This window comes from Triturus cristatus, chromosome 9 (assembly GCF_964204655.1).
Source record: "Triturus cristatus chromosome 9, aTriCri1.1, whole genome shotgun sequence".
NCBI classification, from domain to species: domain Eukaryota; kingdom Metazoa; phylum Chordata; class Amphibia; order Caudata; family Salamandridae; genus Triturus; species Triturus cristatus.
This window is the reverse complement of record NC_140592.1, coordinates 788324956-788397044: the sequence shown is the minus strand read 5'-3', so window position 1 is coordinate 788397044 and position 72089 is coordinate 788324956. Positions and strand designations below refer to the sequence as shown.

The window sequence follows — 72089 nt, the reverse complement described above, 5'->3', positions numbered from 1 at the left end:
GGTGGACGTGGTGGTGGTGGTGGACATGGTGGTGGTGCTGGTGGACATGGTGGTGGTGGATGTGATGTTGATGGTGGACGTGGTGGTGGTGGTGGTGGATGTGGTGGTGGGCGTGGTGGATGTGGTGGTGGTGGACATGGTGGTGGATGTGGTGATGGTGATGGATGTGGTGGTGGTGGATGTAGTGGTGGTGGAGGACGTGGTGGTGGTGGATGTGGTGGTGGTGGATGTGGTGTTAGTGGACGTGTTGGTGGACGTGGTGGTGGATGTGGTGGTGGTGGATGTGGTGGTGGTGAACGTGGTAGTGGTGGACGTGGTGGTGGACAGGGTGGTGGACATGGTGGTGGTGGATGTGGTAGTGGTGGACCTGGTGGTGGTGGACGTGGTGGTGGTGGACATGGTGGTGGTGAACGTGGTGGTGTTGGTGGACATGGTGGTGGTGGATGTGGTGGTGGACATGGTGGTGGTGGACCTGGTGGTGGTGGACGTGGTGGTGGTGGACGTGGTTGTGGACATGGTGGACGTGGTGGTGGATGTGGTTGTGGTGGTGGTCGTTGTGGTGGTGGAGTATGTAGGGGTGGTGAACGTGGTGGTGGTGGACTTGGTGGTGGTGGACGTGGTGGTGGAAGTGGTGCTGGATGTGGTACTGGATGTGGTGATGTATGTGGTGGACATGGTGGTGAGCATGATGGACATGGTGGTGGACGTGGTGGTGGTGGTGGATGTGGTGATGGACGTGTTGGTTGTGGTGGTGGACGTGATGGTGGACGTGGTGGTGGATGTGGTGGTGGTGGACGTAGTGGTAGCGGCCCGCACTGTGTTTATTCACTGTGAATGACTAATGCTGGAATGCAAACAAGCAACAGCTGTTTTAAAGCACTCTCGTGCTTGTGCTGGCCTCTGCCTTGTGGGAGTGAGCAGCGGCGGCGCCAAAGCCATATGTTTTCAATTAGAACGCGCGCCGCAAGGTGGATGCCAGCACAAGCACAAGCACAAGTGTGCTTGAAAAGGAGCAGACCGATGGCTAAAGGCCCTCCTAGAACAACGCATGCGCGCTGTCTAGGCGAGACCTAAAAAGGATAAAGTGCAGAGAGTGCTGATTTAAAGTGCTGTGTGCTGTCCCCTCTTGGCCTATTGATTGTTCTTTTTCAGCTCAGTAAATACAGACCGATAGATGTTAGATACTTATTAGAAAATGAGAAAAATAGATTAATTAGTTAGTGTATAATGGCCCTTGTTTTGCTCCCCCTTATAACCTTGTGGAGCATGTTGGTTCTGTCGGGTACAGAATGGGTTCTTGGTTTACTGAATACTAACCATTCAAAGACAATACTCAAACCTTTCAGTAATAATCAATGAAAAGGAAAGAAAAGAAAAGACAAAGTCAATGAATAAAAAAACACACCAAAATTAAATCAATCAAAATCTGTATTTAAGGATAAATCCATATCTTCTTTTACATTTTATGGTGTCGAGATGACATTAGAAGGCTGTCAAAATGCATGAACTTTAAATTTGTTCCAAGGGTGCAAGTGATATGGTGAAAAAAAGTGCGAAAAAAAGTGCTAAATGTGAACAAGATATATACAGTGCTGTTCGAATTGTAGAAACTGGTCATTCAAAGGACATACATCCCAGGTACATAAAGCTCCGCACAGCTTGGGATTTTAAATTTCCATTTCACGTGGGGCGGAGAGAGTAGAGTCAGGATTATCGCAAGTACGTCAACCTTTCGACCCAAAGAGGTGCGTGATTGAGTAATGGGCACCGCGGGTCTTCCTCAGGACAAGGCGATACAAGGGCCATCCAGAATGAATTAAAGGAGGTCTTCGGGGGGGGGGGTTGGTCCACCGTGTGTTGGACTCAAATAAAGGTGATTGATGGTAATAATTCACATCAAAGGAGCAGCATAGTTCTGTAGCGCTCTGGAACTGAAAAGCCAAATTTTATTTTATTTAATTTTGGTGTGCTTTTTAATTCATGGTCTTTGTCTTTTCTTCTCTTTCCTTTTAATTGATTATTACTGAATGGTTTGAGTATTGTCTTTGATTGGTTAGTATTCAGTAAACCAAGAACCAATTCTGTACCCAGCAGAACCACATTCTCCACATTCTTATACACCCAGGTTCTGAGGGGCACTGGGTCACCCCATTATACTATATATGACCTGTCAAGAACCTGCCTTGCTGTCCCCTTAGAGCAATAAAGTGCCCCGTGCTAAAACAATTTGGAACATTAGCCTGTCCAGGAAGTGACGTTAGTCTGTGGCGACTCGTTAAGAATAATTCTGATTATTTTCGTGAACTCTCCCATTCTGTCTAAGTTGCGTGCTGTGTTTTCATTGAAGCACAGGTCCGAAGCCTCCCTGCAAGTCCTGACTCCTTTGCCCTAAAGATAGGGCGAAGGTGGAGACGACAGTCGTAGGCCAGTTTGGGACAGCAGCACAGAAGATGCAGCCAAGATTCTTTGCGGTAAAAACATAGACTGCACGATACCACTTCCTCCCTGCGTGTCCAGGCTGGATTCGAATCTGTGATTCGTAAGGCGATAAGTCTCATGTAGAGTATCTTCATCCGTGCTTGTGCTGTCAAAGCATTACAAAAATAGGGTGGAGCTTTCCCCAAAATATATTTCCTTTTCAGTGGCTCTTGTGTTTAATGCATAAGTATAGATTTACCACATTTTCCACATAATCGACCATCTCCTGATTAATTTGCAGATGTCAACAGGAAAAAAAATTCTAGGTCAAACTGGTCAAAATCTACTTAAAAAAGGGTATCATGGTTGGGGGTACACTGTGCCGGACGCGTTCCAAAGGTCAACTGATTACTGTTTAGTTGCTGACTGCTGTTTTCAGGTGTTAAACCTGATCAAAGTTGGTAAAATGATTGCCCAGACCAGACAGTACCAGCGTGTGTGCAAATTACAAAATACGAAATAAATACCGCCTTTAAATATGCCGCACAATGCAGCGTCCTTTGCCTTTTCTCGTCGTGTAATTTAATCAACACTGCTGCAAAAAGTGTCCTTGTGTAACATAACTGGTTCTCATGTATAGCGCTCCAATACCTTCGGGTCGAGTTTGAGTCGAGGTTGTCTTGCATACTTTGGTTTATGCTAGTGAGATTATGTTCCACCCTGAGCTTTATGCCCCTAATGTTGGAGATACTTAGGAGGTTAGTGTCTATTATTAGACTATTGAGATTATAGGCGTACAATGCATTTGGTGCCTATTGTGATGCTGTGCATAATGTGGTTTATGTCACAGGATGATGCTAAGTACAGTGGTTTTCCTCTTACACCACTCCATCTTCAGTCCTATCTTGTTGAATCAGTCCTGTTCTGAAGTAACAACCTGTTCCTAATCGCCTCACTTCCCTGACGGCACATTAGTTCAGATCTTTTCACCCAATGTCTGGAATATGTGCCCCCTTCTGTCCTTATACTTCTCCTCACAACCGCTTTCCTAGTAACCCCCTTCTCTTATCCCCACCACCCTCCTCCTCCTCAGTTTCCCAACATGGCCACCACTCGAGTTATGTCTGGAATTAATTGCTACAAAATCATTTACCCTTCTAAACTGACTAAAGCTTCAGCAAAACGTTTCAAGCATAACACCATTGAATGTTTCCCTGATTCCCTTTTTGTTGATCAATTTTACAATGGTCATAATGGGAGGCTCAAAAACGATTTCATTTTTTTTCACTCACGACATCCCCTCTTGGTCCACCAGCTTTTACAATTCCCTTAACGTCACCTCCTCCTCCTCTATCCCTCATGGCAGACAGCTAAAAATTTCCCCCTCTGCATGTTTCAACGGCTCCCTCACTATTTCACTCTATACCAATGGTACTGTCATGATCCAAGCCAAAGACACCTGTCTCTCTCTCTTTGACCACCTCTTCCCTTCCCTACTCCCCTCCCCTGCGACCGGGTTATCCCTTGACTCTTCATCTAGCTCCACCAATTACTCCCTATCTCCTCCCCTGACCCCCCACTCTCCAATAGGCTGCACCCTTGAGAGGCACAGGTCAACCCTCTTCCCTCCCCCTCCCCTGTGCCCTCCCCTCCCATTCTTCCCCCTTCACAGTATGCCCCCCCTCAACACTTCAGCCTTACCTCTAGCTAACATGCTCCTTGTCCAATCTGCACCGTCCCGGTACTCCATTCTCATCTCCTCCCCCCATCCCTACCTGCCACCCCCCTCTTTAGTTCACCTCTCCTCCAGCCTTCTCCCTTACTTAACTTTCCTTACGTTCCTCTTATTCCTTCCTCCTCTCCACTTTTCCACCCCCTCCTCCCCTCGCTATGTACCCCAATTTCCCCACAAATTCATTGCATCTCTCTCCTTCCCCCCACTCCTCCAGCAATGCTGTGCTACCCCCTTTCCCCCCCTGGTAACCCTTTACCTCCCTTGGGCCTAGCAGAACCACTTCCTTTCTTCAACGTCCCTATCTCCCAACCCCCCTCACTCTGCCAAATACCCACTCCCTCACAGCCACCTCACCTAGCTGACAGGACCTCTCCAACCCCTCCCCTCTCTTCCTCCCAAACCTCCTTCATCCCTATGACTCCACACATTCCTCCCCTCTCCTTCCGCCCCACCGCCTCACTCCTCTCCTATCTCCCCCTAATTATGTCCTTAATTCCTATCTTTCTTGAACGCCAACAAAGACAACTCTCCTTCCACCTCTGCACCAACGCCTGCTCTCATCCACCACCTTTCCCCACCTCTGAACCCTGTACCCCTACTCCCCTCCCGTTCCCCCACCTCACCCTGCCTTCCACCGCCAAGTGCACCCCCTCCTGTTTCCACCGAGCCACCCAACATGCCGTTCTCTGCCTTACTGTCTCTGGAAAATAAGCTAAGCTCTCTAATCACCTCCATCTCCCAACTTGAAGCTACCATTTCAGTTTTAAGCTCCAAGATTTCGACTTTTCCATACACCTCAATCCCTTTGGAAAACACACACCCTCCCACGAGATTCACCTCGCCCCCACACCCCATAATAGCCAAGCATAACCTGTTGTCTGCAAACTCACACAAGCCCTCGAACGCCACCCTTCTTCCACTTTCATTTCCAAGTAACCCTACTATCTACACTATTCCGACCATCTCCTCTGTCAGAACCACTCATCCACCTAAACCCTCCCGAGCACCCTCGTATAAGTACAATATCCCCATCACCCCTCATAGCCCAAGTGCATCCGTCACCAAAACAGTCTCGACAGAGCTGTGCTGTATGCTCCACAACTGCAGATCTGCAATAAAACACAAACTTGAAATCTCCGATACCATCATCCTGCACAATATTGACATGCTCTTTCTCACAGAGACCTGGTTCAACAATACCTCTCACTCTATGTTTGATCTCCTAGTACCCACAGGCTATTCTATATTTAGAAATGACAGAATTGACAAAGTTGGGGGAGGTGTTGCAGTCATCTTTAGAAACACCCTTCAACTTAAGGCTTTTCCTAACAGCTCCTTCCGCACGTTTGAATGCCTATCTCTTGAGCTTCAATTGCACCACCGCTCACCTCTCAGATTCCATGCTATTTACCAACCACCTGGTAGCAGCCCTTCGTTTATGGAGGAACTAACGGACTGCATCAGCAACCAATACTCGCAAAGTGACAATCAGATCTTCGTTGGTGACTTCAATGTCCACTGGGGCTCGCCTCAAGACACCTCTGCAAATTTGCTGGCCACCTTCCTCTCTGCAAACGATCTTATCCAACACTGCACAGAAACAACACACTCTAAGGGCTCAATCCTGGACCTTGTTATTTCTAAAGCAGGCTTGCTGACTATCGCTACCCCTATTCATGTAGACTGGTTTGACCACCTCCTCATCCCATTCTCTCTTCACCTATCACACTCTATAACTCTCGGCCAACCTAAGAGGGCTACTTCCTGGTTCCGTGACACAAAAAATATTGACCTAGGTACCCTCTGTGATTCTGCTTTGCTATCACTTCCAAGGCTAGACCCGGACCTAGATGTTAACAAACTCACCTCCCAATGCCTCACAGTCCTTGCAGTCGAAATCAATAATGTTGCTCCTCTCCAAAGCAAAAAGAAAAGGCCTATTCCCTCAGCACCTTGGTTCAACAAATCCCTCTATGAAGAAAGGAAGTACCTAAGAGTCCTTGAGAAACAATGGAGACAAGCGCCCTCCACCGATAATTTGGCCACGCTTCGCTCAGCAAGATCCAAGTACCACAAGCACATCTTCCTTGGAAAAGCTTCGCACTTCAAATCCCTCCTCGACTCAGCCAAAAATAGACCCAAAAAACTATTCACCTCTTCAGGAACCCAAACTGCTCTTCCCCAACCTCCAAGTTGGAGGATTCTACTTAAAAAGCAGTGGAATTCACTATATTCTTTGACGAAAAAAAGAAATCACTTGTAGATCAGGTCATTCATCCTACCCCTACAGAGGAGCGCAAATCCTTAACCATTTGGAAGAACTTTGACCCCATCTCTGAAGATGCCCTCCTTAAATGCATCCTCGATACAAAGCCCTCTAACCATTCTCTTGACCCCATCCCTAGTGCCATTGCCATTGACTTCTATACCCATTCTCTTTCCTATTGGACCACTCTGGTCAACCTCTCCCTCTGTCAAGGCTCCCTTCCTGTTTCCTTCAAAACGGGGCAGGTCACCCCTCTGCTTAAACAACCCACCGCTGATGCGAACGACCTCAACAACTACCGCCCCATCACTAACCTACCTTTTCTTGCGAAAATCACAGAAAAATGTGTAGCGAAACAACTCTCTCGTCATATAAAGGACAATGATCTTCTTGACAATTTCCAGTCCGGCTTCATTCAAAACTGCAGCACTGAAACAGCCCTGCTGCAAGTGATTGATGACGCGCTGCGGATACTCGATTTGGGAGAGGCTTGTCTTATAATCCTCCTTGACCTTTCTGCAGCCTTTGACACTGTCAATCATGACACTCTCCTTAACACTCTTCAACAGAGAATGGGCATGGAGGGCACTGTGCTTAAATGGTTTGCCTCCTTCCTCTCTGATAGAACCCAAATGATCAAAATAGCGAACAGTCTTTCATCTCCTTTGGCAGTCGGTCAAGGTGTACCTCAAGGCTCTATACTTGCACCCACATTGTTCAATCTCTATTTAGAACCATTGGAAAATTTCCTTAGTAAATCCGGGACCCACTATCATCTCTATGCGGACGACACTCAAATCTACCTTAAGGTGGCCTCCACTCACGATCTCTCCTTCCTAAGCTCTACTCTCGACTCCATTCAAAACTGGATGTTAACTCATCAACTGATTCTGAATCCCTCCAAAACTGAATTCCTCCTCCTCTCCTCCTCACTTTCTCCTCCCCCAGTTCAATCATGGATGGATCAGATGAATCTACTTAACAATAAACCCATCATTGTCGACAGCGCAAAATCCCTTGGTGTCATACTCAACAAAAAACTCAATCTACACTCCCACATCGATTCCATTGCAAAGTCTGCTCGATACCAACTGCATCTTCTTTGGGGGATTTGTCGCTTCTTCCCGGAGCATGACCTTAAAACCCTGGTCCAATCGCTGGTTCTCTCCAGATTGGACTACTGCAATGCTCTTCTTGCTGGCCTCCCCAAATCCCACCTCTCCCCCCTGAAGTCTGTTCTTCATTCAGCAGCTCGTTTCATATATGGGGCCAAAAGAAGCGACCACATCACACCCATTTTATCCACCCTCCGTTGGCTTCCCATCGAGGCAAGATCTATCTACAAGACTGCCTGTATCACCCACAAAGCCTTGCACTCCTCCTCCCCTCGATACCTGGAGAATAAACGGAAACTCTCTGGAGGCTTAAAAAACCCACCACTGATGCGAACGACCTCAACAACTACCGCCCCATCACTAACCTACCTTTTCTTGCGAAAATCACAGAAAAATGTGTATCGAAACAACTCTCTCGTCATATAAAGGACAATGATCTTCTTGACAATTTCCAGTCCGGCTTCATTCAAAACTGCAGCACTGAAACAGCCCTGCTGCAAGTGATTGATGACGCGCTGCGGATACTCGATTTGGGAGAGGCTTGTCTTATAATCCTCCTTGACCTTTCTGCAGCCTTTGACACTGTCAATCACGACACTCTCCTTAACACTCTTCAACAGAGAATGGGCATGGAGGGCACTGTGCTTAAATGGTTTGCCTCCTTCCTCTCTGATAGAACCCAAATGATCAAAATAGCGAACAGTCTTTCATCTCCTTTGGCAGTCGGTCAAGGTGTACCTCGAGGCTCTATACTTGCACCCACATTGTTCAATCTCTATTTAGAACCATTGGAAAATCTCCTTAGTAAATCCGGGACCCACTATCATCTCTATGCGGACGACACTCAAATCTACCTTAAGGTGGCCTCCACTCACGATCTCTCCTTCCTAAGCTCTACTCTCGACCCCATTCAAAACTGGATGTTAACTCATCAACTGATTCTGAATCCCTCCAAAACTGAATTCCTCCTCCTCTCCTCCTCTCCTCCTCACTTTCTCCTCCCCCAGTTCAATCATGGATGGATCAGATGAATCTACTTAACAATAAACCCATCATTGTCGACAGCGCAAAATCCCTTGGTGTCATACTCAACAAAAAACTCAATCTACTCTCCCACATCGATTCCATTGCAAAGTCTGCTCGATACCAACTGCATCTTCTTTGGGGGATTTGTCGCTTCTTCCCGGAGCATGACCTTAAAACCCTGGTCCAATCGCTGGTTCTCTCCAGATTGGACTACTGCAATGCTCTTCTTACTGGCCTCCCCAAATCCCACCTCTCCCCCCTGAAGTCTGTTCTCCATTCAGCAGCTTGTTTCATATATGGGGCCAAAAGAAGCGACCACATCACACCCATTTTATCCACCCTCCGTTGGCTTCCCATCGAGGCAAGATCTATCTACAAGACTGCCTGTATCACCCACAAAGCCTTGCACTCCTCCTCCCCATGATACCTGGCGAATAAACTGAAACTCTCTGGAGGCTCCAGACCATCACGTAATGCAGAAAATGTATTGCTTGAAGCTCCCATTTCCACGAAGGAACGATCGATGGCCCAATCCTTTTCAGGCAACGCGGTGAGAATCTCGAACTCACTTCCGCCTCAGCTCCGGACCACCACCTCTTCCCAGGCCTTCAAAACTGACCTCAAAGCTCTCCTCCTTCAAAGACACTTCCATATTTAATTCACGCCCTCTATTATCTGAAGGAAGTCCTTCCATTATAGGAAATTCTGTTCTCCATGCCTATAAAAGTGCCTTCCCAGTGTGTTCTTGTGTTTTGAGTGTCTGCCATTTAGTGCAGTAATATACCTCTACTTGTACTTTGTACTCTTTTGTAACATGCACACATGTCACCTTCCCTTTTGTAACGTATCATTTGCTACCTCTTGTATTTTGTTTGCTTTTGATACATGCACAGTTGCCACCATTGCCTCATGTAACATAACGTTTGTTTTAGTGTTTTGAGTGCCTGCCATGTATTGCAGTTTTTTACCTCTACTTGTACTTTGTATGCTTTTGTAACCTGCACACATGTCAATTTTTCCTTTTGTAACGTATCGTTTGCTACCTCTTGTATTAATTTTTTTGCTCTTGATACTTGCACAATTGTCACTATTGCCTCATGTAAGGTAACTTTTGCTTTTGTAACATGCTCACTTGTAATTTTCTCCTCATGTATCATTACTGTTCCTATTGTGAAGCCTCTGACACCTTCGGGTAAAGTCCGCGCTATATAAAAACGCATTAAATAAAAATATATAAATCTGCCCCCCTCCCCCCCCCCCCCCAAAAAAAAAAAGAAATGGCTGCACTGCAGCCTACAAGATGCTCATGGGCACACGATGTCACACTTTGTGGACAGGGTAGCAACCTCACAGGGCTGTGCTGCTTCGAGCAGCTTGGTGTCAGGTCTGTGTGCACCCCTGTCCCGCTGCAGCAATGCCCCCACCCCTCAACCACTCAGGGCTTCACGTGACGCCGCTGATGCCTTTCCCTTCTGCTCTGATCCTGGTCCCACGAAGTGCCCCCTGGGCGGGTGGGGGAGGGGATAGTGGGCTCTTCTTCCCCTGCTTGCCCCGGGAAGGACAGATTGCTACAGATAGGCCCGGCCCCTCCCATGACAGAGGTTGTTTTCACAGGTGCCCCACAAGGCAGCTCCCGCCCCTCATTAACCCGTCTCCCTCGATCTGTGGCAGCGGCCCTCTCCGGCAGTGGTTCAGCGACATGGAATGGTCCTTAAAGGAAGCGGGGAAGGTGCCCAAAACTAAAATACAACCATACCTAAAGAGAAATACCCTCTTTCATCCTTGAACCTGGGTGCCACTGCACCTGTTGCACTAATGAGCAGCAGCGTGGCCAGTACGTCATGGACCCTCGTGCAAGGTTGGAAAAATGGGGACCCTGTCTGCATTTTGTTTGCGTTGAATTATACAGCACAGCAATAATCATGGATCAGTAGGCCTCCTCTGTGTCCCGGTGCCACTGCACTTGCTGCACCCATAGAAGCTACGCCTCTGCTAATGAGAGCTACGTCCCTGCTCTCCGGACTCTCGGTTCTCAAGTGAGGGGTTGGGCGGCTATGGGTGAACAGACCCCGTGCATCAGACATAGGGCAGGACCCGGCGGCTGTGAGAGGACAGAGATAGAGCCTGACAAGGCCCAGGCGGCTATGCGCGAACCTAGCTACCGGGCGGCTATGAGACCAGAGCCCGGACTGAAGTGACTGGCGTGGAATGGAGGCCGCAGCCCAGCCTCGAAGCCGGGGGGTGATGCGAGAACAGAGCCTTGACTTCAGACAACTGCCAGGCGTCTATGAGCGACCAGAGCCCGTGCCCTAGACGCCAGGGAGTGCGACTATGAATGAATAGAGCCCAGACTGCCTCACACGGGGGCGTGCCGGGTATGAGGGAATAGATTGAACTTCAGGCACTGGCGTAGCCAGGCGGCCATGCAAGAATAGAGCCCGAATCCACATCGCGGAGCAGGGTGGTTATGTGATAATAGAGCCTTGACTCCCGGACACTGGCCGGGCGCTATAAGAGAACAGAGCCTAGGTACCAATAAAGGAGCCGGGTAGCTATGAGAAAATAGGGCCCAACCCTTAGACGCGGGGCATGACAGATGTGTGAGAACAGAGCCTGGACTCCCTGCCGCGGGCAGAGCGCCCTGGTACCCGGCGAGGGACCGGACAGATGTGAGAGAACAGAGCCCGCATCTCAGAAGAGGGACATGGCAGCTGTGATAATAGAGCTCACACTCCCTGAACGGGCGGTTATTTGAGAACAGAGCCCGGAGGGTGCAGACACGGGCCGGGCGTCTATGACAGCATAGCGCCCAGACTCCAAGACGTGCGCTCTCTGCCGACAGGGAGAGGCAGCCGTCTGTGCCAGGGGCTCGGGGTGGGGTGGGGGGCTATCCGGTATCACTCTGCAGATCCCCGCTGCAGATAAAGAAACGCGATCTAGTTTTCAGAACAGCAAGTGGCCGGGGAGGCCCTTCCGAACACAAACCTCATTTACTAATGGCTCGGGTTCAGATTTCCCTGCACTGCGGGGAAGGCGCCTCGATGAATGAGCCCTGTGTCTCCGCACCCCCGGCCCGCAACTGCCCGACCTGGCAGTGTGGGGTCCGGGGAGAGACAGGTGCCTCGGAGCAGAAGTGCGGGGCTTGAAACAAGCCCCAGGGTGCACACTCGCTGCAATCCGAGCCAAGAGCGTCCATCTTGTAACTCCTAAGATTGAAGTTCTTGATATCAGTACCAATAGTGTCACTCTTGTGCCCAATGCAGATATTATTATTATTATCATTACTTCTATTATTATTATTATTATTATTATTATTATTATTATTATTATTATTATTATTATTATTATTATTATTATTATTATTATCATTACTGCTATTATTATTATTATTGTTATTATTATTATTGTTGTGATTATTATTATTGTTATTGTTATTATTATTACTGCTAATATGATTACTATTAATAATGAAAATAATAGTGATAATATTATTACCATTAACTTTATTATTAACAATAATTCTCTTCTTAGTACTATTATTAGCACTAGTGCTAATATGACTGCTTTCGTTTTTTGCTTCTATTACCAATTTCTACATTATTTGCAATTGTCATCGGCGTAATTACTTTTATCTGTACTACTTTTATTGATTTTTTTTATTATTTGGGCGAGTATTGATCATCGTTCTTTGATTGTTATTATTATTATGCTTTTTATTATTGTTACTAGTAGTATTGCAACTGTAAGTATTAGTCACATCATTATTATTATCAGCATTGTCATTATTGTTAGCATTAGCATCACTGGCATTGTTGCATTAATATTAGATTTTTTTTATTACTGATAGTATCACTGCTCATTACTTTTAATATTGTTAATGGTAGTGTTCTTATCAATAGTATCGCCGGCATTACTGACATTATTAATATTATTTCGTAGTAATAGCATTAATAAGATTCCTATTGTTATCTTTATTGTTAGTAGTATGTATATAATCAGCATATGTTGATAAGTGTTACAACTGTATTTTTAATATATTCCGCATCGGTTTAGGAAGAGAAGAATCATTTTGTTGGATTCCGGGGTAAAAGTCCAATGTTTGATTCTTTTGTGGGTCAGTGATTTTTTACTTGAAGAGGAAGACACCGCACTTTATTATTATACGGAATAAAGTACTCCCGAATGGAACCTTTTCATCCTCGTCCAAAGGCACACTTGGTTCCCACAGCCACCGGCCGCTGGCTCTCCGGGTGGCTGAAATGTGGCGTGTTTGTGTACTGCCGGTGGTACACGTCACCCCTTAGTTTTATGGCTAAAGCGGCGAGTTCTACGATGACCCCTCACCTTCCATCCTAAGGGGACGCTCCAGTATCGAGAACAAACAAATGTTTTCTTTGCCCACTGGTGCTCCACTAACAGTCACAAATAATACGCATTCTATAAGGTTTCTTGGTGAGGTGACTTCAGCTGGGACTTTGAAATTCATTGCGACATCAAGGTTGGCCCTTTCACTACACACGTCAAAACAAGAGGGGTTTGTGTAGGGGTGCAGTCTCTACGGGACCCCACCAAACTGCGAGAGTCCTTAAGAGAACTGAGCAGGCGGGACGGTCTATGAATCCACGCAGCAGGCAGGGAGCAGGGACCGTGACTCCGAGGACGCTAAATTTCCGAGACCCAGAAACTGTCACAAGGCGCTATTATTTTTTACGGGGTCTGGCTTAACATGCGAACTTTCGTCGCCACTTTCAAAACGCCCTTTGCGTGTGCAGGATGGAGACGTTGTTCCCCATTATTGCAGTGGGCTGTAACGCTTTAAACACCTTAACTCACCAAACGCGAATTTGGCGTTATTCCGACGGAGGCAGCTTCGCAGAATTCACGCAGTGTTCGCGAAAATGTCGCGCTCTCCTGGTGTTCCGACGTGCTGTGGCGGTTACGCACGCGGGCAGATCAGCTCGTTTTCCATTCTGCATGTCGTATCGCTCCATGTATCAGAACATGTACACACCATGTCCGCATGTACAATTCAAGCCTATTTCACTTAATTGTGATGGAAACAAACGAAGTATGTTGGGTTTTCTTTTTACGAAAAATCTCTCACCCCCCTCGGTTAGCAAAATGCATTGCGCCGCCTGTTTTATGCGAATGTAAGTTCTTTTTTAATATCACGCCATTCAATCGCTTAAAAGTACAACTTGATTTCGCCTACAGTCTTACTAAAAAAGAGTTCATTTAAAGAAAATGTCGCCATCATTGACACTGACCCCCTCCAGTGCGGAATATTTCCTGCCTACCTTCTATTTTTTCCACCCCTTTCTGTTTAGTTTTCAGCAGTCTCCGCTGCCAAATAACATGATCAGGTGCTGCCCTGTCTGTAAGCCGCCTTGTGCTCCGAGGGGAAAATGGATGTGGGGGGAGAAGGGGGTCTCGTCACTGCTGCACCCCCGGCAGCCTGTAACTTTAGACCGACACGTTATACCCGAGCAGACAAGTGTCATCTGATCATAATTTGTAGCACTCCACTCACAGGCTGGCGGGGCAGCCGGCAGCCGGGAGCAGGGATAGCGTGGAAAGGCAGTGGTGGTGTGTGAATATGTGCAGTGTGAGCGTGGATAGGCAGCGCCGGTGTGTGCAGTGTGTGCGTGGATAGGATGCAGCAGTGTCTGCATGTGTGCAGTGTGAGGGTGGATAGGCAGCACCGGTGTGTGCATGTGTGCGGTGTGAGCGTGGATAGGCAGCGGTGGTGTGTGAATGTGTGCAGTGTGAGCGTGGATAGGCAGCGCCGGTGTGTGCATGTGTGCAGTGTGTGCGTGGACGGATGCAGCAGTGTCTGCATGTGTGCAGTGTGAGGGTGGATAGGCAGCACCGGTGTGTGCATGTGTGCAGTGTGAGCGTGGATAGGCAGCGGTGGTGTGTGAATGTGTGCAGTGTGAGCGTGGATAGGCAGCGCCGGTCTGTGCATGTGTGCAGTGTGTGCATGGATAGGCAGCGGCGGTGTGTGAATGTGTGCAGTATGTGCATGGATAGGCAGCGGTGGTGTGTGAATGTGTGCAGTGTGTGCATGGATAGGCAGCGGCGGTGTATGAATGTGTGCAGTATGTGCACGGATACGCAGCGGCGGTGTGTGAATGTGTCGAGTGTGAGCGTGGATAGGATGCAGCGGTGTCTGCATGTGTGCAGTGTGAGCGTGGATAGGCAGCGCGCGTGTGTGCATGTGTGCAGTCTGTGCATGGATAGGCAGCCCCAGTGTGTGCATGTGTGCAGTGTGTGCATGGATAGGCAGCGCGTGTGTGTGCATGTGTGCAGTGTGAGCGTGGATAGGCAGCGGCGGTGTGTGAATGTGTGCAGTGTGAGCATGGATAGGCAGAGGCGGTGTGTGAATGTGTGCAGTGTGAGCGTGGATAGGCAGAGGCGGTGTGTGAATGTGTGCAGTGTGAGCGTGGATAGGCAGAGGCGGTGTGTGAATGTGTGCAGTGTGAGCGTGGATAGGCAGCGGCGGTGTGTGAATGTGTGCACTGTGAGCGTGGATAGGCAGCGGCGGTGTGTGAATGTGTGCAGTGTGAGTGTGGATAGGCATTGGGGGCGGTGTGTGAATATATGCAGTGTGAGTGTGGATAGGCAGTGGCGGCGGTGTGTGAATGTGTGCAGTGTGAGTGTGGATAGCCAGCAGCGGCGGTGTTTGAATGTGTGCAGTGTGAGCGTAGATAGGCAGCAGTGTGTGAATGCGTGCAGTGTGAGCATGGATAGCCATACCTGGCAGTGTGTGAATGTGTGCAGTGTGAGCGTGGATTGCCAGCGGCGGCGGTGTGTGACTGTGAATGTGTGCAGTGTGAGCGTAGATAGGCAGTGGTGTGTGAATGTGTGCAGTGTGATCATGGATAGGCAGCAGCAGTGTGTGAATGTTTGCATTGTGAGCATGGACAGCAAGCAGCAGTGTGTGAATGTGTGCAGTGTGAGCATGGATAGGCAGCAGCAGTGTGTGAATGTGTGCAGTGTGAGCATGGACAGCAAGCAGCAGTGTGTGAATGTGTGCAGTGTGTGCATGGATAGCCAGCAGCAGTGTGTGAATGTGTAGCCAGCAGCAGTGTGGGCATGAATAGCCAGCAGCAGTGCGTGAATGTGTAGCCAGCAGCAGTGTGTGAATGTGTAGCCAGCTACAGTGTGTACATCTGTTGCTAGCAGCAGTGTGTGCTTGGACAACTAGCAGCAGTGTGTGCACGGAAAGCCAGCAGCAGTGTGTGAATGTGTAGCCAGCAGCTGTGTGTGAATGCGTGCATTGTGTGCATGGATAGCCAGCAGCAGTGTGTGCATGAATAGCCAGCAGCAGTGTGTGTATGAATAGTCAGCAGCAGTGTGTAAAAGTGTAGCTAGCAGCAGTGAGTGAATATGTAGCTAGCAGCGGTGTGTGCATGGAAAGCTAGCAGCAGTGCGTGCATGGACTCTCATCAGAGGTGTGTGCATGGACAGCAAACATCAGTGTGTTCATGGGCAGTCATCAGAAGTATGAATGCGCAGTCACAGCCGGGTTGTGCACGTACAGACGGTCATCAGGGTTGCTGGTTAACCAGCAGCAGGGTGTACAATGGCATTAAGTGGAACTGTATGCATCGCTAGCTGGAACTATGTACATATGCAGGCAGGTGTCAGAGCATGTGGGGCTGACAATGTATACATGTTCAAGCAGCAGCGTGCAAGGTACTGTCAGAGGTCAGGCAGCCATGCTTGTCAGAGCAACCCGCTAGGTGCACGGGCGCGTGGAAGCGTGGTGGCTCTGTATTGCCATGACCGGGTAAAGTTCGGTGTAAAGTGCCTATGGGAAGGCAACAATGAGCTCAGGGATAGGCATATGCAAGCAGCGATGTGTGTATGCGTAATTGCAGGCACTGTGGAGGCCTCTTTGTGTGCATGGACAGGCTCAGAGCACGTATGTGTGCATGTTTGGGATCAGGAGCAATACTGCCAAGAGAGAGAGAGTGGGTGTGCATAAATACACACACACACACACACACACAGGACGGCCAGCAGTGTGCCTATACAATGTGTGCACGAGGATGAGCTATAGGCGTAGGGACATGTAGCAGGCAGCGCGAGCCAGTGGTGTAGCTACTGAGGGGCCTCAGTGAAAGGAAGGGAATGCCCCCCCCCTCCCCCGCTGCTGTTTGAACTGTGAAATACAGCAGTAATCAGGGTTTAGTGTGATCCTCAGGCCTCATGCTCACGGTGCCACTGCACCTGCTGCACCAACAGAAGCTTCGCCCATGGCACGAGCATGAACAATCGCCGACAGGCTCTATGTGTACAGTAAAGTGGGAAAACGTTCATACATGCGGCCGTGCCCCGCTCACACGGAATCTGGGCTCACATGTGACGTGTGCTTTGCTTGAATATAATCTTCTCTGTGGAATGAGACATACAGGGGCAGTTGCGCCCCTCCCCGCGCCCTGCACACTTGCTCCAGGCCTCAGCTGGTTTAGTAGCAGGGCTTAGCGCTCCGTCCCGGCCCCCTTGCAGCTGCCCTGTCAATAAGGCTCTGCCCCCAGTAGAGACATTCCTCCTGGCAGGCAGGGTACAGAAGCCTCCCTAGAATTTATCTGTAACATCACAAGGACGAAAATAAACCGGACAGGCGGAGCTGCCAGGTCCGCGGCTCTAGGGTCCTGTCTGTCCCAGGGATAGAGAGACGGCCACGGGAAACGGCCCACGGAGAAGGCGTTTACAAGCCCCGGTACTCCTATTGGTTTCATACAGGGCCTTGTCATACATACACAACGCCAGGCACCGTCTCTATGGTCGGCACAGACATGACACCTCCAGTATTAGGGGCAATACATCAATTAGGGAGTGCTGCTTTTCTGGGGTGTTGCGCAGAGCAACCAGTAGCCAATTTAGTTTGGTCACTGACTTGAGCCCTCAAACAACAAGCATTGACAAAGCCACTAACGTTTGGGTCTCCAAGATGGCTGCCCTACAAACTCTTGACTTTCCAAGATGGAGTTGGCTGGCAGCTTTTGGTCTTGTCTATGCTCGTTTTGTTTTGGCATTTTTTTTTGTTTATAACTTTATTGTTGGGGGTCTGGCAGTATTCACCATTATAAAAGAACATGTTGTTTAAAGACAACAATATGTAATATTAACATAGAAGAATGGTCACTGACAGGGAAGTTAGCTAATGGCTACAGAAGGCTGATCCATTTCTCCGCGGCTGTAGGCAGAAGAAAAATGTAAATTCCACAACAACAGACCTAAGGATGGAGAGGGCTGGCTGAAAGCCCCTATAAACTGCAATCGCATTTATATAGCGCTTACTACCCCTGACGAGGCGTTGGTGTAATATAGAAAATTTGAGCAAAATCAAAAGGTCTTGTTGCCTAACACCAAGACCTAAAAATGTTACTCCTGAACGTGGACACATATGACATGACAGGTTGACGTGAACTAACAATATTGCGCTTAGCAAGGGCTCAAAAAACACACCAGAAAAAGGGCCAACGCTTTATTTTGCCTCAAGAGTGCTCAAAGTAAAAATGTGAATCCTAAAAAATGCAATTTGTTTTGATGCGCTGTCTTTGTTTTATTTACCCGAGGAGCCCTGGTGTTGACAGAGAAGCTTCCAGGCCTCGCGGACATGTGGAGCCCCTGACACGTCCAACCGCCTCGCGGGTGAGAAGCATTTCTGAGGAGAATGCGAAGACCGCCATTTTCTGTCTACAGTCAACAGCGCTCGGCCGCGGAGCCTGCCCCCTCGCCACCTCCCCACGCCCCTTATCTCCCAGGATTGTCCTTATCTCCTCCACCTGTCCCGGCTACCAACAGAAGATTATCTCTCTTTACACAGGCTAATTGTTTTCCAAAACTTTTTTTTCTTTCAATAATTGCTCTCAAACAAGGTGTGCAAATGAGGTTTAAGATAATGACGGCACTTTTCGGGCCTTGCAATTTTCCTAAATGCTATCTACAGGCACGTCGAGAATTAGGCACATTCTATGCCTTCGGGAGAGCATGGGAGGAAGGCAGGGTATACATTCAAAACTCCATGCGAGGGCGTCTAGGCGCATCAACCCAGGCAAAGAGGAACACGGGGAACACACACCTTAAGGGATCCTTTAGGGAGAAACAGTTAGTGGCAGTGTTTCTGAGCTTACAGTATATAAACACACACACACACAAACGCGCATATAGCGCGATATATGCTATTTAATACCTTTGGGTGTGTTTAGGAGAATGACGTGTCAAGTGAGGCAAGGCTCCCTGGGTCATGCTGCTTCCCCCGCCCCCGTAATAATGGTGGTTAAATGCCATGTTACAATTTGCACATATGCATATATGGTTTATGACATTGTACTGTAAAATATATTTGTTTTTAAAAGAAAGACATTTAACTTAAATACGGATGCAACAGGTTAAATTAGTACAGCGCATTGAATGGGCACAGATACTATTAGAGGAGTGGGTTCCTCTCTTAAAAGTAACTGTAACATATAATCCGTAAACCAGCGAACAGCATTTTTTGCATGTCACTTCCAGTGTACTGTGGTATTAAACTATAAATTTACCTTTTCCTTGATGTAATAAATGATGTGTGTTTATTAATACTGCTGCTCTAAATAACGTGTTAGCAGACCACATTTACTTTCACTGCTGTGGTTTAAAATAATAGCATATTGCAGTCTGTTCCTCTTCATATTTGGTTTATGCCATGGTATTTTCTCATGTCCATTAAAATATATATATAAATATTAAACATAACTATTTGTAAAGCGCATGTTCACCCCTAACGGGGTATCTTGGCGCTGATTAACAGATGTTTATTGTTGCCCAACTCAATGGTACTCATTTTATGACCTCAGATGGATCAAAGGCTGAGTCGGTCTAGCAGGATTTGAACCTATGACCATGAGGTTGAACACAGGCCCCTGCAGTTGATGCATTAGTCCACTGAGCCACCCGGCTGGAAGTGACCCCTGGCATGGGAAGTGCTAAAGATAGGAGCGGCCCACCTGGGCTAGGTGGGGATTTTGGTCCCGAATAGTTTGGAATGGGGCCCTAAGGCAGAGGTGAGGGCTCCTGGAGGTAAACACAGTTGGCAGCATTCATTAGGTGGTCAATCATGAGTGCATTGTTGTTAAGGGAAGGCTGAAGGTAGGGTTGACTGAGTGTGGCTGTTAGGCCAGAGACCACAAAAATGTAAATAGGAAATGTTATGACTTTGTGGCATATATACTTAATGTACTTATGCACTATGCATGTGTTTTTCTCTAAATAAATATAGCCTGGGAGTAACTTTCTCGAAAATAGGATTACTTGTCTTAAGTTATTATTTTACGGTTGATCCCTTGTTCTTGGGGGCCCTAAGGTTTCCATGGGTTTCTGATTAACCAAAAACCAGGTCACAAGGAGTTAAGTTTGTGCAATAGGGTAACATCTTATTGAAGGGGCTATTAGACAAGATGTTTCTCTGTATAAATTAATTGTAAAATGCACGAGGGAATAAACTGCTTTTTCATGTCAGGTTCACTATTCTGCGGTAATAACATGGAATTTGACCATTGCACTGTAGTAATATAACAGAGGTGTGTGTCATATGTTCTTGTGTAGTAGGTGGGTGGCGCAGACCTTCAAAGGAAGCCCCATTTTCGGTTCTCTATAAATGTAAACAGATATAAGACCGGGTGGTATAAGACACTAGTAGTTATGGTCAACTGGCGGGGAGGAGGGGCAGAGTGGAGAGAGAGAGAGAGAGAAAGAAAGAGAGAGAGAGCGAGCGAAAGAGAGAGAGAGAGCGAGAGAGAGAGAGAGAGAGAGCGAGAGAGGGGTGAGACATGGAGAGATAAATGGAGAGCCAGCGAGAGGAAGAAAGTCAATCTGGCCAGTAGGCAAACCCTTCTGCAGCTTAGCTCGCCCTTCTGTTCTCTACCGGAGCCATGAGGTTTATTTTTAATTATTCATCCTGCCCCCATGAGCTATTCATCAACCCATTATTTATTCATCATCTGCATTGATGTAATTAAATGTGAGCTCACCGGGAACGTGCAGGTCTGGGAGGTGGGGGACAATGGGATGTTTTTGGAGGTCTGCGCAATAATTGATTTGTGCAGAGATGAGCCTTGGCCCCCCCTCGGGTGACACCGGAGAAGGGGCTCATGTTGCAGGCCCCTGACGTCTGCTCTCCCAGCCCAGGGGCCGACAGACTCTCTCACGCCTCCCCGGCAGCAGGAGCCCTCCTCTGGCCTTGCTCTGCTGCCCTCTGCCGGGCCCCCTCCCCCGGAGCGTGCGTAGCCAATGGTAGGGCGGCCTCGAGTGCAGCTTTAAGGCAGTCTGAGTTAGAGACGGAAACAAACTGTACTGGAGACGTCCCGCTGCTGCTGCCTGTGCTCCCCGGGCGGGACAGAAGATCCCGGGCGCCAGCCTCCCCCGTTCCACCGGCGCCCCCACTGGTCACCGGGTGGGCAACCTCCCAGTTGGATTACTGCTTGGACTTAAACCGCCCTGCCGATGCCGAACTGTGCCCAGGGCGCACTCCCTGTGACCACTGCTCCCTGAGCGCACTGCCACCCTTCTATGTCCTCTGGTCCCTGTGCCACAGACCCCCCCCGTTTCCCCTTAGTCACCCTTCATCTTGCCCAGAGTACCCCTGGCACAGAGGCTGCCCCTGCCTAGAACTCATTGGACTTGGAGCCTCCTCTTGGCGAACTCTGCCCAGGGCGCATTGCCTCCTGTCCTGCGCTCCTTGCCTGCCTCTGTGCGCACAGTCTCCGCTCTCCTGACCAGAGCTCTCCGGACACAAGGCAGCCGCTACCCAGCGAGGGCACCCACCCGCCGGCTCTACTTTCATTCTCGTGGCGCAAACCCCCTCCTCCGGCGCCATGTCCATGCTTCCCTCCTTCGGCTTCACCCAGGAGCAGGTGGCCTGCGTGTGCGAGGTGCTGCAGCAAGGAGGGAACCTGGAGCGCCTGGGCCGCTTCCTGTGGTCGCTGCCCGCCTGCGACCACCTGCACAAGAACGAGTCGGTGCTGAAGGCCAAGGCGGTGGTGGCCTTCCACCGGGGAAACTTCCGCGAGCTCTACAAGATCCTGGAGGCGCACCCCTTCTCGCCGCACAACCACCCCAAGCTGCAGCAACTCTGGCTCAAGGCGCACTACGTGGAGGCCGAGAAGCTGCGGGGCCGACCCCTGGGCGCCGTGGGCAAGTACCGGGTGCGCAGGAAGTTCCCGCTGCCGCGCACCATCTGGGACGGAGAGGAGACCAGTTACTGCTTCAAGGAGAAGTCCCGCGGCGTGCTGCGCGAGTGGTACGCGCACAACCCCTACCCATCCCCGCGGGAAAAGCGGGAGCTGGCCGAGGCCACCGGGCTCACCACCACCCAGGTCAGCAACTGGTTCAAAAACCGGCGCCAGCGGGACCGGGCGGCGGAGGCGAAGGAAAGGTGAGGACGCAAAGTGAGGGGAGGACATCGCTTGGAAGCGAGGGCCGCTAGGGTCTTCCCGGGCAGGAGTGGGCCTCCAGAGAACCACGGGGCAGCACAGGGTTTTCAGTGGAGCACAGGGCAGCAAAAGGTTTCTAATGTGCCACACTTCATGGGAGGCCTCCGGTGGACCACTGGTCAGGTAGAGGCCTCCAGTGGGTCACAGGACAAGAAGGACTCCAGTGGACCACAGATCAGGTGAGGCCACCAGGGCAGGAGGAGGTCTGGAATACCCACATATGAGTGATAGGCCTACTTGTGAACCACAGATCAGGAGGGGGTTCCACGCAAACGCAGAGCAATGCGAAGTGACAGTGACTGTCAAGTCAGTAGGAGACAATTAGGGCCAGCAAGGGTATGTGCGGAGGAGCACAGGGCTGCATGTGGCTGAGATGGCAGGATAGTGCCACCTCTGCCGAAAAGCCCAACAGTGCAGGAAGGGACCTGGAGGGACCACCAGGTTAGATGTGGCACCACGGAAACGAAAAGACCACCATGAGCAGGAGACAACCCACTGGGCAGTCAGACACCTCCTCTGTTGCCAACAGTGTGTCCAAGTCTAGTGGTAGCTGGTCAGCACCCCACGAGCTCTCCAGAGCCGGTTCCGGTGCCTCTCTCGTAGGGAATCAATGTTACACAGTGTACCAAGGCACCGACCAGCTGTAAGAACGCTCTGCACAGGGCACACTCCTAATTGGCTTCCTGCCTGTGCGCTTTAAAGGCCTTCTGCCATTCTGCCTACCTGTGTCATCATATTCACTACACGGATGGCACACTTTAATATCGAACCGGCCATCTCTGTTTGTAGTAAGTTTGACAGATGTCCCAGAAGCATGTTCTATGGCCTTCCTGTCAGTGCACAAACCCGCGGCGCCCTCTAAGTCTGTGCGCCCTTTTTACGGCTGCCCTGGAAAGTTTTATTTAGCTGTGTTGCCCGCTTGGTACTCACCTTTGCCAGCCCGTGAGTGAGAGTCGGCATGAGTCTTTACAACATCCGAAACCAGGCCCGAGCTTTTTTGCAGTGTTATTGCTCTGGTGTTTTTTTTTTATATGAAACTAAGTACAGACCTCGAAAATTGTTGCTGTGGTTGGGCACCGATCTGGCAGTGTCTAAGAGAGCTTTGCCAGTCTAGCGTTTCAACAAGCCCAGGCATTGGTCGAACAGTCTGTGCATAAAACTTGCCTTTTTAGGGTGTGAGCACAAGTTCATGAACTTTGGTTCTATCTGGACAACCCTAGAGTACATGTAGACATTGCCCAATTGTTCTGAGCACCTCAGTAAGTTCTGGATAGGAGAATAGGGCTAAGAATTGGTCCTATTGATTTTGCGTGAGGTTAGGGACTTGCCTGGCTGCCTGTGCAGTGGTTATGTATTAACCAAGCCATCTTTGCATAGCTTCGGGCACTCTGGCCTAGTGGAAAGCACATGAGGGTAGGCACTAGACATACTAGTCCACACATGAGGTTAGGTATCAGGCCTTGTGGTTCGCACTTGAGGTTAGATGCTAGTTTTATTGGTCCACACATGAGGCTAGGTACTAGGCCTAGTGGTCCACATTTGAGGTTAGGTACTAGGCCTAATGATCCACTTATGAGGTTAGGTACTAGGCCGGCAATCCACATACTAGGTTACATATTGTCGTAGTAATGCAGTATTTTGGTGTAAATCCACATGTAATCTGTGAGTAAGGACAAGTATTATCTATACTGACACGTGTTGTATTCTGTGAGTAAGGGCAAGTATTATCTATACCGACACATGTTGTATTCTGTGAGTAAGGGCAAGTATTATCGATACCGACACGTGTTGTATTCTGTGAGTAAGGGCAAGTATTATCTATATCATCTCTATGTCATATCATCTGGTCTTTAAATTGCTTCGAAGGTCCTAAATGTAAGCCAGCAAGCGCTGAATAAAGGCACAGGTACCCAAGATGATCATGTCAATTAATATCTTTGCAGTCTGTGGGTGAGTTTAGGTTCTGCACATCAGTATGTGCATGAGTTTAGTGTGCAGTTCAACAGTGTGTGCCTCGCCAAAGGAGGACATTGAACCTTTGCTTGCAAATGGGTGATCTTCAGGTCTTAATGTGTAACCCTGACGAAACAGGCTCTGCTTACCATCCTTCTGAGGTCAGTTCAATACCATAACTTGGGTAATAGTAACATTTATTTTGTGCAGTGCTTAGAAACGGCAGAAGTATGGTTCGAAGTGCTACGTAAAAACAAAACGTCTCATTATTACCATGAGCAGTGCGTGGCAGCGTGTGCACAGGTTTATGCATATTGTACTGCTGCTGGGCCGCAAGTTTAGAGATGGCGAGAGAATTTCGAGTTTTTAAGATTGCTTCGAAACGAAAACAATTTGAAGTTATCTCCCGGAGTTAGTGGAAACTACATCACAAGTGGAAGCTAGCACTGAACCAATCTCTCTCCCCAACAGCCTCTCAAATTAAAATAAATTATTTTTATTAATTGTTATCAGTAGTTTAACGAAACAGTCAAAAATGTAAAAATTCGTAATTTCATTACTTGTTAAAATTCACACAAATATGTATACAATCAGAAATTAACACTATGACGTTCTGTACTGGCTAAGAAAAACAGAGCATCATTTACATTAATATGTTATCTCTTTAAAAACCATGGTGCATAACAAAGCGCATTTCTGACCATTAAGTGGCGACAAACAAAATAAGATAACATAACCTGTATTTGTAAAGCGCATGTTCACCCAAGTCTTGACCTCTCAGCACTGAAATAACAGATGTTTATTGTTACCCAACTAAGTGGTACCCACTCAAGATATAGCTCTTAAACACTGTTTCAATAAAAGGGGCAGCTACTTTGAGAGACAGCCTGGAACCCCCATGCATTTTTGGCCATTTTACCAGAAAGACAGCCCCCGTTTAAAGTGTAAATAAAAAATGTAAGTAAAAAGGTCAGTCATTAAAACTTTAGTTAGATAATGAAAGTCTTCTAAACAAAATGCAAATCTCCACTCACATCACCAATACAAATCATAAAATTATATAAAAACAAAGCAAAACTTTTTCACAGAAGTTAAAAATTGGGCGAAGCCATGTGCCACATCTACAAATCATAAATTGACCGAAATACTCATTGCAGTTACTCCAGACAAAACATAATATTTTATAAACAATAGCCTTACAATGTCCTGGTGCAAAATGAAAAACATCAAACTGTCCATCAGTATATCCATATGAACATTTGCAAGTAACAGTGCAAAAACAATGTCCTTCATTGGTCATAACCTGTGACATCATACCAGGAATAGAAAACAAAGGATTTATGCTTTGTTGAAATTTAAGCACTTGGATTCTCAGCTGGTGATTTGATAACCATTTTAAATAGAGGGATACTTATTCATTTCTAATGAATTTAGTGTAAGACCGATAAAAGATACACAAAAAAGCATGTAAACTAAGGAGGAACAGGGTTTCATCATATTATATAAGGAAGAAGTTAGATTTTGCTTCATAGTTTTGTTTTTGCAACCCTAAGATCCTAAAAGGAACAAGCGTTTGCCAAAGATTTTTTCCAAATTTTCTGTACTAGCCAGTTTAGGAATTTCACATTTTCTAGAAATATTCAGATTCAGGGCAACAATTTACACTCTAAAAGCAAGAATCTATTGGGTGGCAAATGCTGCACTTTACAAACAATAATTTCAGTTTAACCAGAGTGTGATGCCAACACTCTGCAGCCAGCTTCAGGGAATACATTTCTAAGTCTTCTTTTGTTGGTATTGTGGTTACTTTATTTTTCTTCTTATAGTTTAATAAGCATATTCTGACTCAAAGCCGTAAGTGCAGATAGTAGCATCTTAAACGTGTTAAAGGTGCTTGTGGACAACAGTCATCCTGTCTGCATCCTGACACATGAATTGTTGCTCTTTGTGTCACTTGGGTGATTTTTCCGTTTTGGTCCAAGGTCTAAAGAGGGATGCAGTGTCTAAATCAAGCCAAATCAAATCAATCACATTGTGGTGCAAACTCCTAACATCTATCTCCTTGTTGTAGCTGCAGTGAGGAAGGCTAAATGAGACAAAGAACAAACACTTGTAGGGGGGATGAACTGTCCATTTTTGCTCCCGGACGGTTCTTCTGACACCATAGACCACTCAGTGACTCTCACAAATGGACTTAAAGTGTGCTTTCGCCACCACATTGAGTCCCTGCAGGGAGTCGAGGAGACCACTATTATGAACACATTTCCAGACACCCTTCTAGTGGTCAATTTGTACGGGTGGTGCCGGTGGTCAGCAAACTCACTCTTTTTTTGGGCCCAGAACCTCTGTTGTATCATCAGACTTTACACCAGAGCAAAAGAGAGGAAAGCTGAAGAGGGAGAAGGAAGGCAGAAGCGAAAGTTGGGAAAGTGTGAGATAGGGAGACGGCAGAGGGAAAAAAAGCACCCTTATGAGCGAGATAATCGAGAAATGTAGGGGGTGGAAGATACAGGCATTAGGTAGAATTAAGACCAGGCAACCATTTGACAAAACCGCCATTCGACAGAGACGGTGACGGGCCCCAAGGAAACTTGTAGGCCCCTGTACTTTGAGCTCTGCACCCAGCCCGAGGTATGTGCATCAAATTAGCACATGTTAGCTGTACATGTTGCCCATGTATATATTTATATATGATTGAGTTACTGCTCATTCCTAGACCTAAGGACTACCAGATGGCCTGTGAATACAAACAATTACTCCACAGCCTATGCCCGAGGAGAGGTACTGCCAGGGAGCCCATGGCTAGGGGTTGACTCGGGCAGTGTTAATGACCCACTAATTCTGCATGTGGTATTCGCTGTTGGCATTACAGATTGTTTAATTAATTGACCTGTAACTTTAGCAATCAGTTGGGTGCTCTCTGGGTGTCCTGTCCTGTGACTGGGGTTAATGGTAAGAAAGTGGCTTTATAAGTGTTTATTCACTACTGGCTGGTCAGACTGCCACAGCAGTCAGCCTGCATATGTGCTTACTGACATCATTCTGTGAATAAGGTTATGTTCTGACACTCAGTTAATGTTCTTAGTGTACTTCGGGCCAGACTGAGTATAAGAATGAAATGTAAATAGGCCTGTCTTTGAAGAAATGACCAGACCTGACAACAAAACGACCAGCCTTGCAGTTTTTGACCTTAGGGGACCATGGGAAGGCCATACCATTATTGAGCCCACCGTAGCGCTGTGAAGTGGGCATAATGCGACACAAAGGCACATGAACTACTGGTCAATAAAGACATAAATAAATATGAGGGGCCAGAGGGGACTGTGTTTTTGTCCCGGCTCTACACATTTCCCTGAATTTTGCCCTTATGGTTCCACACTAGTTAACAGTCTGCAGGGAACTGTTGCCTATATTAGCAAATCTAGTGCATGTTTTCTGGCAATTCGGGAGAAGCTTTTGTTTGAAGTGAAGGCACAATAAACACAGTACAACTTGGAGAAAAAAGTAACCCTAGTTCGTATATGTTGATTTTCCAGTCAATCAGATCAGCTTATTCAACCCAAGCATCAACAGGAGTTATAGATGTCCCTAGCACAGCTGTATTAATTCGATTGTTTTCTTTCGCTGCAAAAAATGTACAGCTTAGAGGAAAAATATATGAAAAGTGCACAAGCCACAGCAGAAACGTATCTGTCACAAGGGCGCTGTATAAATGTGTCACTTGAGAAAAAGTCAGACATTTTGAGGACTTGCTGGACTCCCCAGCCTCACACACGGGGTTGAGAGTACAGCTCGAGCAGTTATTTGAGCAGGCCTCCCACAGGACTGTTGAAACGATACTTTAATGATCTTTTCAGCCCTTTCTGTATGCTTGGCCGGGCTGGGCTGTCAGCACCTTTAATGGTTTGAAATCAGCGTCCCGGCTGAGTGGACACTTCCTCCTGTGTTGTTAGGTTAGGCCGGCCCTGTCTCTGTGACAGGAGACAGAGACAGGGCTGAAGGCTTGGAAGAGAGATCCGGAGGTAGGGTGGATGAGGTGGTGAGAGGCAAACAACACCCTTTGCCCACCTTCCTGGAGAGGGAGTGGCTGCCCGACCTTACAGATCTTATGGGAAGACAGATCCCAGGCAGGCTTTCAGGTGCACGCAGATCTGTACTCGGGAGCGTGGCTCGGTCAGTAAGACTGGGGCTGTGTGAACTTTCGATTTTCCTACAATCACGCTGGCATATCATATTAAAATATATCCTATGGGAAGATTGGCATGAGGGGGCTTATGAGGAAGTGGAAGGGGAGATATGAGTGCGGATTGTTAGGGCTAATTAAAGCCCATCATTTTGTAAAATAACATGTTTTAAGACCTTCAAGGCAGAAACGAGAGTGCGTATGTGCTTTTGTCTGTGTTTGTAAAAATCCCAGGTGAAATCTGACAAGACACCTCACCATACCCAACCGGTAGCACCTGTTCCCAACTATTTATTAGAGAATACATTTATTAAGGGGGTGTAACACCCCAAACACCCTCAACCCTGGAGCTGCGCCCCTGTCTACACTGAAATAAAAAAATGAACATTTTAATACACTGCCTTTCACCGTTTAACTGCCATAGCCCCATGCAGCATCTCTGTGACTATCTATAGGGCTTCTGGGGGAAAAGGTTACTATACGTGTGCTGCACTATAAATACAAAACTACACAGAAAAGAGACTGCTACCAGCTCCAGAAGGCAGCTGCCTAAAAAGCAGCTATACTCCCCCAGTGCAAACATTGCATAGGAACTGTATGTTTTGTGCCATACATCCCACACTATGGCAGACACTGATTCTTTTGCACCATAGCAGGAAAGACTGACAGAAGGTGCAGAGACCCACAAAGCGCACAGCACCCACCCACAGCACTAACCACAGGATAACAAGGCAATGTGCACCTAGTGCCTCTACTCCAGACAGATGCAGCCCCCCCACCCAGGAAAGGGGGCATGAACCACTCGTGCTTATCCCACACAGCATACACCTAATGTTCAAAATACAGGGGAAAGAGACTGTACACCAGGCAGCCCTATCCTTGATACCACACAGCTCCACGCAACAAGGGAGCATGTTAGAAAGCACCCAATAGCACAGCTGCATTGGGTAACAACAGCACACAACTAAGACTGCAAGAGTCCACACTGCACAGGCAAGCACGGGTATCACAATCCAAAAACGAACACCAACTGCAAGCCAACCACTAAGCTGGGACCCTGCACCCTTAGTCCAGAGAGCAATCATGCAGCATTCTCACTACAAAGGAACATAAGCACTAAATGACAAATACCACCTTTCAGTCAGTAAAACAGCTTGTATCTAGTCCCACAGTAAGGTGGCCAGACATGCCTTCACTCACAAACGCAAATAGTATGCAGCTATCTCCTGCTTGAAGGAAGCCAAGACTGCCAAGCCAGGTAGTCTGACACCCACTGACCACTCTTGGCTAGTCCAGGCACCCGGACACCTAAGGACTGCTGTCCTTAGGGCATTTACTCAACTCTCAAGATGCCTGTAAGCATGCTCTCAACACCTCCACACCAGGCAGCAATGGGAACTGAGGCTCTACAGACCACAGAAAGCAAGAACAATGTATTATTTTAAGCTACTAGAGCTGGCCATACAATTCTGCCAAAGCAGCTGTGCAGTTGCTGGACCCCAAAGCTATGACAATGTAATGTAAATAAATGGTTGTGAGACAATACATTTGAAGATATTCTGAAATTGATGAGCTTTCTTTAGTTCTTACCACACAAAATGTGGAGCAAGATCCCGTCCAGCCAGTACTCCTTCTCCCCACATCTGATCCCTTACATCAGTGACACTATACCCACACACACACTTATCTGTATTTTACACCTACCTCTTCTACAGCTATCCATTAATTTGTAGCTAGGTCTGTGTTACATATCTCACATACCTAGAACACACAACCAGCTTGCCCTTCCCTATTCCACCGCAGTTCAGATAAGAGTTGAGGACACATTTCTATGTGGAGCCTTTCTGTCTCTCTCTTCCACCGTCCACACAAAAGAAACACATTCATTTTCCTTCCAACCTCATCTGATCTCAAATTATCTCTGATCCCCTTCCTTGTACAATTTTCTGTCTCTTATCATCTAGGTCTGCACTTTACAAATACCAACCCACAGATCCATGTATACATGCTAAATGTTTATGTTCAGTGAAACTTCACTTAGACTAGAGGTACCAATTGCCTCCCATCATATTGGCAATGATAGCTTATTAGAGGCCCACAAAATGCAGCCAAACTAGCAGAAAGAAGGGTCCAGAATATGATATATATTTTTTCTTTGTATCTCTCAAAATTTACTCCATCTTTATTCTGCCACCAGACGGCCAATATAACACATATAAAAACGGCATGTTGTGAAACCAGCATAAATTCCTTTAGAGTAATTATACAACATTTTGGACAAATTACATGAAATGATGTGAAATTATATGAAATGCATTTAGCGCCATCTTTTACTGACTAATGTGTCCTTGAATCCATTTTGGGCATGACACATTTTACTCTAAAAAAAGGCACACAAAATACAAGCGGTGCGAACAACAGCCACTCATTCATTTGCTCATCCACTGTTCATTTGCGTTGTTCCAATGCTTCCATAATAGGATTTTTACCCAAACAAACTTGAAATTAAGCGATATGTCCTTCTTGCATAATTTTCAGAATTCCATGCAACATGTGAAATGCCAGAAATTACGGAAACGTAATGAAAATATAGCCCAGGCCTAAATATGATGTTCCCGATGTACAAAGTCAGCGAGACCAAGCACAATGCATCTATTGGGTGGTGCATTTTCACAAGCAGTAAACCAGCTAAGTTGGGTAAAACCCCATATCCAAATGTTTTGCAGACAGGGACAGAATGCTAACATTTAATGTAGGCCAATCACAAGTAACGTTATTTCTTCATGTGATAAGCTACAGCTACATCAAAAACATCTTAAAGTGCTGAAGTGCATGTTTTATAGGATCAATTGCATGTTGCACGATTCATCTAAAACATTGAATCCTTAAACTCTATCTGTTATCCTGTTCTCGTGGCATCTGCTCCGCCACTCACTCCCAATCTGTTGAGCATCTCTGGTAACAGATGAGCGAGAGTAGATATTGAAGGGTTACCTCATTGCCACAGTTTTTAAGACCTCTATTGAACACTAACCTACCCCAGAGAGAACCTACTTATATGCACTCCTTAGGGCACCAGTATCTAGACTGATGGCGGAGTGCAAGTCCTGTGTCTGTTCCAAAGCTATCCAATGGTGGGACGCATCCAGGACAGTTTTTCAGGATAACGTTTGACTATGTCAGTGAGTTCTATTTAAATAAAGTGTATGCGTGCTTATCTTAAGTGACTATGTTATGTTATCAGTATTTATGAAGCACACAACCAGTCACTGATATGGATTTACAGCACCTTATGTAGTCTTGGGGTAACTTTCTGGGTCGGACTGGTCTATAGGCAGGGTCACTGGAATTACGCGAATGTGTGGCCGTATCGATTTTAGCATAATTGTAAATTTGTTAATTTGCCACATAATCCATCATCTACTGCATAATCTGCAGAGTTGAACAAAAAAATAGTTTCTAGCTCAAATGGTTCAAAAGTTAGTAAAAATGCAGTGACACGTGTTGCCGCACGGTGGAAGGTCCTTTACAAGGGTTGACTGGTTACCTTTCTGTAGTTTATTATTATACTTGGGTGTTAAACTGGTACTAATGTGGTGCAACTAATGCCCAGACAGTGTTAACAAGTTTAAAAATGACAAAATAACGAAGTAATACAACCATAAAATGTGCCACATAATGGTGCATAATTTGTTTTCTTGACACACAATGTACTCAACCTTGCCAAATAATTTATTCCTCCCCTGCCATATAATTCCAATGACCTTGCCTGTAGGGCAATGAGGCAGTGAATGGGCTGTTCCTACAGGTCAGTGTGTGGACTGTGTTTCTGGCTCTTTGTGGGCTTGGTTCATGGTCTGCTGGGCCAGGTTTTACTGTTGACTTCCCTGACATTAAAACAAACATTGTCTACAGCAAGCTCACCCACATTCTTAATTCCATATCTTGAAAAATACTTATACAGCGTGTCTTTATTAGTTCAAAACTCTCCTAATTTTGAAACATGGGTCACCTTTTTAGCTATATAATTCACTAATTGGCCCCCTTTTATTTTGATGCCAGGGCCTATTTTCTGTCCCAGTCCGACCCTGGTGACTTTCCAAGCAGTTGAAAAACTGGCCTGGATCTGGCTTTGCTGGATACTGGTTTGCCCATTCTTTGTCCATTTAACCTACAACTATCCAGACATAAGAATGATTCTGTTCAATGCTCAAGGAAGGTCAAAGTGTAGACCAAAGCTAAATACACAAGTGGTGACCATAAGAGGACTAAGCAAAGTTGATGCAAGGCCCAAAGATGAGAAGCAAAAAAGCTCTCCACCATTAGGGTGACCAACACCATCAAATATAGAAACGTTCTGAAAACAGAACGGTGCTGCAGAGTATTCCAGAAATGCTCTTCAGAAACACAACCAGCAGGGACTGCAAACACTGCTCCACACAACTTCCAAGCAAACCAACCAGAACAGGAGCTATTCTTCAAAGTTTAATGGCAAATGTCAGTGATCAGGCAACATGGGGACTGAAAAAAAAATGTGTTGACCTTTCGGTTAATGGTCTCAAATCATCTCACAAAGGATAATAACTGACACAAAAACAAGTATGGGCAAATCCAACTGATCTGGGCTTCAATAAGCTAAAGACTGGAGAACAAGCATATTAAAGGCAAGTGGGCAGAGGTAGTAAGCGCTATACACCTGCAATTACAATAAAATACAGAACTGCTGTATTGGCAAATTAGTCACTGGTGCAGTTCAATGCAAGCACTCAGTGTAGGAGGAAGGATACAGCCCAACAACTATTAGCATAGAGTGAAAGATGAATGTTCCACTAGGCCTGGGAAGAAATGATTGACAATGTCCTAAGCTAATGGTTGTGAGAGACTGCTCAAAGAAAGCCAGTGTTGAAAGGAACAGATCTACAGGACAAGCTAAGTGTATTGTTAGCAACAGGTCTTTAACTGCTGCGCTGTCAAACCAAGACCTATAAAGACACTAAGCAGAGAATATAAAGAATATAAGCCATGCAAAGAGTGCAAGTGAAAGAACACTAGTCACACAACAAACATAATAACATTTGTTCTATAATGCGTACTAACAAGACTCGCCACACCAGCCATGCACTATATGTACATATACATACAGGCCGTTGGACATTTACCAGGTATACGTGTATCCTGACTCTGTGGACACTCTACGTGTACACCCTGAGGGGGCCGTACGGGCAGCGCGTTGCATGTGTGGGCGCGTGCGCTCCTACGTGTGTGCGTAGACTTGTGTGAAAACGTACGTGCGCCAGCGTATGCGTACAGCGCACGTACAGACAATGATGCTGTGTCTGCAGATTCCGCTGTCAGGGCAGTGATTATGTGGCTATGTACATGTAAACACAGCGAGTGCCGCAATTACTGCACGTTTAGCGAAAAGGTTTAACTGGGCTATTTAAACAGCTGCAGGGGCTCCCGGCTGGAAGCGTTTGCAGCGTGTGTCACGGGCCGCCTTCACCGCAGTCATTACGGTTTTAAAATTATTTGGTGTCACAATTGCCAGCTGCCCCAATTCATCCCGCCCTCCCACCATATCTCACACGGCGACCGGAATGTTCTTAATTAAAACCGGATTTCTGTAAAAAGGGTGTTTCACGAAGAGGACGCCATGTTTCACCGCGCTCGGTATTCTTCGTGGGTTCTTCTTCTCTGCAGACCAACATAGATTAAAAAGTGAATATGGGGGATTGGGGGGTGATTCCAAGGAGTAGGGGGTCTTAGACATGGCATATATGACTATGTCTCGCTCAATGTTTATTTAAACACACTTGCACTCACAGCGCATACGTGTACAAACACGTTTACATTTTACAGCTGCCCCAAAGCTATTTGCAAATCTAAAAATCCCTTTCACAAAGAAATCTCAATGTAATCAAGTTAAACAGAACTATAGAGTAGCTTTCGACCACAGACAGAGGGAGTGTGTGTGTGTGTGGGTGTGTGAATGTGTGAATGTATAAATGTACGGATGTGTGTGTGTGTATATATATACACACACACACACATACATATTTGGCTTTTGACAGTACCTCTGGAAGGCCGGATAGCGTCAGTCACTTGGCCGCATTACTGACCATGTCTCAGCCCCACAGATTTCCATTTTCACAGATACCACTTGTTGTAATCCGTAGAAAACCCGCAATAGTGAAACTCCTGACTTCTTTGCTTTTAAATAATATAAGGGCGCTGTGATATACTGTTATATATTTGTTTTAATAGACACCATTAAAGTAAGGTGAACAGTAAATTATATAATCTGAGAATTATAATAATAATTCTTTTTTATTATTATAATGTTATTATTATTACTATTAATCGTTGTATAAGAAGCTATTTATTATCAGTTTATCATAATTTTCATTTTAATATTAAGTGTTCAGATAATATTTTGTCAAAGGATATACATCATTTTGAATGCACAAGATGAACTCAAATAACTGTAAATTAAATTGTTCTTTTTCTTTGCCTAGGGAGAACACTGAAAACAACAACGGCGCCGGCAACAAGCAGAACCAGCTGTCCCCCCTGGACGGAGGCAAGTCGCTGATGTCGAGCTCGGAGGAGGACTTCTCGCCCCCGCAGAGCCCGGACCAGGCGTCGGTACTGCTACTGCAGGGCGGCCTCGGACACCCGGGGGCCCAAGGCTACTCCATGGGCGGCGGGCACGGCCTGCAGGGCCACCCCCACCAGCTGCAGGACTCCCTGCTCGGGCCGCTCACCTCCAGCCTGGTGGACCTGGGCTCCTAGGGGGGCCCGAGTCGGCACAGAGACTAATTAAAGACCCTCGTGTACATAGCAGGACTGGGGGCTTCTGCACTGCTCCACTCCTGGAACTTAATGTATAGAGAACATGCACTGTCCGATAGCAGACTGGAGAAATTCGAATAATGCGCTTAGAGGCCGCCATGACTTCTGCGAGGAGCTCGCCCGCGAGGACAGGCAGCACTGCTCGAGCTCGTCCTCCGTAGGGGCTTCTTCGAACTCCCCCAAGGAACTACAAAGCAGCCTCCAATTCACTGTATTTTTATCCTTATTTATGAAGACATCCCTGTTTCAAAGCGCCAATCAAAAAGCAGGATTGCAGCAAACCGCAATTACCTATTGCCTCTGTTCGCGAACTAAAATAATGGAGAAAAGTTCGCTTTCGGTGGCGAAGTTTATACTTCCGCAGTTCGCTTGAAGCAGGTTTGCCCAGTAATTGTTAAAAAAACTCCTACAAAATAAAGAATAGGGTGCCCGGTTTGATCTCGAGCACGCACAAGCCTGAAACAAATGGGGCGGCACTTTCTGTGTTGGGGAAATTTCTGGAAAAACACCGATTTGTGAATGAACTTCCATATCCGCGGTTAACTCCTTTTTCTTTCAATTTACGAACTATTCGAGCCTACTTAGAAGATGCTCTTCCGCAAAATGCGGGCAGAACCGAGCCCTTTCGTTTGTTACGGAAATAGCATGGTTATGTTTTTCCGAATGTGAAAATAAATGTCATTGTAGAACGATATCAGATCTGAAAGACTTGTAATTCTGTAGACGGAGGAAGGGATTCTGGAGCTGTTTTTCATTTTACCCGAAACCGTCTCGCAGCATTCTCAAATTAAATCTGTTGAAAATGGCGCACATTTACATCTCAACACTGCAATAAAATGTAATTTCGTACAGGGAGCTCTGGAAGTGTCTTTGTCACAAAAGGGATGATGGTTAATTTTGCATCTAAGCTCGTTAAATATTTCTAGCCTCCTTGATTTGGACAATGTATCCAAATCGAATAAGAAGCTTGTTTCTTGCAAAGAGCTGGATAAGACCGTTGGGCGAATTGTTCTTAATTTAGGGTGCGAAATTGTGCCAGTCCCCGGATTTTAATTCTCTCTCTCTCTCTCTCTTTCTTTCGTTCTCTCTCTCTCTATATGTATATATATGGTTCCCTGCGCCAAGGCACGTGTATAAAAGTAAACATATTTTTTTCTGACATAATAAATCTTTAAGCTGTTTTAGACAATTTCGCCCTCACCCAAGCTACGTTAGGTGCCTGATGCACTTTCCGCACGAAATATGCAGCCCCGGGAAGTAGGGTTTATTTTAAAACACCTCGTTTATTTTTCTGTTTAAATCCAGCCTGCGTCCCTAAGTGTGAGTGCCGGTGCGGGTGAGAATGGCCGTAGCCGGTGTGTAACCCCAGCCCCGCATGCTCCGGGAGCTTCCCCCGCGAGGCAGGCAGGCAGCCCTGCGCCTCGGCGCCCTCTGAGGTGAAATAATGAGCTTCCTAAACGCCTCGTTCGTAGATTCACTTGGGTTTTAAGTCTAATGATCCCGATCGCCTTTGTGAGTGTTTATTTAAGGCGCAGTGGAGTGTTTATCCTCTGGGTCTCGGGCTGGCGTAATCGCGCCCCCTCAGGAAGGACGTTTAACGACACCCTCGAGCCGCTCAATGCTCATTGTGTGCGCGTGTGTGTGTGTGTGTGTGTGTGGGGGGGGGGGGGGGTTAACATGCACAGGCTTCTTAATTGACCGCTATCCACATGCCTCCCCATCGCTGGAGCGCCCGAACTTCTAAAATAATAAAAAGGCTGCCGACAGCCCACACTACTTCTGCGCAGTCTACGCACCCACAGTGTAGTGTACACTGTAACTAACTGGGCTCCCCACGGTGCTGAGGGCCGCTGCACCGGGAACAAGCCGAACGCCCACCCCTGACCCCACACAACTCTCGGCTCTTTAGTAGACATCCCGCGGCCCGATGGTCTCTAACAGCATCTCACCGGGGAGAGCTAACCGCAGAACCGGCGCTCTGTGCATAACCCCCCCTCCCCCCACCCTTCCCCCCAAAAACACACACACACACCCCTCTCCCCTCAGCACTGTACAAGAAATGCCCGGGCACCCACGAAGCGCGCAGCACCCCCACCCCACAACAGAGGCTAAGAATTTTTTGGGGAAATATTTTTATTGATTTATCTTATAACAAATGTCTGTGGACCTCGAGATAAAGTATCCACAATCAGCAGGCAAAGGCGATTAAGAGAGGCTAAGACGTGCTTCAGGTCTACACAGAGTCCATGCCCTAACATACCACACTCCTCCAAAGGGCTGCCCAGAGACCATGTCCTCTCCTGCGGACCACCACAACACTAGAGGCTGCCTGGAGCCTTGCCCCCTTCTGCCGACCACCACAGCCAGGCCCCATGGGCCTGCCCAGAGTCCATTTTTACCTCTTAGTGACCACATCCAGAGCCGGCCTTTGTTAAGGGGGCGCCCTGGGTGAAGAGAAATGTGTTGCCCTTGCAGATGCTAGCAAGATAAACGAGGCAGCAGGGGGTCCTCTGTGTTTACTGGTCAATCCCTCACTGAGCAGTGACTGGCCCTTGGACACACTCGTCTCCGGACCTCCGTCACCGCACTAAAATCATCGTTAGCTTAGCTGCCTCACTCTGATGATGGATGAGACAGTGAAGGGAGGGCCAGAAAGGGGGCAATGGGGTAATCAAAACATTTCCCACAGTATGATGATGATGAAGGATTAAAACCACTTACAGGCAAACCAGACAGAAACGAGCACGCAGGGACACGGAAAAGGCTGGAGCAGGAGGACAGGGGTTGGCATTCCCTTAATGCACACAGCTCCCAGCGCCCCTCAGAATACTGGCGCCCTGGGCCCAGCTCGCCCGTGCTTAAGGCCGACCCTGACCACATCACAAAAGTCCTCATGGGGCTAGCCAAGCTTCCCCCTCTCATCACCAGAGTCACCTATATGGCTACCTGAGTCCTTGTCCCCTCCTACCCACCCCCGGGGATTACGAGGCTTCACGGAGCAGAGGTCGGACTACAGCAGGACGTCACCATGTGCCCACGCAGCCCCTCACTGGAGAACCAGGCCATAATTAGGGCTCTCGCTTTTATGGTATTTATATCTTTAACATTACAGTCTGTAGGTATCCATATTTATTTTTTAGCCATCTTATTAGTATTTATCCATATTTATTTTGTAGTTTGCAAAAAAATTGAGTAAACATTGCAAATCTTCAGATTTATTTAACTGATAAACTTGCACTCATACTTTGATGCATGTGACGTTTTAGCACATTTAGCAGCCTAATAAAGTAAAACACTACAACCACAGGTAAATATTTGCAGTTTACTACAAATATATTTTAACATATGCCTGTATTTAAAGATATCTTATCTTTTTATTATTAACTCCGCATGCTACCTATCGCTCATCTGATGTGTTGGAATTCAACATTGATCAACACACCTCAAATCTAGAATTTGTGGGTGAAACATTTTGTGCTGTAGACAGTATCTGTAATGATCTGGAGTAAGGTGGGCACCCTATCCACATGTCCTCTGCAGCTCACCATTGAGAGCTCGGGGTACTCCGTAGGGCTGCAAAGAGCACCCAATCCCGTACTTTGTGTTCTCAACAGTGCTTAATTTGAGCCTGTGGTTTCTGGTGCTCAGAACCAGCACTTAATTGGTTTCCGGTGCTTAACCCCTTCGACGCGCATGACGGAACGGTTCCGTCATGCACGTCGGTTGGGCTGTGCTTATGACGGAACCGTTCCGTCATGGCCCCGCCCGCGCTCAGAACCTTCAGCGTGGCGCGGAAATCCGCGCCGCGCTGAAGGGGTTAACACTGCACTTAATTACCATACCACACTTATGACAGTCTGTCACATGGTGGCGCTGCTCATCTAATTTAGAGATGAGCTGAACAAGGTTGTTTATGAATATAATATACATTATAAATTACTAATACCTGCCTCCCTAGCAATTTCTTTAGGTTTGGGGACCTGGAATAATTCGGACTGCCGTACTTGCAGTCAAGAGAGAAGGTCAGTAGTTGTTTTGGGAGTGATGGTAGGAGGGGTAATCGGTGGTGCACACTGCAGTGTCCTCCTGCTCAGGGCCCCTCTCAATTATTATTTTACAAATTCAGCACTGGGCCCCTATGAGTGCACTCACTGTAGAGCTGTCAGGTGGACCCATGACGTGTGACACAGCTAGCATTACCACTCTACCTCAAGGCTCATTCATTATTGACACTCATATCTTTGATGTTAGCTACATGCATTATAAAACCAGACCCCACAGTTTTTAGTTGAGGAAAACTTGCATGATTTTAATCAGAGCAATACACAGATCTGGCTAATTTCTGGGCAATCATGGTGTGTTATACTGTGCAATAGCTGACCCGCCACCCACCTTAAATAACAAGTAGGACCCACCTGGGTTAACCAGTGTGGCTCCTCCGCTATATGCTTTTAAGCAGTGTAAAGGAAATATAAAATGATAATAACTTGCAGTTATTATCATTTTATGTTTCCTTTGCAGGTGGGTGGGGCCTTTCTGCTCTCAGGGCAGGGGAAGAGTGGTTTGCCCACTCCTAAGGGCGCAACAACTGTTTGGTCGGCCCTCTCAGGCTGTCCAAACCAGTCATGCGCACTTTCCCCGTTCTCCATGCAGGCCGCATTACAGCCTGCGTGGAGAACATGCCCAGGCCCCCATTCCTTGGTTGAGTGTCAAACCAGGAAGCTCAAAACCAATCACAAGGTTGCATTGCAGCATTGTGATTGGTCATGGGAGCCTGGCTGTTCTTCCTGGCTGCTGGCTTTCTGTCCCACGAGGAGAGCAGGAGCAGAGATGTGGGACCTGGCGGTGAGGTAATTGTATTTTTTTATTTATTGCACAACCCTGCACTCCCCCACCTCTTGTGCCAGCCCCGCCACCCACGAGTAATGCCGGCCGCCACTGGGTTTAACATTATTTTTCATAGAGCACTGACATCTGATGCTTGCTGTTTCACAAATGTGGCTACCCCTCCTACAACTCTCGAGTTGCTGCACACCTGAAACACTAAGTGAGTAAAAGCAAACCCCAAGTTGTCAGGATACTTTTCATACTTTACTAGAAAAAGAGGGTCATGGTCACTTTCTTCTCAGGCCCCCCTGTGGCCCAAGGTCATCACATTTTTGTCTCCATAATCAATTCTTGGGGTGCTTTGTGCTTCTTGAGTTAGGATCCCCATGTAACTCCACCAGGGTTCAGTGGTAGCCCACTACCTGAATCCCCCACGCGTGCAGCTCTAGGTAGTCTGACAGCGACAGAAGGGATGCTCTTGCAAGTCAGAGTATAGATTGTATTTTGGCTGTTTCTGGGCCTGTTTTCTGGGCGGCGTTTTACTGTTGATTTCTCTGATATAAGGACAGAAATTGAAGTGGCAAGCACAAATGCATGCAATCTCCCATACCTTGCAAAACACCTAAACAGCCTGTCTTTATAAGATCAAAACTGCCGATTCCTAAATGTGGGCATATTTTTAGCTGTTTCATTGGCTAATGGGGACCACTTTTATTTTGGTACCTTGGCTTATTTTCTGTACCAGTCCAACAGCGACTGTAGGTCTAGTTTAGGTTTGTTATCCTGCTAAGAGTTGTTGGATATTGCCTACAAATTGAGTAAACGCCATATGGCAGTTATGCAGATCGGAGAGCGCTTAACCTTCCCAGACTCTACAACGGAGCACAGGGCACCACACCACCTCATGCACAACATCATTTTAAAGGATTTTAGGGTCCCGGACAAGACCTATTTTGACGCCCCCTATTTTAGAAAGCTTCCGTTACCCATTTTCTGCTATTTCAAGGCTGATTGGTGCCACCAACATTAATCTACACACCAAGCTTTCATAAATGAGATAGAACTGAGATGTGTCTTGCCCAGGTAAATCCTTAAAATATCACTCAGAAAAGAGAGGCCTTCAGAGGTAAAGGTAGGCAGAGAGGAATTAGGCTGAAGTAGAGAAATAGAGACGAATAAGAGAAAAAAATCACTTTCCCAGGGGCCCCTGGGAGGAGGTCCTGGGTAGTGGCCCACTTTGTCCCTGCCTTAAAACGCCCCTGGTCCTGCACCCAGCCGGAGTTCACTTGGTCGGGTTTAGATGGTACCAGGTGACACCTCGCCAGCGGTTCCCGTCTACCCCGAGGTGCCGCCGCAGCTGCGAAGCTGTGAAGTTCCTGTCAGGGCATTCGACGAAGCCACAGCCCTGGAGCAGGGCGGCCAGAAACCACAGCAGTAAAAGAGAAGCGGCTATGAGAAAACACACGGGCACAGTAATTACCCCTGCCCACAAAGAGCACGCAGGGGGCTTTCAAGACGGTGCAGAAAATAGCAACGCGTGGCAGAGCGGGGTTCTCCACTACCGAAAATATTCTGTTTGCAGAGCAGGGATAATGTAGGAGCGAGACGTATGCGCACAGGGGGGCAGAGGAAACTCACTGGCAAAGACCCGTAAGGGAGAGGATGTGGTCTCACGGCCAGAGCTGCTGACCTTGAAGCTGGGGAACCAAGGGGCATTTTAACAAGCCAGGCGATAAAATTATCGCCGCTTTAGCGGCAGAAAACTGCCGCTAAAACGGCGATAATGGGCTTGATAATATGCCCTATGGAATTCCAATTGAAGCCCATGTTAGATGTCCTTTACACCAAACATGGGCTTCAATTGGAATTCCACAGAGCATATTATCAAGCCTATTATCGCCGTTTTAGCGGCTGTTTTATGTCGCTAAAGCGGCGATAAATTTATCGCCTGGCTTGATAATATGCCCCCAGGTTCGAGCGAGCCTCGGTGTTGTCTCAACATCCTGTGATTCTGGGCAAATCATTTAATCTCCCCGTAACTACCAAAAAAAAATGAATATGTCCTTGTGTAACATAACTGGTGCTCTTATAAAGAGCTCCAATACCTTCTGGTCTCTTTCCGCTATATAAATCTGCAAAACAAACAAAAAAAAACATTTCTCTCTAAAGCCTGCATTAGCATCAGAATCTCTCGTGCCAGATGTGCAACCCCGCCACTGTCCTCTAGGCAGCCTGAGCTTTTTTTAGTTCACAACATTTCACCACACTGGATACATTGCAGCCTTCATATCTTTTGTTTAGATGTGTCTGCATATTTTTCTTCCATAACACATGGTGGTTTCAAAGCCCATTTTCTGGGGGTTATGTTGTACCTGTAATTTGTTTCCCGTTATTCACCTAATGGACATAGTTCTTCTGAATTCTGCAATCCATTCAATGTAAACACCAGTTTGTCTGATTTCTTATCTCATTAGCTAAATGGCTTCTAAGCTTAAAATATGTTAAACTAAGGAATTCATTCAAACACAATTCACAGCTCCATCGATTCTTTTATGTACTCAGCAACTTCTCGATGAATAATAAAAACAAACAAAATAATAATTCAAAAAACTTAATATTAGCTGAACATTGTAGAGAGCCACAGCATAAGCCTTCACTTCTGCAAAGTGTGTGTGTTTGTTTTTAACTTGAACTCTCTGCCCCCTTCATTACCCTTAGAAGAATGTACTCTTATGTTCTGATGCCATCTCAAACCGTGGCTCTCATGTCAAGTTACTATCTTCACACAGATCTAGATTTTTTTTCTGCACTCCAGTACTTACTCAGCTTTCAGGCCTAGAGACCTTTGGTGATAGTGCGCATAACAAGTGTTTTATAACATAACTCATAGCATAACACAAGAAAAAATATCACCACTAAAACCTCACCTGCTAACCAGCATAATTGGACTTTTTTTTTACATAGATCAAACTGTCAACGTCAACTATTTTCCAAAATACATTTTCCTGTTTTTAAAAAAAATATTCTATGCGAAATGCAGAAAAGCACATTTGTAACATAAAAAGTACGCAATGGGTAAAATATGTTCTGGTTCCACAAAGCCATCTTTTTGTTCTTATAGCATTTATATACTAGTGGGTTTCCAGCCTTTGTGTTTTACTATGTCACCAGAAATAATTTTTAATTGTGTTATTGGGCCATAATGTGTATTATGACCCAGCGCTTTGAAAGAGCAGACTTGTTTGTAAACGTTACCACAACCCACAGATTGGAATTTTGAACCACAATGTACCTCTACACATTTTTTTTATATTGCATGCTGTACATATATGTATTTTTTTATATTGCATGCTTTCCAAACTCAGAGCATGTTTATTGACACTCGTGCTAGAGAAAGCTGTAGGCTACTGTGCCCCAGGATGCCTATATCTTAAAATAGGAATTGCACATATACTATGCTGTTTCTGTAATTATGGAAAGTAATTCATAGTATTCCATTATTCACGCAAAATATACAGGCTGAAACCACTGCCCTTTGCACAAGAACAGCTGTCAAGCAAACAATTAAAGCTCAGTGGGTGGTAAATGTATACACTTGAATTCCTTTCTTTTAATTTGTGGATCCTGGCTGTAACTATCCCAAGCCTCCTCCTACTGCTAGAGCTAAACAAATAAATAAATATATATTTCTAAATCCTTCCCTCTTCTATCCCTCCTCTATCCTTTTCAATCCAAATAACAGACTAAACATGTCCACCACTCAAATTAATTTCATATTTCAGTATACTAACTCACCACTAATCCTTTATGGGCTCCGGAGTAGCGTGCTACTTGCCGAAAAAGCACTTCAACACCTCATCAGGGGTGGCAAGCGCTATATAAATGTAAACCTTTCTCCTTCTTCTATCACTCCACTGTCCTTCTCAATCCAAATAACTAACATATCCACCACTCAAATTACTTTTATAATTCACAATACTAATTCACCAGTAATTCTTTATGTGTTCCGAAGTAGTGTGCTACGCGCAGAAAAAAGCGCTTCAATGCCCCATCAAGGGTAGCAAGCGCTATGTAAATGCAAATCTTTTCCCCTCTTCTATCCCTACACTACCCTGCTCAATCCAAATAACTGACTAACATATCCACCGCTCAAATCACTTTCATATTTCACTAGACTAATTCACCACTAATCCTTTATGGGTTCCAGAGTAGCGTGCAACTCACCGAAAAAGTGCTTCGATAATGCAAATCTTTTTCCCTCTTCTATCCCTACAATATCCTGCTCTATCTAAATAACTGACTAACATATCCACCGCTCAAATCACTTTCATATTTCACTATACTAATTCACCACTAATCCTGTATGGGTTCCAGAGTAGCGTGCTACTCACCAAAAAAGTGCTTCGATAATGCAAATCATTTTCCCTCTTCTATCCCTACAATATCCTGCTCTATCTAAATAACTGACTTACATATCCACTGCTCAAATCACTTTCATATTTCACTATACTAATTCACCACTAATCCTTTATGGGTTCCAGAGTAGCGTGCTACTCACCGAAAAAGCGCTTCGATGCCTCGCCAGGGGTAGTAACCGCTATGTATATGCAATTACAATACATCTATGTGAAATGCCTTTTTGCATATCACCAAGACCTCAGCTTGTTTTGCAATACCAAATAATTGAAGTTCTCCTATATATATATGTGTGTAGGTAGGTGTAGGGTCATAAACTAAAACGTAGAGAGAGACACATAGCAACACAGATAGTTCATACATGTGCATACTTACAGGCACACTAACGCTAAAACGCTCTTTATAAATTATGTTTCCACAGATTGACATCTGTTCTGGTTTTGTTTTTATGTCCATTATGTCCAGTGGGGGATTTTTACAGCTTAAAAGTTTACAGCTTTTACTTCAGCAGTGGCTAAAATAAATGCGCCAGGAAGCGTGCCTCGGTAGGTCTCGCCTGGCAGCGCTGCGCCCCTCTTCACCCCTGCTGCACACTGTAGGTGCCTTTCAACCGGGAGGAATCTCGGATTTCAGGGGTGAAAAGCACTTTTCAGCAGTGCCCTTTCCGCATATCAGGTTCCCAGCGGAACAACAGCAGCAGGGCCCGCCAAAGCCGCGAGACCTGTAATGTAATCTGCCCTCGAAACGGCGCAGCGCCCTTTCACAGGCCTCCAGCTTTTGTAAAAAAAAAAAAATAATAATATTAAATTCTGTCTGCGAAAAGAAGGGTTTGGAAAGAAAACAAAGACACGCGCTTTCACAAGTTTGTTTTGCTTTAAGATCTAAATTATAGGAAAGGCAAATTGTGCACAAACAAGACATGCATAAAGAAATCTGCAAGCCAGCAACCAAAGCTTCTAAGAAATAGTGGGTTGTAAGTAAAATGGGAAATATTGGGCGAGTCTGAGAAAACCGTTAAAAAACAGCAAGCCAAAAGTCTCGAAGCACAATAAAAAAACTTGGCAAGACAATAGGTTTATTCTGCTAAAGCGTTTTGAAAATACAGCTGCCTAGTGGCGTAGAGCGTCTACTGAATGCAGTTGTGGCCTATGGTTCTTGCACATTGGATTGACTTATTGTGAATTCAGGCAGTAACGGGTTTACACTTATGATTACAGTAGCTTTCTATATTTTCCCAATTCTTGCAAATCGCGAGGCATACGCAAGAAATCTGTAGTTTTTCAGTGGTTTGCTTCTCAACTGTTACCTTACACCTATGTAGGGCTGGGGGAATATTTGCACATTGACGCCCTTTTTGTTATCTATATTAAAAATGTGGTTGTATGTGGAGAAATCTCTTGCTTACCCCACTCACAATATGTGGGTCTTTGATGTATGTATGTATGTATGTATGTATGTATGTATGTATGTATGTATGTATGTATGTATGCATGTATTTATGTATGTTTGCCTATATGAATGTATATGGAATTTCTATTGTGAAAACCTATTCAAAAGGCAGCAGAGTGCTGTAAATGGTTAACAGCAAGCATAAAGTCACAGAGTAAGAGGAGGTCGAGCTGGGTTGAGGCTGGCTAATGCACTGTGATGTAGTGTTCTGTAAGGAGGTGAGTTTTCAACTCTTTCCTAAACTGGAGCAGAGTTGTTGCGGTCATGATGGAAACAGAGATGTTGTTCCAGATGCTGGATGCATAGATGGAAAAGGCCTGCTGTCTTGTTTTTCTTTTTTATACTTCTCAGTCTGCAGTCTGATGGTGCCCTGTCTGCGGGTGCGCCGAGATTTACCAGAGATGGTGAGCTTGTCTACAAGATAAGCTGGGGTGGTGGTTGTGATAGCTTTGCAAATGATGCAGGTGGTTTTAAAGATGGTGCGGGCTGGCAAGGGGACCAATGGAGTTCCATCAGAATGAGGGTGATGTGATCATATTCTTCTGTCCCTAGATGAGTCATGCTTCAGCACTTAGTGTGCCACTAAGGGGTACCTGTGATGTGCAGGAGCCCATGGAGTTGGGCATTCCACCACACAGTTGTGAAAGTACGCAGGCTTGAACCTCAGTTTTGAAGTTGCTTTCTAGAAAAAATGGTCTGACTTTCTTTAGAATAGTGAGCTGGTACCAAGCCATCTTTGATACCCTCTCCCACCCATAGGGCTCCCTAACACCTATGTTTTTTCAGTGGCAGCCTGCCTGTCTCGCGAGTAGTGAGTCGGGCGCGGGGGGCTCGCGGGTGTAGAGTCACGGGCGAAGGGGTTCATGTGAGGATGCACAACATTTTTTTTTACTTACCTTCCCGCCGTGTCCCGCGTCTCTGCCCCATGCTCTCCTCAAGAATTAGGAAGCACAGCCAGGCCCCACTGACCAATCACACCGATGCAATGCAGCGTTATGATTGGTTTTGAGCGTACTGGTTTAACGCTTAACCAGGGAATGGGGGCCTGGGCATGTTCTCCATGCAGGCTGTAATGCAGCCTGCGTGGCGAATGGGGAAAGTGCGCATGACTGGTTTGGACGGCCCCAGAGGGCTGACCAAACAGTTGCTGCACTCTAAGGAGTGGGCAAACCACTCCTCCCCTGCCCTGCTCCGAGATCAGAGCAACCCCAACCGCCCGTCCACAAAGCAACACAAACATAAAATGATAATAACTGAAATGTATTATAATTTTATGTTTCCTCTTCTTGCACTGCTTGAAAGCAGTGGGGCGACGCTCCTCCGCCAGAGCAGAGGAGCCGCCACTGTGTCTTTTTGGGTAAAAGCTTATGTATGCCGTTGGAACCTGAATACATTTTAAATGTTTGTGCCAATCCCAACAGATGCAACGTTGCCGGCATTGACCACATTTTCAATGGGCACCCACCAGCGACGGCCCGTATAGGGCGTGTTACCGGGGCGGTGACGTGGGGCAGAGGAGGGGCAGGGTGGGGGGTTGCAAAATGCGACATATGCCGATCGCAGGTAAGTTACGAAAAAAATAAATAAAACGAATTTTGTTGCGCGCATTGCATCGCATTTGGCATTTTTGCAACCCCCCACCCTGCCCCTCCTCTGCCCCACGTCACCGCCCCGGTAACACGCCCTATACGGGCCGTCGCTGGCACCCACACTGCTAAAGTTTGTTTTCCCAACCCACTGTTAGGACCGCAGAAAACCTGTGCACCTGATTGATTTCCTGCAGATGTAAGTTTCACCTTGTAACACCACTGACACACCTGTTGCTTACAGGTGAAAGTGTTTTGTGAACGTGAGCTGGCATGAGGCTCAGTAAATTCAGTGCTTGCTGCCGTGATTTGTGGTGCTCTGCAGGTCACAAGTGTGAATTCAGCGGACTCAGCCATCTGAGGTCGGTAAATTGAATCGCATTTAATTGAGTAATAGTAACTTTTGTTATGACAGAAATATGGTATTAAGCTTTGTACAAAAATAAGTATTTTTTTGTATTGCTATTATTATGACTGTACAGGGTGGCGAGGGTGGCAGGGCAAAGCAAACTCTACTGGTTAAAGACAACTGAAAATAATGGCAACCATTAGATACCAATAACCAGTTTCAAGATGCAAAATGGCCTGAACCCATTTGCCAAATGAAACTGTATTTATTTGAAGAAATAATGCTCCTGCTGAAGACAGGTCTACAGAGTTGTGTAAGCTACAGCACAGATTTATGGAGAATTGAATAGTACAGCAGTGTTAGACATCTGAGGCATTGCGAAATGTTAAGAAATAGTGCTGCACCATGTTTTCTGCATGTCGCACCCCAGTGATGTCATAGGCAATGCTTGTGCTGAAAAATTGCAGTGCTTGCGTGAGGCTAAACAGGATTTCGCAATTCACCTTGGCGCAAAGTCGGATGAGATGTGTCTTGAGTGAGTTTTGTACCGAGACACACCCTCCTGATCAAACGTCTACACACAACACCCCAAATTTCAATCAGGCAATATGGGTAATTTTGAGGAAATTCCACCCACATATTACAGATGGAAATATTTTCCTTTTGCAAATCGCTTAACTCTGTTTTCATTTGGGGCTAGGATTCCGCCCAAAGCCAGGTTGCACAATTTCGCATGAGTTTAGTTGATCTGGATTCTTTGACTAGATTCCTGGAACTGTTTCCGCTGTTCTAGCCCCAATAAATCTGTTTTTCTTACGTTAGCAGAGGTTTAGCTTTACATGATACAGTGCTGCTTTGTGTTACACTTGTGCAAGTTTTGGTGCAATATCCTTTTGTAAGTGAGTACTGAGCTACTCTACTGTTTGAGCTACTTTGTGTCTGCAGGCATCTATTTGCATCACAGGAGATCCTTCACTAATCTTTAGTAAGTCTGCATCTAAGTGCACACTTCCTTGCAGGAGCTGCTCTTGGGGTCTGATGTGCAAAGTATTTTAATGGTGACAAAACCTCAGATTCGGTAAATCTGAGGGTTTGTGACCACTGTTTTTTTTTTAAATGGACTAAACTTAATTAACAACTCTCAAAATGTTTTCAGAATCATTAAATGTGTTCAGGAAACATTAAGGAGTCACTGTTTTGTAGGGGCATGTGAAGGGAGTCCCTTCCAAACACTGATTCCTTAAGGTATGTATTAATGTTTTGCAACTGAAATCCATTCGCAAAACATTGATATTTTACTCCTAATTCAAAAGAGGTAGTAAGCCATTCGCAAACAGGAAGGGGCCCCCCTTTTCAATATTGACAAAAAATGTTTTTAGGAGTAGACAATGGTCCACATCAGAAAGATTTGTTTAACTTTTCATTTTTCATTCTAAACTCTTCCCTTTTTCCTTTCAGGAAAATTGGATGGATTAAAAAAATAGAGATTGCTGTATCTAAAGCAATCACAGATAAGGTGGCCTGTTGACCCCAGCAGACAATCATCCTTGTGATTGTGGCCAATTGTGGTAGGTCGCAATTTGCAACCAGCCTCACGCATTTTAATGAGGTAGATTGGATTGCAGCACACATGATTTGGAATTTTTTGAACTGACCTATTAGTGCAGAGGTTGGTTCAAAGAAGTCCTTTCCATTCGAAAAACGTTGGTGCACCCACTTTTTGCAAATGGAAATTTCGTACATCAGGCTCCTAGTCCCTCCCTTTTCCATTTTCTTGGCACCATTTTTTCCATTTGATCCAGAATATGCGCTCTGCTAGTTTATTTTCCTCACACATCTTTTATTGTCTGTACCCTGTCATTAGGCAGAGTGATTACAGGAATATTCACTGCAAATTGTTAATCGTATGCAGCCTTGGTTGCTGGTCCACTTGCCACCAGCTCGGTTTACATGAAGGTATTCATGTTTGGCAGGTGGGAAACCCGACTTCGAGGTCTGCTGACGAGGGGAAGTGAACTAACTGCCCTCTTGGGAATACAAAGCTGCAACTGTCCTGGGTGAGACTGCAGGTCACGCACCAGGGACAGACCAGGAACAACTGAAAGTGCTTTACAAATGGATGCAGGGATGGGAAACCTAACCTCGAAATTTCACCAGGCACTGGGCATCAAAGATGGAATTTAGGGTCATAGGAACAAAAAACTGGTTGCAAAGTACTGGTCGCAAATTGTGACTAATAATTTTGCAACCAGTAAAGAGTTTTATGAACCGCCCTATTTACTAATTGGTCGGTTTGTAAATTTCCAAATCATAGTGGGTTGTAATCTGACCTATTGCATGAATATTATTAAGGTAGGTTGTAGAGGACATCACAGGGACAGTGACTTGCCAGGTGAGCAAAACACAATGTCAGTTATTGCTTTTTAGTAAATTAAACTCTTTTTTAATATGCAGCCTATTTTCCTTAAAGGAAACAAAGTTGCATTAAAAAAAGTTTACTTTTTTGAAAAAGTTTGTTTGAGAGTTGGTTGCCGTCCTCTTGGCGACTACCTGCTCCCCAACAACTCTCTCAGGGACCCTATCCCTTTTGCGAATACATTGCCACCCCAACTCAGGTGTCGTAATGTTTTAATGTTTTGCAACTGGATTTTGGTTGAGAAACATTGACACATATACCACTTTGGTATTTGAAGGGATACCTACAATGTGCCCCTTTCAAATACAAATGTGATAAATTCTGTAACATTTACTGACTCCTAAAATTGAATTTGTACAGAAAAAAAGCATTTTTCAAACTCTTAATCAGAGCATTTGCACCAGTAAAATGTATTCGTACACCTGGCCCTTAATTCTTGCCACCAGTCTATCTGTTGGGTATCTGTTTAATTGTTTGTACATTTTTAAGATGATTTTCCAGTTACAAAAAATCTTGGCTTCTAGTTTTGTGACTGTTCCATCAACTGCTTGTGAGCCTACTTATATTAATATGAATAATGTATAATAGGGATCCCATTATTATGGTCCAAAATTCACTTTACCATCCATATTTCTACTCAAAAGCCAAAGCTTCAAGAATTTGATACCTTTGCCATTTTTATAAATACCAGTAGCTGGGATCCCACCTCCTGCACTATCTTCTCTATAAAAAAACTATCCTGAGATCCCTTAGCATCTATGAACCGAACTACCTTATCTACATGGGCCACTTCATAATATGTATACATGTGAGGTAATTCTTATCCCCTCTGACTGACATCCAGCTGAATCACTTGAATTTTAACTCTTGGAGCCTTTTTATTCCAAATAAAATTCCTAAAAAGTGCATCCAATTCCTTAAAATACGCCCTATTAAGTTTGATCGGTAAAAAAAAATCAACAAAGGTAAAATAGACATTTTTATCAGTGCTACGCACCCAATCAATGTGAGAGGGAGAAGTGACCATCTATCCAACAAATCTTTGATCTTTCTCATCACCGTTTCATAATTTAATCTATAAAGTTCTGCATATTGATTAGTTTACTTTTACTAAAAACTGTAGAAATTCACTGAAAAGAACAAAGGTTACATAGACTTTATAGTTAGGAAATACAATTGAAAAAAATCTTAGAAATTCACTAAAAAGCAAAAGGATATAGGGACCTTATAGTTAGGTTCAGATCAGGGTAATAAGCAAAAGGATATAGGGACCTTATAGTTAGGTTCAGATCAGGGTAATAAGCAGTGTATGGTGAGGGTGCAAGTTATAGTTACCTTAGGGCACGCGTTATAGTTACTTGATATAAATATAACTATAACTTCTGATTTCTGTGATTTTGTGGGTTTAAATCTGAATCTAACAATAACGTCCCTGTAATCTTTGATTTTCAGTGAATTGCTTAGGTTTTTTTTAAATTTTAGTTCCTAGCTATAATGTCCCTGTAACCTTTGTTCTTTTCAGGGAATTTCTACAGTTTTTAAATGTCATTTGCCCACTATAATGTCCCTGTAACCTGGGTGTGTGAGTGGGTGTATAAGTTGTTGTGTGGGTGTGTAAGTGGATGTGACATTTTGTGGTGGGTGTGTCAGTGCATGCATGACTAGCTGTGTGGGTCTGTGAGTGGGTGTGTGAGTATGGGTGTGTGAATTTGAGTGGGTAAGTGAGTGGCTCTCTGGACCTGGAAGTGGGTATGTGTGTGGCTGTATGAGTATGTAAGTGGGCGTGTGAGTGGTTTTCCGGGTCTCTGTGTGTGAGTGGCTTTATGGTGTGTGAGCATTTGTGTGGGTGTGTAAGTGTGTGTGAGTGTGTGTGTGACTATGTGTGTCTGTGAGTGGGATTGTGAGTAGTCTTGAGGGTCTCTGAGTGGGTGCATCAGTGGATGTGCATGTGTGTGAGTAGGTGTGTGAGTGGTTGCATGAGTGTGTACATAGGCGTGTGACTAGGTGTGTGAGTGCCTGTGCGGGGCTATGAGTGGGTGTATGAAAGGTTCTCTGGGTCTCTGAGTGGGTGCATGAGTGGCTGTATGGGTGTGTGAGTGTTGTCCTGGGTCTCTGAGTGGGTGTGTGAGCAGCTGTAAGGATGTGTGAGTGGATGTGTGAGTGGTTGTGTGGGAGTGTAAGTGGGTGTGTGAGTGAGCATCTGAGTGGGTCTGAGTAAGTGTATTTAAGGAAAAATTGGGATCTAGATCCCCAGATCCATTGCAGATTCACATGGGGAACCCGCTTAGCGCCTCAGTGGATCCACGGATTCTCATGTACACAAAAAAAAGTTTTCAACAATTTCTTCCCCATGAGGGGTCCCTCACAGACCCCTCTATCAGTCTTAAGGGGTCAGGATACCTCTGTCCAGAACCCTTATATCCTATTTCTACTATATTTCCCCACCGGGAACCATGTACTGATTCACCAAATGGCACCTGCATCTTCTCTTGGGCTGCGGCCAGCCAATCAGGGCATTACTGTTGGCGCTTGGATCCGTGGACACCACAGTGGATCTGCATCTCTAGATATACCTGCATATTTTTCTTGAAAATCTCCCAAACTACTATACAGATTAGCACCAAATTAGAAAAAACATTCTTTCTGGCCAAGATCTAGTTTTCTGCCAAATGTGGTGTAATTCCGTTCAGCTGTAGGCGCTGTAGGCATGTCTGAAATCCCTATTGGAAATTGCATGGGAAAATACGTTTTGAGACCCGCCTTTTCTTGTCCATTGCTTGATGAATTACCCCAACACTTTCCAGACAGCAGCTGAAGTGACTTGCACACTAATTCTGAAAATTTCATGAAGATTCGGCAAATGGAGGCAAAGTTATTAGCAAAACAAAAAATACTTTTCCTATGGAAAGTAGTTGCCAACTATGACTACCCACTGACGACTGACGTTGTAGGCGGCGGTGCGAACCTCCCACGGTCGGAGCTACCGTGTCAAAACATCCTTTCAAGATTCCCCCAGCTTTAGAGGCGCACTCCACAAGGAACCGTTCAACCGAACTTTATTTCACAGCCGACAGAATTACTAGCCTGGTAAGTTCATGTCCTCGACGCGTTTCGATGCTGCCAGCATCTTAATCATGAGTTGGGTAATTTGGAATTTCAGAAACGGATTGCCGCTTATTTTCCCCTGCGTGCCTTTCATTCTAATCTTTTTCCGGATCGGTTGAACGGTTCCTTGTGGAGTGCGCCTCTAAAGCTGGGGGAATCTTGAAAGGATGTTTTGACACGGTAGCTCCGACCGTGGGAGGTTCGCACCGCCGCCTACAACGTTTGAAGGTCTGTGTGGATGCATAACGTGCAGCCTGTATCCAGCACGAGGAACAAAAGGATAAAAGGCAAAATTACGAGCCCAGGACCCACTGGAGGGCAGAAAAAGATTAGAATGAAAAATTGGGACAATAATTTTGTTTGGAATAACGGACCCCACCGAAGGGGAGCATTGGGAACTGCCACTACCAGCATGCATTTCACTGGAGAAGGCACGCAGGGGAAAATAAGCGGCAATCCATTTCTGAAATTCCAAATTACCCACCTCATGATTAAGATGCTGGCAGCATCGAAACGCGTCGAGGACATGAACTTACCAGGCTGGTAATTCTGTCGGCTGTGAAATAAAGTTTGGTTGAATGGTTCCTTGTGGAGTGCGCCTCTAAAGCTGGGGGAATCTTGAAAGGATGGATATATATATATATATATATATATATATATATATATATATATATATATATATATATATATATATATATATATATATATATATATATATATATATATTCATATTCATGTTCATGTATATTCATGTTCTTAAGTGGATTAGCAAAGGGACATACTTTGATATAGCAATGGATATTTGGCTTTAACAAACTCAAACACAATATTTCTGTACTGCCAGAGACCCCTATTTTTGCATATTTGCACATATTGCGATGTTTTGCACAATGATTTTACACGTATTTATTAATTTATCTATTTTTTAATGGATTTATTTATGTATTTGGGTTTGCCATTCGTTCCACAATGATAATAGAACATGTAATATATTCAATCTATTCTAAATTTTTTTTTTGCATTGTCACTTTAATATCAAGCATTTATGCTGTTTATAATTAGGAACTAGTCTTGCTATTTTTAGCATTGTTTCGCGAGGTTGATATAATTTACATGCCTGTGTATGAAATATTTCATCTATGTTTATGCAAGTGGTCATGTGACTCACAAATCGGTTGGACACTTAGCAAACATAAAAACAATGGCGGACGCTAGTTTTCTGGTGTGATCAAGGGCACAGCGTGCTCAAAACGCGTCGCAGAGGGAAAGAACAATAAACATTTTCCTGCCTCAGCCGTTTGGGTCCGTCTCTCTTTTCGCCACGAAGGAAGTTTGGAGAGTTTGCTTTGAAGATATATATATATATATATTACCGATCCACGAACCTCGTAGTAGCCAGGACTCAAATAGCCAGGGTGCGTGCTACGGTACGAGGATACCTTAATTACGACAGCTTACCACACAGCAAAAACGCTGCACAATGCGCACTCTCCTTCCGCAATAATCGGCCAGTCCAATAGGTGCTTGGGTTGATTTATTGCATATCAAGGTTCCAAGCCGGCAACAAAAACACTAAGGGGGTCATTAGTATGGCGGGCGGACTTTGTCTACCCGCCATACCCCCGGGAAACAGGACCGCCCGCAATGCATGCGGCGGTCCCGCATCTACAATTAGGATGCGCCCGCCACACTGGCGGGCGCATCCCGCATTCATGACATTGCAATGCCACAAAAGCAAGTTGTGCCTTTCAATGCACAACGTGACAGGCATGTCGGTGCCTGCCATGTTGTACATTGAAATGCAGGGGGGTACCCCATGTGCACCCCCACCCCCCAGAATCCCTGGGAGCCTGCTACGGGTCCCCAATGTGGAAGACCGCTTGCCTTTCCAACACCCCGCTGGCATCATAATATGGATGGCGGTGTCTACCAGACACCGCCACCATATTAACTGCTTTTCCTCCCGGTAGGCAATCAGGCGGATTGCCTACCGGGCGGAAAACCGGCAGACGGTCTTTCCATCTGCCGGGGTCCCCCCTGCCATAGTAATAAGATGGGGGGAATTGCCATGCGGGCGGGAGGAAATGTTGGGTGGATCGCCACCGCCATGCGGTTGGTGGCGATCCGCCCGACATGCTAATTGGCCTCTATGCGTTTCGGCGTCTTACAGCCTTGATCACGGGTGAGGCAACAAAGTTTTTTGGCCAAACTTAACCTCTTCAGCGCTGCGCGGATTCCCGCGCGGTGCTGAAAGTTCGGAGCGCGGGCGTGGCCATGACGGAACGGTTCCGTCATAAGCACAGCCCAACCGACGTGCATGACGGAACCGTTCCGTCATCGGCGTCGAAGAGGTTAAACAAACAAACAAAACATTATGTGCAACGTCCTGTGCATGTGACAAAAATAGTAAACATAAACAAAGGACAATTATTGTGCTAGTTTTTTACTCATAACAGTTTGGCCATTTTAACCCCTTTGCTGTGGCGCGAATTCCGCCGCAGCGCTGGGGGTGGTGAGGGGTGAGCGCGGCGCCGCCATGCTCATGACGAAACCATGCCGTCATGAGTCACGGGTGAGCTGTGCTCATGACGGCGTGGTTCCGTCACGACTCCGCCCACTGTCTATTTCGCCCGCACAGGCGGGGAATTAGTGCCGCGTGGGAGGAGCGGCCGCCAACGGCCGCAGCATGACGGAACCACGCCGTCATGAGCACACGCCGACCGTGGCTCATGACGGCGTGGTTCCGTCATGAGCGCACAAGGGGTTAAAGCGTTGTTACCAAAACATTCAAAGGTGCAAATACCCCTCTCAAAGTAGGTTTTCAATTGTATACTGCGATGCCACCACATAATTCATACAATACAATTCATATGCATTTATACCTGAATATGCAAAGTATATACTAGTATACAGTTCCTGATGCCAGAAAACAAAAAACAAAAAGGACATAATATATTGACTAGTGTCATTTTCCAATATATACATGAGAATACATGTTGGTGTTACTTAATATAACATCTTCTCCATACCATTACGTTCCACATACAATATGATAAATTATTACATGGTTTTAAGTGTCACTTAATCCTGTACAGCAATGCAAATATATGCATTAAATAAACATAAACATAACATATGTATATAAATGCTATACAGTGAACAATCATAGTGAATGGTGACCATAATTCAGGTAAACATCGACTAAAAGGCCACATAGATTCTACCTATATATTACCCCAGTGGGCGATTTCTTTTCACTTCTCTAACCAGTTACCTCAGGGCACTTCTAATCTCTTTATACATTCTACAAAGATACCCCAGTGGGTAAACAAAGCCTGATCCATGAAAATCAATGTTGGAATCAAGGAGAAACCAAAAATTATTATATATGTCCTTTGGTAAATAACTGCAATATACCGCATACTCTAGTACCAATATAGCGTGGCATTGCGTTATGGCTAGTACCCAAAAAGTTTTTTTTTCTTCCCATCAGGATCTAATCTGTAAGAGAGCATTAAGAACATATTTTCACAATAAGGCCCTCTAGGAAATGTGCTCAATAATAACCAAATAAATAAAAAAAATAGTGAATAACTCAACAAACAAGTTTAAAAACAAAGCCAGTTTAAGCAGAGGTACACTGCTTGAATTTTCTTACTGCATACTATAATCAACATATATCCTATAGTACATCATGAATCTCACATAGTTTACAGACATGATGAAGAAGAAGCAAGAGAAAGAAGAATTAAAGAGAATAAGAACAAGCTAATTCTATACAATAGGTATAATCCCCAATAGGGGACAATGCTACTCTCAAAGCCAAAAACAGTTCATACAGTTTAAATGCCCCTCTGAGAGCGCCAACACTTATTCTCCCAAAAACCAAGACAATTCTTCCTCAGAATTCAAACCCTGAGGGACTCTAGTATCCAATTCTAATAAATATCTTGATTCTTGCCTTACTTTGCGAATCCTGTCACCTCCACGAATGCTCTGTGGGATGGGGTCAATGACAAAGAAACACAAAATATTTCGATTGCTGTTATGCTCCCCCTCAAAGTAACGTGCCACTGGATAGGCTTTACCTTTATTCTGGATTGCACACATGTGCTCCAGAATTTGTTTTTCTGTGGGAAACATTGTGCTTCCCACATAACTTTTTGAACAGGGGCATAGTAGAACATACACACACAAGTCAGAAAGACAGGTCAAATGTTTCTCAATCACCTTTTCTACATTAGTAACAGGATAATAGACCTTCTTCATGTTAGAACTGAACTTGCATGCTTTGCAAGACATGCAGGTGTAAAAACCTTGTGCAATGTTTCCAGATTGCTTGGCCAGAAAAATCTCATTCATACACAGTTTATCACGTAGCGAGTTCCCTCTCCTATAGGTGATATTAGGGTGCTCTGTTAACACTTCATTTAATGTAGGCTCAGTTCTCAAAATTGCCCAATGTTTAGTGAGACTTCTTCTCAGGTCAAATGTTTAGTGAGACTTCTTCTCAGGTGACTGGAAATTGTATTGTAGGTGGAAATATACCTGATTACATTGAAATTGGAACTATTCACCTCCCGCTTAAGAGCCAACATTATTTCATGTGACAAACTAGTGGCCTTGTTGCATGCTGCTTGAATGACACTGTTAGTATAGCCCCAATCACTAAATCTGGCTGTCATACGCTCACATTCCTTCAAGTAATCTATATCAGAGCTGCAGTTCGTTCGAGCCCAAAGGAACTCGCCGTATGGAATGCTCTGAATTAGATTTGTAGAATGACTACTATTTGCATGAAGCAGTGTATTCCCTGCCGTTTTCTTGCGGAACAATCGAGAACTTAAATGATTGTTCTCAACAATAACCTGTAAGTCCAAAAACTCAATGCTCATTCCATTGATATTCCCCTCAAATTTCAAATTTACATCATTTGTATTAAGTAGAGGAAATAAAACTGGAAGCTTGTTCCTGGGTACCTTGCCATAGAATAAAAAGGTCATCAATATAGCGTACCCAGGCTTTAATATGGTCGCTATATATTTTTTGAAGACCATGGGCACCTGCTTCTCCCGTAACCCCATTAAGAGGTTGGCATAACTAGGAGCAAAACAGGTGCCCATGGCAGTCCCTTGTTTCTGTCTATCAAAGATATCATTGAAAATAAAAAAAATATTTTCTAGACAGAACTCAATCATGGTCAATAGGACTTCAGTGTGGCAAAAAAGAAATAGAGCAAGCTTTCAGAAAATGCCTACACGCTCGAATGCCATCTGCATGTTTAATCGAGGTGTACAAACTGCACACGTCTAAGGTCATTAATAGAAAAGTATTGCAATATGGTTTGTCCTTTTGTCCCTCAACCCTCTTTGCCTATACTCAGGGTACCCATTCACACATCCATACAAGCACTCATACATTACTGTATTCACCCATACAGCCATTCACACAAAGGGTCACTATACAATACAAACACTCACACACAAAGTTAATAAATGGAACACCTACTCAAACAACCACTCACTTACCCATACAGCCACTTACAGGCCCAGTCACTTACTCATACAGCCATTCAGACATCCACTCACTCACTCACACAATCACTACACACTCACTTACACACTGATAGAGCCACTTATACCATCACTCACACACCCATATATCCACTGGCACACCTACTCACTCACCAATACAGCCACTCACACAGCATCCCACTCACCCACACAGCTACTTACAAAAACACTTATAGAACCACTCACACACCCTTACACACAAGGATACATACAGTCACACAACCACTCACATGATATATATTAAAAGTAGTATTACTCATTACTAGGACACCTAGTATACTACGTTAAGTTTTATAGTACGTTAGGATATATGTTTAACAATCATAAACTCTTACAAAATTATTACACTCACTGGATGTGTCATCAGTGATATCATCAATGATGTCATTTGAGATGTCATCAGTGATGTCATCAGTGATTTCACTGACCATGTGATGAGTGATGTAATATGTGAGGTCATAAGCAGTGCATTGCAGGTGCAAAAGTTATAGTTAGCTCAGGTAACCATAACTGCTGAATTTCATATATATATATATACATATATATATTCACAGAAAAAAACATAGGTTTCAGGCACGTTATAGTTAGGAATTAGCATTTAAAAAACCTCAGAAATTCACTGAAAAAACCATAGGTTTCAGGGGTGTTATAGTTAGCTGGACTTTTCACTTGTACAAAACCATTGAAATTCCCCCGTTATAGTTAGTTCAGCTCACTATAACTCGCGCGCCCGCAATGCACTGCTGATGACGTCACATATTACATCACTCATGACATGGTCAGTGACATCACTCATGACATCACTGATGCCATCTCAAATGACATCACTGATGACATCACTGATGACATCATCCAGTGAATGTCTGTTTTTCTGAAAATTAAATATGTTTTATATATGTATATCTCAAGGTCGATGGAAGAATAAATGGGTATATAAGTGTCTAAATGGATGATTTGTTTTTGAAAAATTGATTGTGTAACTGACTGATTAAGTGTATCATAGTGAATACATGGCTTAGTGAGTAATGTTTAAATATGTAAATATCTGTATCAGTCTCTCACTTTGTGTATAAGTGGCTGCATGGGTTGGTGAGTAGCTACATGGGTGTCTATATAGGTTATTAGTTGGTTTTTTGAGTATCAGTCTGAGTGTCTGCATGGTTCGGTGGGGGGTATTACGTAGTGCATAGGTGCATGAATGAGTGACTCACTGTTTGTATGTGTTGAAGACAGCATGTGTGCAGGACTGTATGGGTGGATGAGTGTGTGTATGGGTGTGTTAGTGAGCAAATGACTGTCTCAAAAGTGTCTTTATGAGTAACTACATATGTTTTAAACTAGTATATGTGACTATTGGTGTATATAAGTGAGTATATGTGAGAGTGAGAGATTGAAAGAGTTCCTGTATAAATAAGTATGTGTTTCTATAAGTGATTGTTTAAAAGACTAAGTATGTGTAAGTTTCCGTAGAAGTAAGTGTGGTGGTGTGTGTATAACTGTATATGCAAGTAAATGTATGTTTGATTCTTTATTAGCATGAGTGACTATGTGTGAGAGTAACTCTATGGATGAGTGGCATTGTGTAACAGGATGTATAGGTGTATGAGTACATATGATGAGTGAGAACATGTATGAGTGACTGTATAGGACTGTTGGTGAATGAGTGGATGTGTATGTGGATCTTAGAATTACTGAAGAGGTTGTTGTAACTGGTATTGGTATGTCCATTGTTTTGAAAATGTTAGTCTCTATTTTTGAATGTGTGTATCAAAGGTTATATTAGGGTGAGAGGAGGTCTGCCACTCTATCACAAGGATGATGTCATCAGTGATGTCATCAGTGATGTCATTCGAGATGTCATCAGTGATGTCATGAGTGATGTCACTGACCATGTCATGAGTGATGTAATATGTGACGTCATCAGCAGTGCATTGCGGGCGCGCGAGTTATAGTTAGCTGAACTAACTATAACCGGGGAATTTCAATGGTTTTGTACAAGTGAAAAGTCCAGCTAACTATAACACCCCTGAAACCTATGGTTTTTTCAGTGAATTTCTGAGGTTTTTTAAATGCTAATTCCTAACTATAACGTGCCTGAAACCTATGGTTTTTTCTGTGAATTTCAAAGGTTTTTTAAATGCTAATTTCTAACTATGCCTACAGAGATAGGACATGTGAAGAAAGAAGAAAAAATGCACAGAAAGAAAAAAAAGAAGTGCAGAAAGAAGCAACAGAAGTCCTCAAAGACGAAGAAAAGTGCAGGAAGAAGGATAACGTGCAGAAAGAACAAAAAGAAGAGCAGAAAGAATCCTTGTTGCAAAATCATCCTGTACCCTCAACTTTTTCAGACGGATACTGGTGGTAACTGAGTCTGACTAACCAGTCCTAGAGCCAGTGCTATGTTAAAAGACACTTAGAATACAGTGAAAACACCTACATACACTAGGGAACATTATGCGTTGGGGTCCCCCTGTGATTAGCATGACCTCCTCTGTAAGCCCATAGTATATAATAGGGCAGGGGGATTAAAACTACCTCTTAAAACAGGCCACAGGGCGTTTTTGCACACGTTAACTCAGGCCCCGTCCCCTCCCTTCACCACTGTGTAAACACGCCCTGTGTCCGTTTTTAGTTGGGAGATTAAGTTCATTTGAATCCTGAGGGTCCCTAGGGTCCAACTAGCCCACTAGGTACCTCCAGTAAGTGCCACAGAGCTGCGTTGCAGAGAGGTGTGAAAAGTGGCACAGCCTGGACCACCTCTCTGCAATGCAGCTCAGTGGCGCTTACTGGAAGCACTTGGTGGGCTAGTTAGCCTCCAGGGGCCCTCAGTATTGAAGGGAAATTATATCCCCAATTTAAAACGTGCCATAGTGCGTGTTTGCACACGTCACCTCAGGCCCCGTCCCCTCACTTCACCACTGTGTAAACGCGCCCTGTGGCTGTTCTAAGTTGAGAGATTAAGTCCCCTTGAATCCTAAGGGTCCCTAGGGTCAAACTAGACCACTAGGTACCTCCAGTAAGCGCCACAGAGCTGCGTTGCAGAGAGGTGTAAAAAGGGGCTTGGCCTCAGAACACCTGTCTGCAGCGCAGCTCCCTGGCACATACTGGAGATGCCTGTTGGGCTAGTTGGCCCTCAGGGACCCTCAGTATTGAAGAGGAATTAATTCCCCAACTTACAACTCGCCAGGGGGCGCGTTTGCAGAGTGCTGCAAGGAGGGGGCGTGGCCTCCGGCACGATGCCAGTCTTTTATTTATTTTAATTTTTTAAGAAGGGGGCTGTGTGGTTCCCCTTCTTATTCTAATTTATTGGCCCTGATGACCCCATCCCCCAGGGCCTGTCTCCTAATTATATTTTTTTGACCCCAATCCCCAGGGCCGGCCACTGTTTTTTATTATTTTAAAAAAATATATATTTAGAGACACACCTAGGACATGCTGGACAAACCGTACGTACCTATCACCATGACGATTTGCGTGATATTCATTAAAAGGCGACTATGCATACAATGAATCCACGTGGAATGTATTTACACCACTAGTGAAGCTCTGACATGTCTGATGCCCTACCGTGCCTAATCCCGGTAGACACCCTTGTCGTTTATTTATACAAACATGGGTAGCTATTTACGGGCACATTTAATACACATGCACACCAAGCCATTCAAAGGGGATTCGACAAAAATTCGACCAAAACTATGCAAGAAACCCCCCTCACGGTTAATAAAACACACATCCACTGCCGGATGTGTAATACTTTTTATTTTACTCTCTGGAAAGGGGACGAACATCACTTGAGAGTCACAGCGCGCTCCTGGCAGAGCCCAATGCTGTGTTAGGCCCACCATCGCCTGCCGAGTGCCACACACCTCTGTGTTGTATTCCACCAGCTAGTGCATATGCTATGACACTCTCTAGCCCATGTGCACTGTAACACCAACCCGTGAATATGTCATGCCACACTTGTCTTCGCACGGGTTATATTGCCCCATCTAATGTGCCTTCCTCGATGCCTATGTTATAACGCACAGTGCTATGCCATACATATTACAATCTGGGATCCATATCTCTGTCACAGTGCATATGCAACGTTACACTCCCCAGCACATATTTTATATTACAACTTTAGAGACTAGTTAGGTTACACAACACTGCCCTGTGCATATTACACTCCAAGGCGCATATCGCATAGCACGCGCTAGTGCCTGTGCTATCTCGCGCTCTCCAATGAATCTGTCATTGCGCACAATGTATTGCATATTATATTGCACGCCCGGTTCATCTTATATCACACTTTTTGGTGCATAGTTTATACCATACACTATATCTAGTTTTCATTTTCAATCGTGCTCTCAGGACTATGTTCTATATAACACTGTGTTCACCTACCCTTTTCACAGGCATTACATTTTGCGATAGGGGGTGGAGGGTCAGGGGGTGTTTCTGCCAAGTGAGCCCGGAGTCACAGTCACAAACGTCCTCTTCTTCCTGAATAACAGTGAGATTATGCTGCATACTTGTTCATATTTTAAGTAGTTCGCACAGACACACATTTTAAAAACAATAAAGTTCCTAATACCCGCCTTCTCTGAACAGTTAGCTTGCTGCCCCATCCCCCTCCTCCCTATCCTCTGTTGTGTGAATCCATGGACTAGCCTCCTCCCTCCTGCCATGCATGGTCTGATGTGCTGCCACTGCCCTCAATTTAGTATGATGTACCAGTCCACTCCTCCTGCCCTCCATTGCCCAATTCTATGCCCCATCATTGACCTCCTGCTTAAACTCTGTGCTTAGCTTGCTGCCCCTATTCTCCTTCCCCCTGCCCTCCGATGTCTTTGTGCATGCCCCTGCTCCATCCTTTTTGCCCACCATGTTCCATGGACCTGCCACTCCTTTCTACTCTGAGTGTTCTGTTGAGCTGCCACTCCCCTCCCACCTGCCTAGCATTGTCAGATGACTGTAACCTGTCCCTGCCACCTCCACCCTGCCTGTCCACATGCCATGCCCCTATCCTCTTCCTCCTGTCCTACATGGTCCATTGTACTGCCACACCATTCTGCCCTCCCTGGTCTGTTGTGCTGCAACTGCTCCTCCTGCCTGCCCCGTGCGGTCTGTTGTGAGGCCCCTTCCCCTGAACTTTCTTGTCTGTGCACAGGTCCTGACCCTCCCTTCTATCCTCCATTGTCCTTTGTGCATGCCCCTGCACCCTCCCTCTTGCCCATCATAGCCATTGTGCTGCCACTAACCCTCCCACTTGCCATGCATGGTCTTCTGTGCTGCCATGGCCCCTCCCACCTTCCCTGTGTGGTCAGTTAGCTGCCCCTGACCCCCTCCCACCTTCCCTCCATGGTCTGTGTGTATGCCATAACAGTCTCACTGTTGCTCTTCATGGTGTGTCTTGCTTCTAGTGCCCATCCTGCCTGACCTCCATGGCTATCTTGCTGCTCCTGCCCTGCCCCCTTGCCCCCAGCCCTCTGTTTCCATGTGCAGACCCCTACTCCCTCCCTCCTGGCTTGTCTGTTCCATTGTAATGCCCCTCATCCGTCCCTCCTGCCCTTTATGATCTATTATGCTGCAGCTTTCTCTCCTGTCTGTCCATTATGGTCAGCTAGCTACCATTGCCTCTTGCCCCTCTGTTCTCTGTTGTCCATGTGCATGGTCCTGTCCCCTCCCTCTTGCTTTCTATGGATTGTTGTGCTGCACTCCCGTCCCGCATGCCCTGTGTGGTGTATTGTGCTGCTGCAAACCCTGATGCCTGCCCTGCAGGGTCAGTTTGGTGCACCTCTCCATGTCCCTCCTGTCCTCTGTTATCCAAGTCCATGTCCCTACCCCATTTCCTTCCATGATCCAATGTACCATACTTGCGAACATTTTGAACTTGGTAAGAGGGAGATTTTGAAAAAAAACTGGGGTATTGATTTCCCCTTTGAGTTACATTGAAAAAGAGGAGATTGTAGACAGGAGACAGATCAAATAAAGCCCATTTGAGCTTAAAAACATTGGCCGTTTCCTGGCTGAATCGGGTCTGTTGGCATGTATGGTTGTACTACCATTGCCTCTTCCTTCTGCCCACAATGGTCTATTACATTGCCACAGCCTCTCTTGCAAGTACTGTATTGTTGGTTTGTTGCCCCTGCCCCCCTTTCCACTGCCCTCCATAGTCTGTTGTGCTGCCTCGGCCCTTCCTGCCTGCTCAGTGTGGTTAAATTGTTGCCTTTGCACCCTCCTACCTGCCTTCAATTTTCAGAGTCCGTGCCCCTGGCCTCTGCCTCTCAACAGTATCCTAATGAACAACTAGATTGCTAACATTCTATATTTATTACAAAAGTGTGGAACGCCTGACGTCATCTTGATGTAATCAAAACTGTACTACCTAGAGCATTTCCTTTAGAAATTACATATATGAGAGGTTCTTATTGGCATCAAAAGTATGGTTAGTGCTCTACAAGACTAAAATAAGGACATATTTTCTGAGTTTTCAAATAGCGACAAAGCACTTTTAAATTATTTGTTATCTTTATGTTTTTTTATCCAGTTGATCACTTGATTAAATGTTGCACTTAGGGGAGAGGATGTGGTGTTACTTCCAGAACTGCAGACTTTGCAACTGGGGAACCAGGTTGGAGATTCTGCTTCAGCTCGACATTCTGTGATTCTGGTCAAATCACTTAGTCTCCCCATGTCTACAACCAAAATAAATTTGTTCTTGTGTGATGTAACCAATGCTCATGTAAAGCACTCCAATACCTGACAAGTCTGCACTATATAACACTGCAAAAACACAAAATAATAAGTGTTTTGCACACTTCTGTCATTGGGCTATATTTGGGCTACATCTGGGGGATTTTGGGCTACATTTGGGCTCTTTTGTCTCCGGTGGCCATCTTGGGAGATTTATTTGTTATGAAGTTTCCTAATTTCCTCATGTACTGCAGTCTCCTCAGTAGGAAATGCTTTCAGTTTTTTACTTTGATTCCATCATGAAGGTATTCAGATATGTCACACATTTGCCATAAATTCTTAAAGTTAGCACTCTAGTTTCTCATTAGATCACTGTAGTAAAACTACTGTTCACCATGGAAGTCTGCTCCTGGTATTAAAAGTGCATGTTTCAGTCTGCATGTAAGAATTTTTTAATGAAATAGAAGAGGATTTGAGAAGTCACTCAAAATGTGCCCTCATTTTCTTTCTTCAGCATTAATCATAATTTCTATGGCAAAATGAACCCCCTCATTGTGTTCCTTTTTAAATTAAATGTTTTAAGTGTTACCAGTTGATTCCAATCAAGATGGCTTCAGGTGTGCCATACTTTTGTCATAATGAAGACAGTAAGCGCTCTAGTTGTTTTTAAGAACACTCTGGGACATTTTGTCATTGGGCTATACTTGGGCTACATCTGGGTGATATTTGGGCTACATTTGGGCTCTTTTGTCTCTGGTGGCCATCTTGGGAGACTTATTTGTTATGAAGTTTCCTAATTTCCTCATTTACTGCAGTCTCCTCAGTTGGAAATACTTTCAGTTTTTTACTTTGATTCCATCAAGAAGGCATTCAGATGTGTCACACATTTGCCATAAATTCAGAATGTTAGCACTCTTTTTGCTCATTAGATCACTGTAGTAAAGCTACTGCTCACCTGGGAAAACTGCTGCTGGTATTGAAAGTGCATGTTTCAGTCTGCATGTCAGAATTTTTTAATGAAATAGAAGAGGATTTGAGAAGTCACTCAAAATGTGCCCTAATTTTTCTTTCTGCAGCACTAATCATACTTTTTATGGAAAAATGAACCCCCTCATTTTGTTCCTTTTTAAATTAAATGTTTTAAGAGTTACCACTTTAATCCAAGCAAGATGGCTTCAGGTGTGCCATATGTTTATCATAAGTAGGACTGTTAGCTCTCTAGTTGTTCTTTGGAACACTCTGGGAAGCTGCAGTAGAACACAAAGGAATCAACTGACAGTCTCTGCCCTTGTTGGATGTACATGTTTTACTGAGAATGTCAGACTTCATTCTCACATGACTGAGAAAGATAATGTGAATTTACAGAAAATAAGCTCTCAGTTTAGCTTATAGATCACCTTCCAAACCTCTGTGGGAAAAGCATGAGAAAATATTTTTCTCTCAATCATGATATCCCAGCAGAAGGCTTTTTCACATGGTGAAATCACCTTAGAACATACCACAATTCCTAAAATGAGTATGGTACCATCAACAAATGATTTATAATGTAACTAAAGTCTTAAAACCTTCTATTAACTGCAATGCTTTTTAATGAGGTGCTATCATGTATATTGGTCCCAAGATGGCTGCCAACACTTCTTGGATGAAGTGCTGACAGCCAATCAGATCTCAGGATGAGATGTGTGGTTAGGCTCCGCCCACATATATATATGGTTTTACTTTTGATTTTCTCAGGAACTACTGAACAGATTGACACCAGAAGGCACATTCCTGAGCTGAGGACGACCTCTCTGCCAAATTTCAAGTAATTCTGTTCAGCCGTTCGGGCTGTACCTTGGACTAAAGGTCCCTATGGAAAATTGCATGGGGAAAACGCGTTTTGGGACCCCCCTTTTTTCTCAGCCCCTGCTTGACGAATCCCCCCGAGACTTTCAGGGTAGGAGCGGAGCGGAGCGCCCCACCTATTTTGAAAATTTCGCGAGGATTCGTCAACCGGCGCCAAAGGTATTCCAAATAGAATGTTGCGGATTTCCTATGGAAACACGGTCCTAACTATAACGATCTACTGGCGACCGCCAGTAGATAATATATACATATATATATATATATATATATATATATATATATATAGCTATATATATGTATATATATATATATATATATATATAAAACTCGTTCTTCCTGAGATAGCAGGAGCTGAAAGGTGATGAAGAGGTAGTCTTCACAGGAGAGAGGATAAAGTAGAGAGAGACCATTAGAGGACTTAATCATCTGAGAGTTATTACACAAACCATCGGCGATAAAAAGCATGATGCCCCAGCAGTGACCTGTAAGGTTTGTGAGCAAAAGCTCAGCTGAGGACACCGAAGACTAGACTAATTTGGGACATCAACCATGCAAAGGCACCTCGGGTCTAAGCATGACAATAAGTAAACAAGGTGTCAGCTGGAGTAGATTAAAGCATAGGCGGAGCACAAGGGCATCCTGCCAGCATGCCGGAGAAGCTGTTCACCTGTCAGGAGGTAATGATGAATCCTCACCTGATATCTTTTTACATTTATCCTTATAATGGGATTTAGAACAGGAAATGCTTTTGTGGGTGTAATTTTGAAACCACTGAGTGGATCAGCAATTCAATGGGAAGATGGCCTTTCATTCTATTGGTGCCTTTTCTTGGTTAGGTGAAAATCCATTCAGCCATTTAGAATATATAAGGCAAAATGTGAGTGTACAGCTTACATGACAAAGGGCTTAATTTAGAGTTTTGATGACAAGTTACCTTAAGTTAAATTTAAATTACAGTGTGCAAATTGCATAACTTCAGGAATTTCACGTTATGCTAGTTACATGATATTACTGAAATGACACCATTATGCTCCTTTGCATAATTATGTGCCATTTGAGGTGAAGATTTACAGCGAATTGCACCATTTATGCTAATACATTAATGCAAACATACAGGAGCATAAAGCAGGAGTGGCTGGTGTTCACAATGCTTTTGTTTAAATGCTTCCACACAGTAAAAATTGACCTGAGAACTCATTTTGCAATAAAATATAGTGTGAAATGACAGATTTGCATTTGGTGTAGTTACATGTAGGTTTGCATAATTTTGCTGAAATTTCTAGCAATTACACGTAAGCAAATTAAGCAAATTTCACACACTCTAATCACCGAGTTATGGATATCCTGTCTCTTTATTACAAATTCATTGTATCCTATGGCACTTGTGATAAGGTGGCATGAAATATATGACATGTTGTGATGGAATAACCCATCCACCAAGCTCTAAATCAATTCTATAGAGTGAACACATTGTTAAAGGTTTGCAAACAGTTAGTTCACGTACACAAATTTGAAAATATGTCAACTACATGAACAATTATGAAGATCACAGTCACCCGCTCAGTGTATACACACTCTTATCTACAGACAAAATTCTGAGTGCATACTCTCCACTTCATAGACATTCTACAAAACATTTCCAACTGCAGGCATCACACAAACTTTTGACTACTCTTCTGACTTCACAAACACAGTCCTGACTACACACTCTTGACTTTACACAGACTTCCGAAAACACTTAGTTATGACTACACACTCAGTACCAACTACAAATACACACACTGTTGAGTACAAACACCCCAGACCCCAATACATGCTCCTGACTGCAAACTAAAGATACACACCCAAATACACTCTCTTGACTCTGCTCACACTCCACACACTCCCAATTACATACACACTCACAGTTGCACACTTCCGACTCAGACATTCCTGACTGCACACTTCTAATTACATACACACTCCTAACTACACACATGTTCTGTAAAGACATTCTTGACTTGCTCCAGACACTTCTGATTTTACATACTATTTAATAATATATCAGGTAGTTTGTGAACAAAAGTGAGTGGATTCTTCCGACTGAGTTTGCAAACTTAAAATCTCATATACATTTTTCAAACATTTCACACAGTTACACATTCAAAAATAATAAAGTATAAATTAATCTATTTTTGATCCAAATTTGTGGCCCAGAATGGCATAGAACAGTGGTTCCCAAATTTTTAACTCCTGAGGACCCCCATTGAGTCACTACAGGAATCCGTGGAGACCCCCAGGCAATTTATATTATTTAAATGTCAAACATTAAAACTGTAATTCGAAAAAAAGCACACATGTGCACATCAAACAAAGACTAGACTTGAATTACTAAAAATGTTAGTAGTTTTATATTAAAACTATTTGCAAAATTTGAAAAATCCCAATGGGAAGGTTGGTGCTCCAACTTTTCATTGTTTGGTGTTATTTTGCAGCCAGAGGATCCTGCTCCTGCCACGGCTGGACTGGAAACTTAAAGCTGCACTGGCAAATGTTGTAAGACCAGTCCCCGTAAGGTGCACACCAAGTGCAGCGAGTGAGCCAGACCACTATAAAAGGGGCTTTCGGGGCCTCTCCCCCAAGAAAATTTGGGGGTAAATGGTGCATTTACAACACATTTGTCACTATATATTGAATTATTTTATCTTTTAAAGCATATTAAATAATGACCTTACTATGCACTAGGATACAACATCCTTTTTTCCATCTTTAATGATTGACAATCTTCAATGATTCCCTCACTACTGCCCTCCAGCAGTGCCTCTCATCTCTCCATAGCCCTACTGTCACATGTATTTAATTTGTTTTATTGCACCATACCACTGTAGGGTGTCGGAGCAGTTTACATCACACACAGAGACAATGAATCATACATGTGTAAATCAGTGAATAGAAAATGGTACATAATGCAAAGGGGACTACAAGGTGTAGGATTCTACATGTGATCCGTCCTGATAGGCATTTTTTAAGAGTGCTTGGTCTGGAGGAGCACAAACTCAGGATTCAGAACATAACACAGGGGTTAGCGTTGACTTTAATAATAAGGGTTTATTTCTACCAAAACAAACCTTTTTAGCAGCATCAGGATAATGAAAGACTGGGAAAAAGCATAATTTACTAACATGTACCATGCAGTTTGCATGCAGCTCTTTGATGGCAGTTCATAGCTCACCGTGCTAGATTACGATAGGAACTTGTGAACTGCACAATAACAAAAGAGTCTCTGTGGCAAAAGCAGGAACCCACTGAGCTATGCACAAAACAAAATACTGTTTTTTTTAAATGCATGGTAGACATTGTTTTGCAGCAGGCATTTTAACCATCTGGGCTTCCTAAGATGAGTCAAAGCTGTCACTGGATGAAACCCTTATCTCTCTCCAGCAGGTACATTAATCACCAGAGTTATCTTGACACTTTTATTGCTGCCCAAAAATTGCTGATTATTCAAGGAACTTTGCAGTGCTTTTAAAACTGCTGCCTGGGGATCCCCTGGGAACGTGTCACGGACCCTTGGGGGTCCATGGACCCCAGTTTGGGAACCACTGGCATAGAACACTTAAAGAATCGGGTATAAGATCTACTCCAAGCAATGGGCTTGAAAATGTTTATTTCACTCCCTAGCATTAATCATGGAACATAACTGACGGTGGGTGAATATAATATTCTCCACTTATTATCAGTCCTTGCACCCGAGCAAGGTGTAGCTCTGCATATAGTATAGACCACAGACTCACTGACATCTGGCCTAGAAGAATATTCTCCTGCTTGGTCAAACACCTTTGTATTTGTAGCCTCGTAGACTACAATAGAAGAGCATGGTTTACCACCATCTACTACCTCCAGTGTAAGATTCCCTGGGTAGGCACATTTATGCCACTTTGCAACTACTGAAGCACACCGTTTGGAATGGACTGGCAATGTTGTGAATACATGTGTGCACCACGTTATAGCACATCCCTACAAACATTGGAAGTCAAGAAATCCACCAGTCGCCATTCCACATTTATGTGTGGTGTAAATTTGCAATAGTAGCTCCAAACCACGCTTAGTATGTGTTTCATCATTACCACCTGCACCCCCAACGTCCGTTGCTGCAAGTGGTTCCTATAGGTTCACAGCCACTGGACCATTTGACCAACATTCTTGTTCGGTCCCGTTTACAGCAGCATGAGTCCTGAGAGCTAATACATTGTATAAAGCACACAGATCGTCAAGTATAAAGTTTACGGATGAGTTGGTGATGTCCCCTGCATAGTAAACAGGCATGTACACCTTCCCTCAGTGCCTAACTGCGTGTGAAACTGGTATCCTGGCTTTTTGGCTTTTCTGTTATGCTAATCAAGCAAGATGACAAAGGCCCAGGTCTGTTCCTGGTAATGCGAGGTCCCGAACGTGTTCTGTGACCTAGAGTGGTGCACCAAGCATGCTCTAGACACAAGCCTAAAACTACTGTCAATGCCGTGTGAAAGTCACATAGAGCAATTGTTAGAAATTGGACTCTGGCTGGCAGAGGTATACACCCTGTGCAAGTAGGAGCCATAATCCTAGTAAGGGCAAGCTAGATACAAACTAAAAGATAACCTGTGACGGAGCAGGCAGTCGCTTCTCCGTTCATGACTCGAATCATTGAAAATTGCCATTTTTATATACAACATTGCACTGAACTCCTAATTCTGTTTTATCCACGCCGAAATTATTCTAAAACTTAACTGTGATGAATTTGTACCTGTGGGTGATTTTAATTTGAAACCTGTGGCTGGCGGGATCCGATAAT

General features: G+C 44.9%; 1 protein-coding gene across 1 annotated transcript; it reads left to right on the top strand.

Annotated features, from left to right (window-relative positions):
* Positions 1-20748: 20748 nt before the first annotated feature.
* SIX1 (SIX homeobox 1) lies at positions 20749-35883 on the top strand. The gene is made up of 2 exons (XM_085626173.1): positions 20749-21986; positions 34696-35883. Exons 1-2 carry the CDS (start codon positions 21427-21429, stop codon positions 34970-34972), a joined length of 837 nt encoding a protein of 278 aa, XP_085482299.1. The 5' UTR covers positions 20749-21426; the 3' UTR covers positions 34973-35883.
* Positions 35884-72089: the final 36206 nt, after the last annotated feature.

Bases quoted from the DNA above. Each gene is read 5' to 3' on its own strand.
- SIX1 (XM_085626173.1), top strand. From the start codon at position 21,427: ATGTCCATGCTTCCCTCCTTCGGCTTCACCCAGGAGCAGGTGGCCTGC. The intron at 21,987-34,695 runs GTGAGGACGCAA...TTCTTTGCCTAG, and splicing joins GCGGCGGAGGCGAAGGAAAG to GGAGAACACTGAAAACAACA.